At 36.4% G+C, this 57,618-nt stretch overlaps 5 protein-coding genes, 1 long non-coding RNA gene and 1 pseudogene across 7 annotated transcripts in view; 5 read left to right on the top strand and 2 right to left on the bottom strand.

Annotated features, from left to right (window-relative positions):
- The first annotated feature begins 18,553 nt into the window (after positions 1–18,553).
- On the top strand, positions 18,554–20,983 carry LOC113284392 (annotated as a pseudogene).
- A 3-nt stretch (positions 20,984–20,986) lies between these two features.
- Positions 20,987–26,591, top strand: LOC113284389 (probable leucine-rich repeat receptor-like protein kinase At5g49770). The gene is made up of 19 exons (XM_026533835.1): positions 20,987–21,115; positions 21,266–21,386; positions 21,487–21,558; positions 21,705–21,779; positions 21,877–21,948; positions 22,110–22,271; positions 22,375–22,449; positions 22,539–22,610; positions 22,710–22,781; positions 22,889–22,957; positions 23,103–23,177; positions 23,265–23,336; positions 23,814–23,948; positions 24,141–24,625; positions 24,718–24,876; positions 24,972–25,129; positions 25,246–25,465; positions 25,645–25,880; positions 25,997–26,591. The coding sequence occupies exons 1-19, from the start codon at positions 21,031–21,033 to the stop codon at positions 26,471–26,473; spliced, it is 2,892 nt and encodes a 963-aa protein (XP_026389620.1). The 5' UTR covers positions 20,987–21,030; the 3' UTR covers positions 26,474–26,591.
- A 377-nt stretch (positions 26,592–26,968) lies between these two features.
- LOC113284390 (probable leucine-rich repeat receptor-like protein kinase At5g49770) lies at positions 26,969–32,638 on the top strand. The gene is made up of 19 exons (XM_026533836.1): positions 26,969–27,354; positions 27,514–27,634; positions 27,727–27,798; positions 27,906–27,980; positions 28,064–28,135; positions 28,270–28,431; positions 28,535–28,609; positions 28,712–28,783; positions 28,883–28,954; positions 29,059–29,127; positions 29,245–29,319; positions 29,426–29,497; positions 29,961–30,095; positions 30,273–30,754; positions 30,878–31,039; positions 31,137–31,294; positions 31,416–31,635; positions 31,728–31,963; positions 32,076–32,638. The coding sequence occupies exons 1-19, from the start codon at positions 27,270–27,272 to the stop codon at positions 32,544–32,546; spliced, it is 2,886 nt and encodes a 961-aa protein (XP_026389621.1). The 5' UTR covers positions 26,969–27,269; the 3' UTR covers positions 32,547–32,638.
- Positions 32,639–32,955: 317 nt separating this feature from the next.
- Positions 32,956–34,047, top strand: LOC113284387 (probable aquaporin TIP5-1). The gene has a single exon (XM_026533832.1). The coding sequence runs from the start codon at positions 33,033–33,035 to the stop codon at positions 33,876–33,878; it is 846 nt and encodes a 281-aa protein (XP_026389617.1). The 5' UTR covers positions 32,956–33,032; the 3' UTR covers positions 33,879–34,047.
- A 479-nt stretch (positions 34,048–34,526) lies between these two features.
- LOC113284388 (START domain-containing protein 10-like) lies at positions 34,527–36,205 on the bottom strand. Its single transcript, XM_026533834.1, has 5 exons — positions 35,904–36,205; positions 35,469–35,799; positions 35,162–35,320; positions 34,919–35,065; positions 34,527–34,806 (listed from the first exon to the last, which is right to left on the bottom strand). The coding sequence occupies exons 1-5, from the start codon at positions 35,924–35,926 to the stop codon at positions 34,702–34,704; spliced, it is 765 nt and encodes a 254-aa protein (XP_026389619.1). The 5' UTR covers positions 35,927–36,205; the 3' UTR covers positions 34,527–34,701.
- Positions 36,206–51,419: 15,214 nt separating this feature from the next.
- On the bottom strand, positions 51,420–54,060 carry LOC113278479. The gene is made up of 5 exons (XR_003325539.1): positions 53,959–54,060; positions 53,810–53,872; positions 53,147–53,276; positions 51,920–52,122; positions 51,420–51,727 (listed from the first exon to the last, which is right to left on the bottom strand). It is a non-coding gene; the product is annotated as an uncharacterized LOC113278479 (long non-coding RNA).
- Positions 54,061–57,526: 3,466 nt separating this feature from the next.
- LOC113284386 (octanoyltransferase LIP2, mitochondrial-like) overlaps positions 57,527–57,618 on the top strand; it is a 1,108-nt gene continuing 1,016 nt past the window's right edge. Inside the window, exon 1 of one of the 2 annotated variants that reach the window (XM_026533831.1) lies at positions 57,527–57,618. This exon is cut by the window's right edge and continues 41 nt beyond it. The gene's annotated coding sequence lies outside the window, so the exon portion shown is untranslated. The other variant, XM_026533830.1, reaches the window with a different exon arrangement.

Raw genomic sequence — 57,618 nt, 5'->3', positions numbered from 1 at the left:
GGAGACTTAAACTCATCTTGTCACTCAAAAATCTATCTACTCTATCTCCTACTCTTTAGACAAAAGTCGTATAAGTATGATAGTTTTCATACATATACATTTTCTATTTCGAGCCGAGTTTACTCGCCTATCTTTTTTTTGAAATACGTGTTGGTAAGCTTTTGCTTTAACCATCTTCATCTTTACCCGTGACGAAAGTCATGATGACGTTTCAATCTAGAAAATAGCTTTGATGACGATAGTCGATTCTTTATGTCTAACGACTGTTATAACATTATAGAAGAATGTTTCAATGATTTAAATGTAGAGTTGAGAATATGTAACCACCTATGGATGAAAGCATATAGTGTGTTCGCACATTGGTGTATAAATCCATGTGTCGGAAACCAAGTGCGTGCATATGTGTGCATGCGGTATTGGTGAAGGAGACAGGTTGGGTACGCGTACCCGTACGCGTACAGGTGGAAATTCACGTCTGTGAAATTCTGCTGAGTTTGAAGTTTACGAACTCAAAAACCAGTCACCTTAGGTACGCGTACTGGCGGAACTTTTTCACCCGAAAAATTCTGTTGAGTTTGGAAACTAAAACCAACTCAAAATCCGGTAGCTAAGGTACGCATACCCGTACGCGTACCCAAGCTAGTTATTTCTCAAATCGGTAGTTCATGGACTTAAAACAATAAATTAAAAGGAATGCAATCTTTGCAAACCGTGGGTATATTGTTCATGAATTGATTCAAATGAATCAAACCAATTTTGTTTCAATTGTGTCTATGTATAAAAACCTAAGCAATTGAACAACTCTTGAACTAGTTCTTATGAGTCATTTGAACTAGTTATGAAAAAGATGAATACGGTTAATATGAAAGCACTCATATGGCTAACCATTGGCCAACCATTTGTGAACCAACCAATGTACACGTTTAGGTACGGTTACTCAAACCTAAATGAATACATTTCATTTGTGTGTGACAAGCTAAGTTTCGATCTAACGATTGAAAGATATTAGCTTGGATAAATCAGGTTTTTCATCTAATGGTGATTATTGAATGCTTTGTTACCAAGGTAACTTATATTGCAAATCCTGATTTGAAAACTATATAAGGATACGTCTAGCAACTGTGCAAAACTAATCCCCACACCTCATGTGTGATACTAGTTGGTTTGCTAGAGTCGATTCTCCTTTAATCGTAGGTTTCTTCTCGAGACCCTGTCGATTAACGAATAAAGACTTCATTGGGATTGTGAAGCCAGACTAAACTACTTCTCTTGTAGTTGAGATATCTGATCTTGCCTTTTTTATCGTACGAGTTCAATTGAATAATTGACTTGAGATTATATCTCCGACAGGGCTAGATAAAAAGAAATCACAAACATCTTCGTCTCATCGTTTGTGATTCCGCAATATCTAGTTTCGCTACCATACGATTTAGATTATTGTGAGGTGATTGATAATACTAGGTTGTTCTTCGGGAATATAAGTTCGGTTTATCAATTGGTTCTTGTTCACCTTGATTTTTATCAAAAGACAGAACAATACTTTTAGGTTTATCTGTGGGAGACAGATTTATCTATCCTTGTAGACTTTTCTATGTGATACAGATTTATTTATTAAAGTCTTCGACTTTGGGTCGTAGAAACTCTTGGTTGGGTGAGATCATCTAAGGGAATCAAGTGCGTAGTATCCTGTTGGGATCAGAGACGTAAGGAGCACAACTTTACCTTGAATCAGTGTGAGATTGATTAGGGTTCAACTACAGTCCAGACCGAAGTTAGTTTGTAGTAGGCTAGTGTCTGTAGCGGCTTAATACAATGTGGTATTCAATCTAGACTAGGTCCCGGGATTTTTCTGCATTCGCGGTTTCCTCGTTAACAAAATTTCTGGTGTCTGTGTTATTTCTATTCCGCATTATATTTTGTTATATAATTGAAATATCACGGGTTGTGCGCTGTAACGATCAACAATGAAATCCAACCTTTGGTTGTTGATTGGATATTGATTGATCCTTTGATATTGGTCTTTGGTACCATCCAAGTTTATCTCTCTTGTATTTAATCGAGATTCACAGATTGCTTGAGTAAGATTTAAATCAAGAGATAAAGATATTAAATCCTTGATATAATTTTTATTAGGATTGAGTCTGACTATCTAGTTGATTCTCTTAAAAGTATATTAGAGTTAGTCCATACAGATTGCTAATCGAAATATTGGGTGAGGTTGTTAGACCCCTGCATTTTCAATTGGTATCAGAGCAGGCAAACACGTTCAAGACCTCAAAAGTCTGTGTTTGTAGCAATCTGACTCTATGGACAAGAGTACTATCTCTGATGAACGCGTCACCAGAAATAAAATTTTTGTTTCTAATAAATCTATCAAAGAGAAAGATCCCTCAATCTCTCTTATAGACGAACCTAGTGTTCAAATGAAACAGACTAACACTGACATGTGTTTCTCTAATGAATCTGACTCTGTTATTCAAGAGGAAACAACTAGAGAGAGTATACTAATTCTAAACCTTGTTAGAATTCAAGCTGATAGATTCAAACAGTTAAGAAAACATGTCAATGTTCTGCTTGGTGTAGTAAAAGACTGTGGCTCCAGTGAAAAGGCTTCTTCTAAAGAAAATCTTGAAGTGCGATCAACTCGTATCTTACTGGAAAAACTTGAAAAAAATGCCTTGGATATTGAACATCTTCTGAATAAACTCTCCATTCAAGGATGTTCAGAAAAGTCTGCTATGCCATCTACTTCTATCCAAACCGAAAGAGCTCCAGTTTCAGAAGTAACTTCAGATTCTCTTCCCACTCAAACTAATGTGCAGGGGATTCCCACATCAGTTGGAAGAAAAAATTCTCCGAAAGATAATGCTAGGTCTGAAATCTCTAATCACTCTCGTGATCAGAAAGTGTGCCTTTTTTGTATTTCAAAAGGGCATACTGTGCAAAAAGGGAAACTGAAGTTTAAAAACAAATTGTTGGTTCAACTTCAACAGAGCTTAGATTTAATTCTTAAAGGTGTAACTGACATATGTATGTCTAAACCAGTTGGTTTTAGTACACACCCTGTGATCCCTACCAGGAAGGTCAGTTCGATGAGTTCCTCAAATGCACAAAAGCATAATAGACCTGTTAAAGTTTATCATACAAGAAGAACTCGTGTTCTCTCTCCTATCAGAAACGGAAATAATATTAATCATGATGTGAATCATTTATCGAGTAAAGAATGTAGATATGAGCAGATGGATGAAAACCTAAGATTCATTATTGAGGGATATAAGGATATCATCAAAAAATTGTGTTCTCCATCGGGACAACACTCTTCAGGTAAAAATCCTCACTATGTGTCATATTATGATGATAGTAAATTCTATGATAATTTTTCACATCATAACAGTCTTCTTCCAAAGTACAGAAGAAAGGGGTTTAACCATAAACAATTTACATTTGATGAGCCGAAACCTCATACTTGTGCCAATTAATCACAAGGTTGAAATCTCTTACACAAAAAATCCTGGTTGAGAGATATGTTCAGGTATACTTGTTGTCAATGGTGTTTTTCGGATTCCCATGTTGACTTCTTATCGTCTTTAGCATGTGTATCCTGCAAAAAAGCTTGCACAAGTATTTGTTTGTTATGATCAAAATTTTTATTTGTTTGATTGGTTAAACAAGGTGCTACTCTTTTACTCTAAAAAGATGCTTCTCTATGAGATTTTTTTTGAGTCTTTTTGATTGCAAGAGCCTTCAACAAGGTTGTGTACGCACGACTTTTTGTCTTGGGTTGAGATTGTTCTCGTACAGGATCCCGTGTAACTGGCACGAGTCAATTAAGGAAACCCTAAAAATTCCTTCCCTAAGAAACCCTTTAAATGCCCGACCTATTGAGTTACGCATCACGTACGCATACTCTAGGTTATTCTCTGGGTTATCAAGAATGTCTTATTCTTCATCTAGCTATGGTGATTTTGCAAAGGGATTTCTTGAAAAAGGTTTTGGTGTTGAATCGAAAGGGAGGAAGAAAAGAACTCTTGTAGAAAAAGGTGCACCTAATGCTTCGTGCTACTATGCCTACTCACACCAAGATGTTGAGAATGTGGATATGGTTTCGGCTGAAGTGGTTCATGACTTTCTTAAATACTTTGAGGAAGCAAAACTGCAACTTGTTGATACAATGAAGGATCTTGATGTGATCAGAACTGAGGTGAAAAAGGTTACTACTGACCTTGGTCTCATAAAGTCACGGGCAGATCGTTGTCGTATGCGTCAAAAATAAATTACACTTTCTCACTACTCAAAATATATAATATAGCAAGGGTAAGAAAGGATCGTTCCCACAGAGAGGACTAGGTTGTCAATATGTTTCGGTTTCCTATAAATAACAATGGGGGATTTTCTGATTTTTATATACTAAAATAAAATAAAAGCAAAACAAATAAATAAAGCAAAATCAATAAGATTATGATATTGGTCAAGGATTGGTTTTCATTCACAAACATGTATTTGAAACAATAATTAGAATTGATATTTAATCTCAACTTTTATCAAAGGCCCTAGGATACCTTGATCGCAAGAATATCCCGCTAATTTCCTCTTGTCATCAACAAACACATTAAAAGATGCGAGTATGAGTTCTATCTAAGAGAACAACCTAACGTGTAAAAGCACTAATCAAGTTTAATTCCCTAGATGCATTAATAACTATGAAATCAGACCCATCAAAGCAATCGAACGTGTAAAAGCACTAATCCAATCTAACAAAGGTTATGATTCACATGTGACTACTAGGATGCATCACTACAAGAAATATTCACAATATGCTACTTGCAATCAGAAATTTATCACTTTTGCGTATAATAAACTCTAATCTAGCAATAGAGATGAAAACCAACTCAATCGATTCTAGACTCGACCAAACAAGCATTCGAATCATATAACAATATTAACGATGAATCATAAACGACAAAGTATGGAGACAAAACTACTTTATTGAACACAACCCATGTTTGGAAATCCAACTTATTCCTTAACCAATGATAAAAACTAGGTACTCATATTCATGGAGTTCATAACAAGGAGGAAGATAAAACCTATCATGTTGTAACCCTAGAACCAAAGTAGAAGTGAAGATAATATTTTCATTTTGTTTTGATCCTCCCCTTTTTATAGCTCTCTGTTGAGAATATAACTCTCACTTCCGATTTCTAAACCTCCAGGCATTGTTGCCCATAACCCTTGGCAGATCAGGTCCAGGCCCACTCACTCTCTAATTCTTCCTCAACACATCCCACAAGCCCATTAGCTCTTTAAAGATTTAGCTTGTCAGTTGCAGAGAACCGACAGTGTATTCTTCTAGCCTTCAATCCACACAGCATAGCTCAGCATCTTCCCTGCATTCTTTGAATCCACAACTCAGACATTTTAATGCACAAGGTTAGCAACATCATCTCAACTATTGCAACTGCATAACAGCCAGCACCATATCCATAACCTGCAACTTCAGCTCAGAATTCATTAACAAGCATGTCCAACTGTTACATTCACCACTGCCTTGCATCTAACCCCTGTTCTCCTATTTGCAGTTGCAATTTCAGCTGCATATCTCTTCTGTTTGCTATATCTCCTTGCTGCAACACCAAGTCACAGCATCAGTTCACAGCTCCATAAGCTCAAGCCAACCATTTCAACTCCCAGATGCAAATACCACCAGAACCAATACAGTTTCATTCTTGCAACAGCATCCGAGCCACATTCCACCTGTAGTTCCTTGTCTCAACTTCACGCTCAAGCGTAACATCTCCTTCCACAACTTCAATGCGAACCCTTTGGCAATCACCCTCAATAGAAACTCTGGCCTTTACCAACTCCATCCTATGAGAACTGCACCTGCATAGCAACAACTTGCTTGCAGTCCCAGCTTGCTTTCGTTCAATAATAGCCATTGCTTACATTTTACAAAAAAGTGACCATATAGAAGGTCATCCCTTCCTAGCTTCGCTAGCTCGGTCGGCCCAATAAAATGAGAGATGCTACACCTGCCGACGACTTCTCCGGAAAAATCTGTCCCGAGGAAAATGGACGGCTATGGTAGCGTTCTAAACATCGAGATCAAAAATGAGGTAAACTAGGGCCAATGCTCGTGTGAGTGGAGGGATTTATCGGGATATAAGTGTCGGTCAATCAATCATTTCTGCAATAAAATGGCAGATTGAGGGAGTTTGTGTACAACTATGCGTACATTAAAGAAAATTCATGTTACCTCATTGGACATGGACTTAATGAAAATGAAAAGTAACGTGGTGAAGGTCGCAAGATAACTCAGACAGGTATTAACTTAGTATAAGCGATCACCATATATTGAACTAGCTAGCAGCGTAGCACAGCTGACTTTAATTAAATTCTATCTCAATATCTTTTCATCTTCATCCATCTCCAAAAACCAAAAAAAAAAAAACTCGATCACATATCACAATGGCTACTAGACAAACAGGTGATGATCATCCATCTCATGAAGAAATGATGTTCTCTAGGATTTTTGAATCTCAAAAAGTGATGTTACGCAGTGTGCTTGTTGAATCTCAAGATTGTTGAATCTCAAAAGCTGATGTTAGATAGCCAAGAAACGATGTTTGGTAAGCTGGAATCTATGCTTTGTAAACTTATTGAATCTAAAGCTGACAATAATAGTAATAATCCGAAAGCCCGTGATGAAGAAGAAGAAAAACTAGAAGAACATAAAGAATTCGAAAACCTATCATCAGATAATTATAAGCATCAAGGTAAGTTTGTACTGTTGTTGATTTAATTTCCCAAATAATTATCTGTGAGTTCTGATTTAGTCTTATGACACTTATCTTAGATTGAGTACATTTTTTATTTTCTTGAAAGTGATTAATATTGATATCTCACGGGGCATCCAACTCAAAATCAATTGGCATTGATTGGAGAGGTCCTAATAGATTATAAACCGCAGGATCTTAGATTGCCCAACACGCCCCCTCACGTGTAGCCTCGTTGGGTCTAACACGTGGACACTTAAATTGGGTGACGCGGAGTAAAAGGTGAAGTCAATGACTCGTCGTAAATATAGCCTGCTCTGATACCATGTTAAAATCTGAGGGCATCCAACTCAAAACCAATTGACAATGAGTGGAGAGGCCCTAATAGATTATAAAATGCAGGATTTTAGATTGTCCAACAATGTGAGACTAATAATCTCTACATTATTGAAAGACTTAGAGGACGTTGTCAAGAATGATATAGATGATAAATTAACTGTCAAAAACATTAAGAAGTCATCCTCAGGAAATAATATCGATGATCATGTGGAAGAGATTATAGAGATACCGGATCCTGATGATGAAGCACATCAACAGCAGAGGAGGCCGGAATCCAGTAATTAAGCTGATTCAAGAATGATACATTCTCATATTACGAATTTTATTTTTGGATAAATAGAACAACAGAAAATGAAGATGATAATATGTTATTGAAGTTTTCTTTTTCTTTTTTAATTCATAGTATTATTGAAGTTTTTATTATAATACGTTATCCGATAATTTATTGTAATTGTTTTCTGTTTTGGTCAAATAAGGTTTGGCCGGCACTGGTAAAAGGACAACATATTTGGATGGGTACCGGCAGCTATACTGGGCAGCATTAATAGGTGACTGGGAAATGGCTCGTGATTATTTTAAGAAGAATCCAAAAGTGATTGCAGAGGTGATCGCCCATGATTTAGAAACTGCGTTGCAACTAGCTATATATGTGGAGAATAACGAGATGTTCTTGGAGGAGATAGTGAAGCTAATGCCACCAGAAGCACTAGCGTATAAAACAAAGGAGCATGGATATACAACACTTCATATGGCTTCCCTTGAAGGAGAATTCGAACTTGCTAAGATGCTGGTTAAGAAAAACGCCTATTTGACTCAGATATGCGATAACGGAGGAAAGGTGCCACTCGAATATGTATTATGATGCGATATGAGGAGACATCTAAGTATCTTTACTCTGTTACTAGAGACGAGCAACCAAGTCCTTTTTTCGAGGATGATGGAGCTAGGTTATTATGCCATGCAATTAATGCCAATTTCTTGGGTGAGTAAGTTCAGATACGAGTAGTAATGCTGATGAGCACTTCATTTTTGATTTACCATTAAACTAGGATTCACAAATCATTTTTCCTAACCGTAACTTAAATTAAATCACTAATTTATGGTTGTGTTGTAGATTTGGCACGCTGTCTTGTCGAAAGGTTTCCCAAAGTGATTACCAGGAAGTGCGAGTCACAGGATGTAAGCGGACTAGAGTTGATAATTCAAAGGCCGTTTGTCTTTCTTAGTGGAGCAAAGCTGACATGGTGGCAACACTACATTTATTCATGTTAACTTACGATTTAAGTTATACCTCGTCCCTGAATCTCTCCATCTGGTTCACAGCAACACCCAACATAAACCTTCTTCTAATTATCAGCATCAACAGCTAATTCCACCTGAATTTCATAAGTTCATCGCGATTTCTGTGTTCGTCGATCTCAGACAGACAGGTCTCGGACAACCGCCTCCATTTCTTTGCCTCTATCGATTTCAGGTGAAAATGATTAAGAGGTTTAATGTTTCCCTCAAATCTAGGGTTGTGGTAATGATAGGGCGGTATTAGATACCCACTGTAGGATAAGGGCCATCCAACTTCTTATATGGCTTGCCAGTTTCAGATAACTGACTGCCTATTCTCTTCCTTGCTCAACTGTCGGTTGTGGAGAACCGACAGTTCATTCTTCGCCTCCTTCTTGCGTAACCTAGTCGGCTCCAAGTATAACTTGCATGTGAATTGACCTTTTCGCATTTTTCGCTCCAAATGGCTAATTTCTCTTTCTTTTGCTTCAAACGACTCCATTGCACCTAATAAACTCAAAATCAAACATAAGAGACACAATTCATAAAGACAATAGCAAAGAAAGCATAAATACTAGATAAAAAATTAGGTGTTTTAGACACCTATCATAGGCTAAAGAACTTCTCAACAAGGATATCTTCTCCGAAGACGCAGTTGATAATATGAATCACCAGCTCAAAAGCCTCGAAACCCGCGAAGCTTCCGAACGCGAACTTGATTTAGCTTGTATTCGGTTTTAAAGTAGATGTTTTACTTTATTAATGTCTAGAAAGTCTTCTTATGAGAATTTATTTCTTATGTTTTAGGAAGAATAACTAGAATTTGGAATAACCATTATTGTGAGTACACATAGCTATGTCTATCGTTTTTTCATCTTTATTTTTTAGGTTTATTTATTTAAATTCTAAAAATTGTTTGGAAGATGATTTTTGCAGTATTAATCTTTATGGTTTTATATATTGCAATATGTTATGGGATATGTGTGTTTGCGTCCGTGAACTATTATTGTCTCATATGATGTCAAAAGTTATCTCTTTTATATATCGATATGCATGTATTGATACAAGATCGATGAACTTTTGACAAACAAAAGTTAAGCCTATTATGTCAATTATTGATGGAAGATAGGTTAAAATATTTTGTTTACAAGGATTATGTCTATTGTATGTCATTGTGCAAATAGTGATGGAAAATAGAATGAATACTTGTATATGCCGCAGTATTGATCATTCCATGATCCATATTTTATGTGTATACTGCAATGCTCCATAAGTTTTTCTTGTGTTGAGCATAAGACGATTGAGTTAATCATTCTTTATGGTGAACTTAGCCGTAGCTCCGTAAGCTCTCTTATGTCGAGCATTTTCAACTAGATTAATCATAGATTCATTTGTGGTTATTTTGGTTGTGTATTTCGATTAAATTAATCATGGGTTCTCTTGCGGTAAGTTTAATTGAGAATTTTGGATATAAAAAATCATTTCTTTATGGTTTTTGGTGTCCAATAAAATCCTTCTTTTCTTGTAAAAGTAAGGTCGCTCTTGTTGTTCTCTTGGGAATGACATCAAATGGGGGAGAGCTCTTTTGAACTTGCGTTTAATTTCCATATATTTGTGGGGAGTGCGGATGTGGAATTATTTAGGGGTTATCTTGTATCTCTATAAACTCCTTGATGAATGCATTTAGCCTCGGCTTTATGATTGCATCTAAACAAGTTGATATGTACTTTTCTTTGGTCTTGAAGCGTCTTCGTGGAAATTTCATTAGGATCCCATTTTCGTACCTTTGCCAATTTTATTGACAAAAAGGGGGAGAATTAATGGGTAGTTCACACTACAAATACATATGATTTACGTGTTTTACGGGTCATTATGTAAGGGGGAGTGGTTTTCATGTTGAGATGAAAGTATTGACTAAGGGGAAGTGATACATATCACCATAGTATTGTTGTCGAAGTTGTGATATGAGAACTTTGATGATGTGTAATAATACTATGACACTGTATAACGATGATCGAGAGCTTTTGTTTTCTCATTGTTATGGATATTGAACTTCAACAACTATGATGCTAAATTGAACATCTATGGAATCATGAGAGTACTTGGAAAAGACGAAGTTTTCAAGTAACGTTGAAGCACCAAGGAGATCAAGCATGTGGACGAGAAGCTACAAAGTTTTATTTATTTTGTAATCCATATGTATTGATAGTTTTGTCATTAAAATTGACAAAGGGGGAGATTGTTAGAGCATTGCTCGGTCGAACTCGCATGTGTTGATATTTCAAGCATGTTTGTCAATATTAGTGATCAAAACTATATGTCTTGATTTCTAGTATACTTATGACTAAGTCTCGGTCTAGGATAGTTAGGAATAGTTGAGCTCCAGACTCCATGGCGATTATCTTGCAAAGACGAAGAACTACTCAAGGAACCAGTGAAACTTCATCCGACCAAAAGGTATGTGGAGACTTGAACTCATCTTGTCACTCAAAAGTCTATCTACTCTATCTCCTACTCTTGAGACAAAAGTCGTATAAGTATGATAATTTTCATACATACACATTTGCTATTTCGAGCCGAGTTTACTCGCCTATCTTTTTCTCGAAATACGTGTTGGTAAGCTTTTGCTTTAACCATCTTCATCTTTACCCATGACGAAATTCATGATGACGTTTCAATCTTGAAAATAGCTTTGATGACAATAGTCGATTCTTTATGTCTAACGACTGTTATAACATTATATAATAATGTTTCAATGATTGAAATGTAGAGTTGAGTATATGTAACCACCTATGGATGTAAGCATATAGTGTATTCGCACATTAGTGTATAAATCCATGTGCCCGAAACCAAGTGCGTGCATATGTGTGCATGCGGTATTGGTGAAGGAGATAGGTTGGGTACGCTCACTGGCGGAAATTCACGTCCGTGAAATTCTGCTGAGTTTGAAGTTTACGAACTTAAAAACCAGTCACATTAGGTACGCGTACCAGTACACGTACTGGCGGAACTTTTTCACCCGAAAAAGTCTGCTGAGTTTGAAAATTAAAACCAACTCAAAATCCGGTAGCTAAGGCACGCATACCCATACGCGTACCCAAGCTAGTTATTTCTCAAATCGGTAGTTCATGGACTTAAAACAATAAATTAAAAGGAATGCAATCTTTGCAAACTGTGGGTATATTGTTCATGAATTGATTCAAACGAATCAAACCAATTTTGTTTCAATTGTGTCTATGTATAAAAACCTAAGCAATTGAACAACTCTTGAACTAGTTCTTATGAGTCATTTGAACTAGTTATGAAAAAGATGAATACGGTTAATATGAAAGCACTCATATGGATAACCATTGGTCAACCATTTGTGAACCAACCAATGTACACGTTTAGGTACGGTTACTCAAACCTAAATGAATACATTTCATTTGTGTGTGACAAGCTAAGTTTCGATCTAACGGTTGAAAGATATTAGCTTGGATAAATCAGGTTTTTCATCTAATGGTGATTATTGAATGCTTTGTTACCAAGGTAACTTAGATTGCAAACCCTGATTTGAAAACTATATAAGGAGACGTCTAGCAACTGTGCAAAACTAATCCCCACACCTCATGTGTGATACTAGTTGGTTTGCTAGAGTGGGTTCTCCTTTAATCTTAGGTTTCTTCTCGAGACCCTGTCGATTAACGACTTAAAAACTTCATTGAAATTGTAAAGCCATACGAAACTGCTTCTCTTGTGGTTGAGCGATCTGATCTTGCCTTTTTCTATTGTACGAGTTAAATTGAATAATTGACTTGATATTATATCTCCGATAGGGCAAGATAAAAAGAAATCACAAACATCTTCGTCTCATCGTTTGTGATTCCGCAATATCTAGTTTCGCTACCATACAATTTAGATTATTGTAAGGTGATTGATAATACTAGGATGTTCTTCGGGAATATAAGTTCGGTTTATCAATTGGTTCTTGTTCACCTTGATTTTTATCAAAAGATAAAACAAAATTTTTAGGTTTATCTGTGGGAGACAGATTTTATCTATCCTTGTAGACTTTTATGTGTGATACAGATTTGTTTATTAAAGTATTCGACTTTGGGTCGTAGCAACTCTTGGTTGTGGGTGAGATCATCTAAGGGAATAAAGTGCGTAAGATCCTGCTGGGATCAGAGACGTAAGGAGTGAAACTGTACCTTGTATCAGTGTGAGATTGATTAGGGTTCAACTACAGTCCAGACCGAAGTTAGTTTGTAGTAGACTAGTGTCTGTAACGGCTTAATACAGTGTGGTGTTCAATCTGGACTCGGTCCCGGGGTTTTTCTGCATTCGCGGTTTCCTCGTTAACAAAATTTCTGGTGTCTGTGTTATTTCTATTCCGCAATATATTTTGTTATATAATTGAAATATCATGGGTTGTGCGCTGAATCAATCAATAGTGAAATCCAACATTTGGTTGTTGATTGGATATTGATTGATCCTTGGATATTAGTCTTTGGTACCATCCAAGTTTATCTCTCTTGTATTTAATCGAGACTCGCAGATTGCTTGAGTAAGATTTAAATCAAGAGATAGAGATATTAACTCCTTGATATACTTTTTATTAAGATTGAGTCTGAATGTCTAGTTGATTCTCTTAAAAGTATATTAGAGTTAGTACATACAGATTGCTAATCGAAATGTTGGGTGAGGTTGTTAGACCTCCGCAATTAAGTTTGCATACGAAGTATGTGAACATGTTTTCATGATTTCTGATTTTAGACTATAACCACCGACTTCACAAATAAAGTTCGCAAACCTTACCTAGTTTTGCTATTCGCAAACACGGTTCGCAAACTACGTACAATGCCAAACCCATACAGATAAACTTGTTCGCAAACACAGTTCGCAAACAAGAGTTCCAGACCCAACTAGTATTTCACAGTTCACATACTGAGTGCACATATTGTGTTATATCCAGACTTTGGTAGTAGTTCTAAAACTCTCGATAATTGATTTGAAACATCCTTAGAAAAACGACAATTATAATCTTACACATACCACTAGATTCAAGTAATTTTCAAATGATTATTTGATCAATACGAAATATCCCAAGTTAACATCAAATGATTGTCTCACACAGATCATATAAGATGTTCAAGGTAATTTTCACATGATCATCTTGACTCAATATTTTACTTTCTAACAAATGAATTGTTCATAACCAAAGTTGTCAAGTAGATGATGAAGCATTTTGAGATTTAAACTCATATTTCGAGAATTATATTAATGAGATAAACTCGGCTCAAAATTTCAATTTGTATAATATAAAGTCTACATAGCTATACGACTTAGTCTCATTAGTAGATAAATTTGAATAGACTTTTGAGTGATAGATAAGTTTAGTCTCCACATACCTTTTGTCGTCGAAGTTCCTCTAAAGTATTCAGTAGATCTTCTTCTTCAAATGGTGAACGCCGTGAAGTATAATGCTCAACTACGTACTTGTATCATAATCCGAGACATATCTATAAGTAGATTAGAAATCAAGATATAGTTTTGATCAACTAAATTTGATAACAAGCTTGAGATATCAACGCTTGCGAGTTCGACCGATCAATGTTCTAACACTTGGCATAGTCATTCACAATTTTTTTATGAGAAATGAGACTTTTTTAGTCTCTGTATTTTGAAATTTCCTATCAATTGATTATTGCTTCTCGACGATTTTTTTGATGTTGCATAAACCCCGCCGTGTTTTATCCATCGGAGCTTCCTCCTTCTTGATCTAATTTGCATAACCTCCTCCGTGTTCTATCCATCTAATCTTGAGCTTCCTCCCTAGTAATTTTCTCTTACCATCATCATTATTGAGAACTAAGTTGACATTTGGAATTCTTGGGAGCAAAATTTGGTGTTGATGGAGAAGAATTGTATGGTGACCTTTCAGGTACTTGTTGATTAGTTTCTAGCACGTCTGGCTTATATTTGTTCGATACCTTCAAAATATGATAACAACTTTCGAACGCAATTTTTTTTTGCCATTTTTATGCTAACATTATGTATGAACCTGCTTTTCATTATCAACATCCACGAGACCACTCTCCCGGTCTCTCTTGGCTTGCATTATCAATGCAACATGAGAGGCGTCTTCATTATTGATTACAACAAAGCATTGCGCTAGCCCAATTGCATCACGATCATTGATGTTCATGGTTTTCTCTTGATATCTCAGAAATATGTTATCCATGCTGCTGTACACCATCGATACAATCTTGGGTAAGATAAACATAATGATAAAAAATACATTCATCTTCTATGATGTTGAATTTTGCACCCCGAACTTTGACCTTTTTATCTTTACCTTTGCCTTGACTTTGAGATTGTGAATCCATATTACAAAAAATTAAAAAGTATAGAGAATGTGTGTGTAGTTAATCATGTTTTAAATCAGAAGAATATTAAGAGATAAAGATATTCTAGAGAGATTCAAAAATTCTGGTGTGAGTTGAAATGAATTTGAACTTGGGTATTTATAGAGTGGGGAATTTCTAGCAATTAGTTAAGGAACTGTTGAGCGATGAGCTAATCAACGAGCGACCACATCACTAACCCTGGCGCTATAATGACCGAAGAGCAATATTAAGGCCATATATCGATGCACAGTCTATCACTCGCTGGAAACTTCATTGTGTATGCTTACGTGGTATATTTTACATGTTGGCACATGCGTTTTCCACTTCGACATACCCACAATGGGTGCAAAAGTACTGGCAGTTTTTGGTGTTTCACATGTGTATATGAATAGGCCTTAGGCACATGTCAAACACCAGAATTTTCCACTTTTACATCCACTATGGGTATGTCAAAGTGCCAAACGTATGTGCCAATGTGTCAAAACATACCACATAAGCATACACGATGGAGTTTCCTGCGAGCGATAGAATGTCCATCCCTATCTGGTCTTAATGTCGCTCATTGGTCATTAGAATACCAATGCTGGTCATGATGTCACTCGCGGATTAGACCATCACTCAAATGTTTTCCATCCAACGATCAGGAATTCCCTCTCGTCTAAATACTCAATTCAAATTCATTTCAACTTATACCAGAATTTCTAAATCTCTATAGAATTTCCCAATCCCACACATCTTCTATACTTTTCATCACTCCAATTCTTCAAAGAGCATGGCTGAAAATATGAACATGGCTGACTCCTAGAAAAACAACATGCTGCCTAAAATCAAGGAGTTGTTAACCAACCCAACCCAATAAGAAGTTGATTACCAAAATTTACTGCTGCGGAAGATGAATGTACTTGCAGGAATTACATTTTTTTTTCGAGACTATCTTCGCAGATGCATTCCAACCCCAAACATTTTGGGAAAGAATATTTGGGAAATTTCAAGAACAAACAATGAACCCGAACAATCGAGACATGAACATGTTGAGTCGCCACTTCAATGTGATCAATAAGAAAATGATTAAGTATGTTTCTTTAGTAATGAAAGCGGGTCAAAACATGAGGGATGGTGAAACCCTGATGGACATTGAACAAAGGTGTAGGGTAGAGTGGAGTCATGTCAACTGAAAAGACTTCCAGTATGGAAGTTGCTTTGAGATTTTAAAAGTGCTCAAATATATTCCAATATTTATATTTTAATTTCTTAAGTCTAAGGATAAAGTTTTTATATTTGTCTTACTTTATCAGTTAAAATTATAATCTAACTCTAATTAAAAATAAAATATAAGTTTAATTAGATAAAATACGAGTCGAATTTTCAAAATCATTAAACTTCGAATTAATCATTAATAGTCATTTTACAAGACATAAAACTAGACAATGACAATTTATAATATAGACGTTAACAATAAAAATCTGGGACAATGTTCTTCATCTTGTTTATCTTCTTCATTTCACATAACTTCCAATCAATGCGCTCATGAACAGAGTTTCCTTTGTATATCTTCTTCTTTGGTTTAAAATTTGTTTTGCCTTGAATTCTTCTTTGCCTTTTCTTAGCTGCAGGTTTGAGTTGGTTAATATCCAAAATTTGTAGACCTTGTTGCCAAATTAAGTTAGGTTTGAAACTCTCTCATTAGAGAAATTTTGAAATAATTTAGAATATGAAAGAGAAATAATTTGAAATAATTTAGATTATGAAATTTAATTTAGAAATATTGAAAAAAATTGTGTAAAAATTTTGGTATAAAAATTTAGTTTGAAAATTACTTATTCATATGAGAGAAAAAACTAGCCATTGACGCTAGTACTAGATCGAGCGATATTAACATTATGTCCAACGTTATAGTTTTTACCGTTGGCGCTATTTACAATATCATTTGCTAGGAATTCCATCGCTTAATTCTTTTACCATGATACCAATAGCCGCCTCATATGTAAAATACAAAATTATACCATCTTTGGAATATGCCTTAGAAATGAATTAGAATTTGAAGTACTCGAGTCGTGGGTCATTTTACCATCATTGGAGGGTAAATCATTCATGAGTTAATGGATCCTTTCACTGCAGGTCAGATCCTTTCTCTCCAGATTAATGCTCATTCTCAAGATCAGTTAGTTTGGAGACTCACCCCTCATGGAGAATTTACTTCATAGTCTTTTCAAAAATTGATTCAAGATAATCAAGGAGAAGCTTCCAGTTTTGGTGAATCTAACTTCCCATGATAGAAGTTCTGGAGAAACAACAAATCTGCACCAAAAGTTAAAAATTTCATTTGGAGAGTTCTACATAATGGAATTGCTGTAGCCCAGAAAGTTGGAAGATTAATTGTGGAAGGCGTCGCCGTGGAATGTTGTATGTGTAACAGTGCAGTGGAAACAATTGATCACCTCCTGTTACACTGTGATCTGGCTCAGGCTGTTTGGTTTGCCTCCCCTTTTGGACTAAGAACTCAAGGTAATACCACTTTAACATTCTCATTTATCATGCAATATTGGTTAAATGATAACTATTATTCAGCTTCTCTCGGAATGGCTATTTGCTGGGCCTTTTGGAAGATAAGAAACGAGAACGTTTTTGAAAATAAACAGAACACCGTTCATGGAGCTCTCCAAATAGCAATGTTCTGGTTCAATCTCTACTACAACCCTATATCTGCAAATGAAACTGAGGCTAATTAGTTAGTAGCACAAAGTCCTAATGGGGAAGATCGAAGCTGGAAGGCACCTGAATCTCCCTACATCAAAATTAATATAGACGCGACTTGGAAGAATGGTGTTTACGCATGCGGAACTATTGCAAAGGACCATAATCAAAGTTGTTGTGTAGCTGGTACTCGGATTGGAAGGTGTGACACTCCCTTATTTGCAGAAGCTGATGGTTTTCTTCTTGCGGCTGAATTGGCAACTCAGTCAGGTTTCCAAGACATAATAATTGAAGTTGATTGTCAGATTGTGGTTAGATGTCTCACAGGAATCATAAAGAAACCACCTTGGAGATTATGGAAAATCCAAGATGATATCAAGAAGCTCATAACTAGGGTCAACACTAGTGAATTCAGACATGTCTCTGAAGAGGCAAATTCTGCTGCTCACACTCTCGCCGGTTATGCTCTCTCCCACGACGTCCAATCTATGTGGACTAACCAGCAGATTCCTACAGAATGTGGCTTCTTTCTGGACAGAAGCTGCAAACTAGTTTTTCCTTATGTTTTTGTTCCTTTCTTACAAAAAAAAAAAAAAAGGTGCGTCGAAAAAGTCAAAGAGTCACTTCCTATAATATTGCATCGGGAATCTGGACACAGAGTTAAATAAAAAGAAATCGTTGACCAGTGAGTCAAATACCTACAGTAGTACTCCCTCCGTACCTATTATATAGGCGGAATTTCCATTTTTCCTTGTACCATTATATAGGCGGAGTCCAAATTTCAAAACAGTTTTTTACTTGTATCACTCCTATTAATTTACTTGGGAATCATCACAATTGAGTATATGTCTCTCACATTGAGAATATAATTAAGGGTAAAACAGGAAAAAACATAAAAATATATAAAATCAATAAAAATTTATTAATCTAGGAGAATTGGTACCTCGGCAATAGCGTACGAAGGGAGTAAAACTTAAAACAAGAGATGGGATAATGTAAAAAAAATTCAAAGTCTCTGGATTCTGAAATGGTCCTCCTCAACTTAACATTTCCCGATAGAAGTTCAAGGTATGTCCGTCTACTACTATTTATTTTCTCTTGTCTCTATGGAATCTGCTTCTTCCAAATCAAATGGAGAAAATTGGGCAGTTTACATTTACAGCTCCAATTCCACTATCATCATCATCACAACGAAGAACCCAATTTGTTAGTCCATTGTTACTCATCCATTCACTAAATTCACTGCAGTCATCAAATCTTCTAATACTCATCCATTGTTACTCATCATCATCACCACCACCACCATCTCTCACTACTAATAGCAGCAACAGCAACATCTTGGGAATTAGTGAGGTAAGAGAAAATTCTGAGAAATCGAAATGGAGGGGAAAGTACTCTATTAATTACTTTGTGGTTCAATCCTCTTCTTCTCATTCAAGGATTTGGAGCATCTATTCCTCACTGGCGAAGGAACATGAGAGTATTGGCTGAGAATAACACTGTTTATGCCATTGATTTACTAGGTTTTGGCGATTCAGATAAACCATCAGATTTTGCATACACCATGGAATCATGGGCACAGTTGATATTGGATTTCTTGGATGAAGTTGTTCAGAAACCAACTGTGTTGGTTGGTAACTCTATTGGGAGCCTTGCATGTGTCATTGCAACCTCAGGTATATTTAAATTTTGCATGTATTTCTGCATTTGATTTCTGCTCATGTCTTGCATATGAATTGTTGTTTCTTTTGTACCATAGAGTCAGGATCTAGCCGGGTTCAAGGGTTGGTGTTACTAAACTGTTCTGGTGGCATGAACAATAAGACAGTTGTTGATGATTGTAGAATTAAGCTATTGTTGCCTTTGTTTTGGTTGATTGACTTCTTGTTGAACCAGCCATTTATTGCATCAGCAATTTTCGAGCGCGTCAAACAAAGGTCTGTGCCGTTTCTAGACTAGTAGTATATATCCTTGTAAAGCTGCAGGTTGTAGTACCACCTGAAAAAACAACACTCTGATACTTTTTGAGTCATGACACTGTATTGCAGAGAGACCCTGAAGAATGTTCTATTATCAGTTTATGGAAATAAAGATTCCGTGGATGACGATCTAGTAGAGGTAATAAAAAATGGGTACCTGTTCAATGCCTGAACATAATTGATTAAACTTATTTTATATGGCTGAATGAACTTGTTTGTTTGAAATGCAGATCATTAAAGGACCAGCTGATGCTGCGGGAGCACTTGACGCTTGCGTGTCTATTATAACAGGTCCGCCAGGACCAAACCCAATTAAGTTAATGCGAAGAATTTCACAACCTGTTCTTGTTTTATGGGGCAATGAAGATCCTTTTATACCACTTGATGGTCCTGTTGGAAGTTTTTTTTCTTCTCTCCTACTTCACCAAATATTACCCTTTCTGTCCTAGATGGGTTGGGGCATTGTCCTCACGATGACAGGCCTGAATTGGTGCACGAAAAAATGCTCCCGTGGTTGGCTTCTCTTCCTTCTTCATGACTCATGAAGGATGTCAGCAGTAAATGTTATTCAAGACTCTTGGAGCTGGGATTGAACTTACCTGCATCCTGATTGATCATCAAACCAAAGTAGGCTACTTTTCCTTTCACGACTTTATATAAACTTTTCACACTTACAATAAAGAAAAAGTGTATATATTGGTTGATAAGTTATGACAACTTAGTGGATACTGTATAGCCAGATACCTCCAATTTATCAATTTGATTCTTTGAGTTGAGGAAATGATAGTTAATACAAGCACACGACACAATGTGAACCGTTTGGGTTGCGATAATATGGTGTAATAATATACTGCTTGTCTTTGTATGGATGAAAAATAACATGTGTGGTTCATGTCTTATTGGTTGTTCCATGAGTGATGATAACCTAAAGAATCAGTTAACTGCTAAGGTCCTGTCTTTTTCTTGTTGTTATCTGTTGATTATAAAATGTGCATAAGTAAACTTTGGGAGCCGGTTGGTAAGTGGGGGCATTTGCCCATATCTAGTTCACAAATGGGATTGGTGGATGATTCTTTAGAGATAAGAAACTGAACTATAAGAGGAATGATTCCTTTATAACAGTTAGTTTTATTCAGTTGACTTCTGTAATTCTTACCTACAACATTACTTAGTTGCTGTTACATTCTTTATATTTATTTGATTTTGGTTTGTTTGAACTACCAATGATGAACAGTGTCGACTTAGTCATTTATATTTTGCTAATTCTCTTATTACATGTATAATCATGAAATTATCAACTACATTGTGTTTTCAAATCTTTATACTTGGTATAGCTTTTAAGTGGCATAGATAATCTGGTTAGCAATCACAATCTTTACTTGAAAATGATTTTGAATAGGAAGTGGTGGAGGAGTAGGAGAAATGGTAGTAGTTGACCCTTTATATCCAACTCAGTGATCTCCTGCTGAGGGTGAGGGGACTCGGTAATGTATCAAAACTGATTATAAAATAACTCTCCATTGAGGTTGAATTTCATTTTATGTCTTTTGATCTTTGGGTTGTTTTTGAATAACAATGATGGGTCGAGGAATTATGCTCTTTTCGCTTGTTGGGTTGTTCCAGTTCTTGATTGTAGAAGCAGCAACAGACTCTCAGGATTGTATGTGTCTGAATTTCTTATGATTTTTCCTCCATTTTTAATAGCCTCAGTGTTTAGTTTCTGTGTTGAATCAGAATTTTTGATAAAATGTGCATGTGTGAAGAACTGCATTTCACAATTCTCATGTCCGTTTTGCTTGTCCGATTATAGTTGCAGTTTTGAGGTCGTTCAAGACTCAATGGCAGAACATTCCACCCAATTGGGTCGGCTCAGATCCTTGCTCAGAAGGTTGGGAAGGAGTTGTGTGCACAGATTCACGCGTTTTTTCCATGTATGTCTCTTTTAGCAGTTACTTCTAGTACTTCCTATGCTTGTTTTTAGTCGACATCTGGAATATATGGTGACTCTTGATTCAACCAATTTCACTTCAGTCAATTATCTACCATGGGTCTGAAAGGTCAGCTTTCTGGGGACATTGGGTCTCTTACTGAGTTACAAACTTTGTAAGTCGTTTTCTTACTATACTTAGCATTCTGCATTCCTATGTGGCTTACATGAGTAGTCTAGTAGTTAGTGCGTACATTGTCTGTATTATTGGTTCTAATTGAATTGTAAAGCATCACATCTGATTCTCAGTAATTACAATCAGGGATTTATCATACAACACGGGACTGACTGGCCCCCTCCCACCATCAATTGGGGGATTGAAGAAGCTGACAAACTTGTAAGAGTTTAAAGTTTTAGTATAGTGGTTACCTAGATTTTTATTTATTTTTTAACTTTAGACGACTACTTACAGCATTGTTTTATTTGCACATCAGGATCCTTGTTGGCTGCAGTTTCTCTGGTCCAATTCCATCTGAAATAGGATCTCTGCCAAAACTAGTCTTTTTGTAAGAAGTTTCACTTTTTAGAACTTGTTTTATACGATATAGTAAACTATTAAGTTGTCCTTTAATCACATCTCCCGCTTAAATTCGTCTACTGAAGCTGAGAAGTTGAATATAAATTTTTGGTGCAGTTTTCTGAAACTCTACACTATAACTCATTGCAGATCTCTGAACTCTAACAGCTTCAATGGAAATATACCTCCTACCATTGGCAGTCTGTCTAATCTATATTGGTTGGATCTAGCTGATAACCAACTTAGTGGCAGCATCCCAGTCTCCAATGAGAACACCACTGGTCTAGATATGCTAACCCATACCAAGCACTTGTATGTTTTAATTTCTGCAGTATAACATCTTATGCATATCTTTATATTTGTGCTACTGTTATTTGTTTATTAGGATCTCTACGAATTTATCTGTTACTTGCAGTCATTTCGGCAAGAATCAGCTGTCTGGCGCCATCCCAGATAAACTTTTCAGCTCAAACATGAAGCTGATACATGTGTAAGCTACTTTTACCCTTGGTTCTTAGAGAAGTCTAAGCTCGCAACCAACAAAACGTATAATCAAATGGGTAATCAATTAATTGACAGGCTCTTTGAAGATAACAAATTTACTGGAACTATCCCTGCAACTCTTGGACTTGTGAAAACTCTGGAGGTTCTGTGAGTAACTCAACCAACTAAAAGGGTTAATGTGTTGGTGAAGTTCCCAGTTGTAAATCGCAAATAAGGTTAAGTGCTGAAACTCAGATTTTTCTACAGACGTCTTGACAGGAATTCGTTAAGCGGGAATGTCCCAACAAATCTCAATAACCTTACTAGTGTTAGCGAGCTGTAAGCTTTTTTCTAATATAATTTTGGGATCTTGTTTCAAGTTGCAATATCTTCTTGTATTTCGAGACCAGATTTCTTAATAAAAATATTTGGTTTTTCATCTCCAGTCATTTGTCCAACAACCACTTTGTTGGCCCATTTCCAGATCTAAGTGGAATGCAAGTTCTCAATTTTATGTAAGTGGATGAATTCGTCAGTTCATGTGGATCTTGATTGAGTGGTGCTGTCCGCATATTTTATTTTTACCGTTAAGGCGTTAACTCGTAATCTACATTTAGGTATTATGATACGTACTGATCATTCAGTGATTGCAAATTGCAGGGACTTGAGCAATAATACTTTTGCAGTGTCAGATTTTCCATCATATTTCTCGACCTTGAAGTCCTTGACCACATTGTATGCCTCTCTTCCTCTATCTCGCTCCCAGTTTTCATTGAAATAGAAGATTTAGTTACAAAGTTACATATGTTTCATTTCATGCAGGGAGGCGGAGAACACAAATCTTCAAGGACTACTCCCTCCGGCTTTGTTTGTGCTCCCACAGTTACAGACTTTGTGAGTAACAAATGCGCTGATTCTCTCTCTCTCTCTTTTTTTTTTTGTTTTTTGTCTTTTTTTTTGCCAAGTCCAAAACAATATATATTCTTACAAACTAGAAAAGGAAGGAAAAGAGGTCAATACAATCTCAGAAACTTTACATCTATTTGAATCTGAAATAGAACAACTCTTAAACATGGATAATCATGATTTACATCTATTTCCCCTACTGCTCTTGATTGACCGAACTACATACACGAAAAGGATGTTGGTCAGTGGTATGTGGTGTCTGACATAGCGACCACAAAATAGCACACTTGAGTATGGGTAACTGGAAAACGACTTGAGAACGTAACTGGTTGACCATGAAGAATCTAGAAACACGTATGCTCTAAGTAAAAGAAGACATTGGCCTGGGAAAGAGTCAATCCTCATAGTTTTCCTACTTTTTAAATTATTATTTTGGAAGCTGATGGTTTGCGGTTGTGGTGATAGGAATCTAAAGAAAAACCTGCTCAATGGCTCCCTGGATATCGGCAGCAGCTTCAGTGACCAATTGGAGCTTATTGATCTGCAGGGTAATTCTATTACAGGTTATGTTGAAAGAGGTGGTTACCAAAACGAGTTACGGTAAGACAGTCACTTGTATTCATTTTATCTCTCTCTATATATTTACAGTTATGAACTCGCAGTCTTCTATCTGGTTACGCAAAAAACTGGAAAGATCAAGTTGATCTAGTCTCTTAGACAACATAGTATGTTTTAGTGACTTTTTGCGTCTCATGTTTGATGTGATATTCTTTACTCTGCATTACACTGCAGACTCATGGATAATCCAGTTTGCAGAGGATCAATGGGAGTCGCAGCTAAATTCTGTCATCTTCCAACACACTCATCTCCTTCATATTCAACTCCTCCTAATAATTGTGTACCTAGTCTCTGTACTAATGGCCAAAGCAGCAGCCCTAACTGTGAATGTTCATACCCCTACAGTGGTACCCTATTCTTCAGGTCCCCATCCTTCTCAGACTTGGGAAACACCTCATATTACACTTCTCTCCAGAGTGCACTTCTGCGGTCATTTCAGACACACGACGCTCCTGTGGATTCGGTTTCTCTTAGTAACCCAAGGGAAGATGCAGATAGTTACCTTGAAGTGAGTCTGCAAGTCTTTCCATCTGATAAACAAAGTTTTGGTCGATCAGAGATTGCCAAAATGGGTTTCTTGCTCAGCAACCAAACGTTCAAACCTCCAAAAACCTTTGGACCCTACTTCTTCATAGCCTCACAGTATGGAAACTTTGCTGGTAATTACACATCTTCCTTAAAAATACAATGAAAAACATGAAGAAATCTTATACATCTCTCATTTTGTATATCTCTCTCTCTGTGTTTATAGAATTGGTGTCACCTGGTGCACCAAAGAAAATGAGACTGTGGATTATCGTTGGAGCATCAGTTGGTGGATTTATACTCCTGGCACTGATCTTTATAGGAATATATCTCTGTTGTAGAAAGAGAACAGTGACAACAGTTAATGAACACCGGGATGGTTCTGGTAATACTAACATTTGAAGTAAGAAAACAAGTAATCTCTATAATGCATTTACTTCTTTGTGCCTATCTAACGGAATGTTATAACATTTGCTACAGAGCCTTGTCATTCTGGCGCTACATCTTGGGATCCCACAAGAAGTGTTGGTACTTTTCCCCAGCTGAAAGGACCAAAGGTCTTCTCTTCTGATGAACTTCGGAATGCCACAAACAACTTTTCCAAGGCCAATGACATTGGCTCTGGAGGTTATGGAAAGGCAAGTTTCTTTCCTTTCTCAAAATCTCATGTTGGATGAGCCATTGCAATTCTTGTGTCTTCCTAAAGTAAGAGCATTCTATGGAGTTGCATGATAAACAAAAAACTACTTTACAGGTTTACAGAGGAACCCTTGCCTCGCGGCAACTAGTTGCAATTAAAAGAGCTCTGCCACGATCTTTACAAGGTGATAATGAACTCACAACCGAAGTCGAGCTTTTGTCAAGGGTTCATCATAAGAACCTTGTGAGCCTTGTGGGTTTCTGTTTCGAAGGCAAGGAACAAATGTTGGTGTATGAATTCGTTCCAAATGGCACTCTGAAAGAGAGCCTTTCAGGTACTTCAAATTCCATATTCTCCCGCTTATCGAATATGGTGTGTGTGTGTGTGTGACCCTTTTTTCATGCACCACAGTAATTTTAATTCTCTATTTACACCACACCATTCAGTGACACAGTAAACTGGGTTTTCAACGTCTCTGTAGTTGTTCTCCATAACTTTATGAACTGAATGCAGGGAAATCTGGAGTCCGGTTAGATTGGAATAGGAGACTTAGAGTTGCTCTTGGTGCAGCAAAAGGTCTTTCCTATCTTCATGATCTTGCAAACCCTCCCATAATACATAGGGACATTAAGACAAATAATATTCTCTTGGATGAACGTTTAAATGCAAAGGTTGCTGATTTTGGTCTCTCTAAGCCCATGCCTGACAGCGAAAATGGTCAGATTGTCACCCAAGTTAAGGGGACAATGGTGAGTAATGTTTAAAACATCCCGCATGAGGCCTGTATAAATCTTCTGAAACATTTCAGAGAGCAAATTTGCAAAAATTAAAGTATTTGTGAGTGAATATGTTTTGTTCCATGCAGGGATACTTGGATCCTGAATATTACATGAGCAACCAGTTAACCGACAAGAGTGATGTTTACAGCTTTGGAGTTGTGTTGCTGGAGTTATTAACTGCACGAGTTCCGTTAGAAAGAAACAGATACATTGTAAGTGAAATAAGGGCGGCGATGGATAGGGAAAGAGATCGATATGGTCTCAGTGAGCTACTAGACCCAGCCTTAGGGTTAACAAACCCGTTGAAAGGATTGGAACAATTTGTGGATCTAGCAATGTGGTGTGTTGAAGAAACTGGTGATGAACGTCCTACAATGAGCGAGGTCGTAAAAGAGATTGAAAGAATAATGAAGATGGCTGGAATGAGCACGAAAACTGATTATGCAACCTCAGGAGCTTTTGATACTACAAGTACGAGGAGTTATCATCCTTATCACAATAATAATGTAGCATCTTTTGATAACAGCGGTGCTTGCACACCTTCAAGAGTTGATCCCCAGTAAGATCCACTGTAGCAATTGGGTCGCTTCTTTCCTGTAGCGGGAAATTTGAAATGTGTGATTTCTATAATACATTGTGCAGAATCAGTTAATTGTCAAGGATACATGGTTCTTCTTGCTATTTATGGTTCATAAATTGTGCATTAGTAGGCTTTGGGATCCCGTTGGCATTTGGGGGCAACCGCCCCCACTTGCCCATATCTAGTTCACAAACGGGATTAATGGATGATTCTTTAGAGATAAAAAACTGCACTATAAAAGGAATGATTAGTGTTCCAGTTGGATAGTTATTTGACTCTTCCAAAGGACATTCCAATTATTCCTCTTTAATAGTTAATTTTATTCAGTTGACTTCTATAATTTACTTAGTTGTTGCTTGTTGCTACATTCTTTATATTTATTTGACTTTGATATGTTTGAACTACCAATAATGAATGAAAAACGTATAGTACTGGCTTAGCCATTGATATGTTGTTTATTCTCTAATTGCATTGTATAATCATGAAATTACCAGCTACATATTGTGTTTTCAAATCTTTATTATTTGGTATAGCTTTCAAGCTGCATAGAAAATCTGGTGAGAAATTACAATCTTTGCTTGAAAATGATTTTGAATAGCAAGTGGTGGAGTAGTAGGAGAAATGACACTATTTGACCCTTTATATTCAACCCAATGATGCTCTGCTGAGGGTGAGGGGACTCAGTTTAGTCTGTTGTATCAAAACAGATTAGAAAATTAACTCCTAATTGAGGTTGAATTTCATTTTTTTTTTTGGATCCTTGGGTTGTTTGAATAACAATGATGGGTCGAGGAATTCTGCTCTTTTTGCTTGTTCGGTTATTCCAGTTCTTGGTTGTAGAAGCAGCAACGGACCCTCACGAATGTATGTATCTGAAGCTCTTGTGATTCTCTTTTCATGTTTAATAGCCTCAGTGTGTATTTTCTGTATCAGGTTGCATCAGAATTTTAGATAAAATCTGTATTAGCACTGCTTCTCCGTAATTCTGTTAGGCTCATGTCCGTTTTGCTTGTCTGAATATAGTTGCAGTTCTGAGGTCCTTAAAGATTCAGTGGGAGAACATTCCACCCAATTGGGTTGGCTCGGATCCTTGCTCAGAAGGTTGGGAAGGAATTGTCTGCACAGATTCACGCGTTATCTCTATGTATGTATTTTACAGCAGTTACTTCTTATGCTTCTTTTTAATCTAATATCCGCTATATGTGGAGACTATTGATTCAACCCATTTCATTTCAGTCAATTATCTACCATGGGTCTGAAAGGTCAGCTCTCTGGGGACATTGGGTCTCTTTCTGAGTTGCAATCTTTGTAAGTACACTGCAATTCTATGTGACTTACATGAGTAGTCTATTACTGGTCCTAATTGAAATGCTATTTGTAAGACATCACATCTGATTCTCAGTTCACACGTTCAGGGATTTATCGTACAACCCAGGACTGACTGGCCCCCTCCCACCATCAATTGGGAATTTGAAGAAGCTGACAAACTTGTGAGAGTGTGAAGCTTTAGATATGGTTTCCTAATTTGTTATACTAGACTATTACTTAGAGCAATGTTTTATTTGAATCTCAGGATCCTTGTTGGCTGCGGTTTCTCTGGTCCAATTCCATCTGAAATAGGATATCTGCCAAGACTAGTCTTTTTGTAAGAAATTTCACTTTTAGAACTTGTATTTATCAAGTATATTTATTGTCCTTTAATGATGTCTCCCGCGTAGTTTCTTTTACTAAATCTGAGAAATGCATTTTCCTGAAACTGTATCCTATAACTCTTTGCAGGTCTCTAAACTCTAACAGATTCAATGGAAATATACCTCCTACCATTGGCAGCCTATCTAGTCTTTATTGGTTGGATCTAGCTGATAACCAACTTAGTGGCAGCATTCCTGTCTCCAGCGGGAACACTCCTGGTCTAGATATGCTAACCCGTACTAAGCATTTGTATGTTCAAACTTTTGGCAGTATAACCTATAATGTAGTCTTAATATTATCGCAGCCGTTATTTGTTTATTAGGATCTCTATGAATTTATCTTTTACTTGCAGTCATTTCGGCAAGAATCAGCTTAGTGGCGTCATCCCACCTCAACTTTTCAGCGCAAATATGAATCTTATACATGTGTAAGTTACTTTTATCCTTCGTTCTTTGAAAAGAGTACAGTAAACCATAAAAATGCATAAGTATTCCCTTCTTCAAATGTATTAATCAAGTTAAATGGACAGGCTTTTTGAAGATAACAAACTTACTGGAAGTATCCCTGCAACTCTTGGACTTGTGAAAACTCTGGAGGTTGTGTGAGTATCTCAACCAACTAAGAGTGTTGATTCATAATAAGAGTTTCCAGTTGTGAATCACAAAGAAGCATCCATGCTGAGATTATACATTTTCTACAGACGTCTTGATAGAAATTTGTTAAGCGGGAATGTCCCTACAAATCTCAATAAACTTATCGGCGTTAGCGAGCTGTAAGCTAATTTCTTCTTTATTCTGGGATCTTGTTTAAAGAAGCAGCATCACGTAGTCTTTTTGGTTCAGATTTTTAAGAGATATTTGGTTTTACATTTTCCAGGCATTTGTCCAACAATGATTTCGTTGGCCCATTTCCAGATCTAAGTGGAATGCTAGTTCTCAATTCTGTGTAAGTGGATGACTTCTTCAGTTTGTGTGGATCTTGATTGATTATGTCGCCGCGTACGTACATTTACATTTAAAGAATTTCACACTTATTAATCATTCAATGATTTGCATATTACAGGGACTTGAGCAACAATAGTTTTGCAGTGTCAGATTTCCCACCATATTTCTCATCCTTAAAGTCCTTGACTACATTGTACCTATCTCTCTCGTCCCTTCCTCTATTTCTCTCACTCTCTCTCGGATTCAATTTTCATTTAATTAGAAGGTTTACTTACATTGTTATATGTTTTTTCATGCAGGGAGGCAGAGAACACAAATCTTAAAGGAGTACTCCCTCCTACTCTGTTTACACTCCCACAGTTGCAGACTTTGTAAGTAACAAATGTGCTAATTCTTATGTCCACATCAATTATCAAGGTTAACATCTATTTTTTCTATTTCTCTTGATTGCCCTAATTTCAAACTAGAACAGGATGCTTGATTCTTAAAATTTAAGATACACCGTAAACTGGAGTGTCGGTGTCGTCACTGATACACGGTGTCAGACATAGCGATCACAAAATAGCACACATTATGGGCAATTGAAAATGGCTTGAGAATGTAACAGGTAAAACATGGAGAATCTAGAAACACCAATGCTCTAGGTAAAAGGAGACGCAGCTGGGCTAAAAGCAAAATATATGGATGAGTGCCTCTCATAAATACAAACTACAAAGTTACATTAAGTCAGGTCATCCTAAAATCAAACAGTGTCATGGGAAAGAGTCAATCCTCATAGTTTCCGGCTTTTCATTTTATCATTTGGAAGCTGATAGTTTGCTACTGTGGCGGTAGGAATCTAAAGACGAACCTGTTCAATGGCTCCCTGGATATTGGTAGCAACTTCAGTGACCAACTGGAGCTTGTTGATCTGCAGAATAATTCTATTACAGGTTATATTGAAAGAGGTGGTTACCCTAACGAGTTACGGTAAGACATTCACCTGTATTCCTTTAGTCTGCCTACATATACTATTATGTATGAACTTACAGTTCTATCTGGTTAAAAATTGGACAGATCAAGTTGATGTAGTATGTTCAAGTACGGTTTAGTGTGATTTTGCTTCCATGTTTGACTGAATACTCTTTGCTCTAAATTACACTGCAGACTCATGGGTAATCCAGTTTGCGGCCCATCAGCAACAGCAAAATTCTGTCGACTTGCAGTACACTCATCTCCTCCATATTCAACTCCCCCTAATAATTGTGTACCTAGTCTCTGTCCTAATGGCCAAAACAGCAGCCCGAACTGTCAATGTTCATACCCTTACAGTGGCACCATATTCTTCAGGGCCCCATCTTTCTCAGACTTGGAAAACGCCTCATATTACACTTCTCTCCAGAGTTCACTTCAGGCATCATTTACGACAAACAAAGTTCCGGTGGATTCGGTTTCTCTTAGTAACCCAAAAAAAGATGCAGATGATTACCTTGAAGTGAGCTTGCAAGTATTTCCGTCCAGTAAACAAAGTTTTAGTCGATCGGATATTGCAAAAATGGGTTTCATGCTCAGCAACCAAACGTTCAAACCTCCTCCAAAACCCTTTGGACCCTACTTTTTCATCGCCTCACAGTATGCACACTTTAGTGGTAACTAGACATCTTCCTCAAAATGAAATGAAAAACATGAATAAACATTGTACATCTCTCATTCTGCACGTCTCTCTCTCTCTCTCTCTCTCTCTCTCTCTCTCTCTCTCTCTCTGTTTATAGAATCGTCGGGTTCAGCTGGTGGATCGAAGAAGATGAGTCTAGGGATAATTGTTGGAGCACCAGTTGGTGGATTTATACTCCTGACCCTGATCTTTGTAGGAGTATATCTATTTTGTAGAAAGAGAAGAGTGAAAACAGATACTGAGCGCAGGAATGTCTCCGGTAATACTAAGATTTGAACAGAAAAAAAACGAGTAATCTTCAGAATGCATTTTCTTTTTTCTGCCTATATGACGGAATGTTTTAAAAATTGCCACAGAGCCACGTCAGTCCGGTGCAACATCTTGGGATCCGACAAAAAGCAGTGATATTTTTCCTCAGCTAAAGGGACCAAAAGTCTTCTCTTCTAATGAGCTTCGTAAAGCCACAAACAACTTTTCAGAGGCCAATGACATTGGATCTGGAGGCTATGGAAAGGCAAGTTTCTTTCATTTCTCGAAAAATTTCATGTTGGGTGAGCCGTTTCAATTCTTGTGTCCTGCTGGAGTAAGAGCATTGTATGGAGTTGAATGACAATTTTTTTTATTTTACTTTACAGGTTTACAGAGGGACCCTTGCCTCCGGGCAATTGGTTGCAATTAAAAGATCTCAGCCAGGATCTTCACAAGGTCGTAATGAGTTCACAACAGAAGTTGAGCTTTTGTCAAGGGTTCATCATAAGAACCTTGTAGGCCTTGTGGGTTTTTGTTTCGAAGACAAAGAGCAAATGTTGGTGTATGAATTTGTTCCAAATGGCACTCTGAAAGGGAGCCTTACAGGTACTTCCAGTTCCATGTTCTCTCACTTGTCAAGAAAACTGGGTTTACAACGCCACCATAACTCTTTTCCATATCTTATGATTCGAATGCAGGGAAATCTGGAATCCGGTTGGATTGGAATAGGAGACTTAGAGTTGCTCTAGGTGCTGCAAAAGGTCTTTCTTATCTTCATGATCTTGCCAACCCTCCCATAATACATAGGGATATCAAGACAAATAATATTCTCTTGGATGAACGCTTAAATGCAAAGGTTGCTGATTTTGGTCTCTCCAAGCCCATGGGCGACAGCGAGGATGGTCAGATTGTTACCCAAGTTAAGGGGACAATGGTGAGTGATGTTTAAAAGCGGGGCTTAGATCTTCTGAAAACATTTCAAACTCAAAGAGCAAATTGGCAGAAACTTAAAGAATTGTTGACTTAAAATTGTTTGTTCCATGCAGGGATACTTGGATCCTGAATATTACATGAGCAACCAGTTAACCGCCAAGAGTGATGTTTACAGCTTTGGAGTTGTATTGCTGGAGTTATTAACTGCACGAGTTCCATTAGAAAAAGGAAGATACATTGTAAGAGAAGTAAGGGTGGCGATGGATAGGCAAAAAGATCGATATGGTCTCAATGAGCTACTAGACTCGGCCCTAGGATTAACAAACCCATTGAAAGGACTGGAACAGTTAGTGGATTTAGCAATGAGGTGTGTTGAAGAAACTGGTGATGAACGTCCTACAATGAGCGAGGCCGTAAAGGAGATTGAAAGAATAATGCAGATGGCTGGAATGAACACGAATGCTGATTCTGCATCCTTCGATGCTACAAGTACGAGGAGTTCCCCTCATCCTTATCACAATAACAATGTAGCATCTTTTGAATACAGTGGTGCTTACACACCTTCAAGAGTAGATCCCCAGTAAGTTTAATGCAGTAGTCAGGTTGCTTCATTCCTGAAGCTGCGAATTTGCGATTTGTAAAATACATTGTGCAGAATGAAAACATACATTGGAATTGCGTGTTAGCTTGTTTTGATTTTTTTATGCCGATTTTCGCAGTGGAAAGTTATGAGTTTGGGCAACAAAAGTCGTCCCAGACACACCCCCCCCCCCCCCCCCCCCCCCCCCCACCCCCCACCCCCCCCCACTTCCGAAACGGTTCATGCCATTGACAGTTAGAAACTGCAAATAGAGTAACCGCACTTGGTTGCTTTTTGCTCAAAATTTGAAAAATCCCATCTCTTTTTGTGCGGACGTGTCTTTTGGATAATGCAACTCTTGATGCATTTATATACCAGTAATTAACTTCCTCTGGGCACATCATCATTTGCATCATCCTTTTCTTCACACTAATTTCCAAAGTTCACTCAAAACCAACTTTTTTGTTAAAACATTTGATTGTCAGAATTCATGGCTTCAATGATGGGGACTCCTGCAACAACGAGATCGTTACATGGCCGTTTGAAGCATTCGATCAACCAAACCGCACTTAGATCGTATCTCGCAGAATTCATTTCAACTTTTCTGTTTGTATTTGTTGTCATTGGTTCAATAATGGCATCCCGCGAGTTACTGCCGGATGGAACAAACACATCTGACCCATCGTGTCTGGTGGCTGTGGCATTTGCAAATGCATTTGCATTATCAACCGCAGTTTACATATTTGGCGCATCATCATCGTCAGATACTACATCCGCATCATCATCAGGGGCACATGTGAATCCTGCTGTCACTTTTGGATTGGCAGTGGGCGGTCATATCAGCATTCCAACTGCATTATTTTACTGGATCATGCAGTTGCTTGCTTCATCAATGGCTTGCCTTCTCTTACGAGTGGCAACAGCCGATCATGTTGTCCCAACCCATGCCATTGCCGTTGAAATGACCGGATTCGGAGCATCCATCATTGAAGGTGTCACAACATTTACACTAGTCTACACAATTTACGCTGCAAGGGATGCACGAAAAGGCCCTCTCAGTGCGATAGGACCTATAGCAATTGGATTTGTTGCCGGTGGAAATGTTTTAGCAACGGGACCTTTTTCCGGCGGTTCGATGAATCCGGCATGCTCATTTGGTTCTGCCCTGGTAAATGGTAGTTTTAAGAATCAAGCGGTTTATTGGGTCGGACCTTTGATTGGTGGTGCTATGGCCGGACTTTTTTATGACAATGTCCTGTTTCCGGTTACTTCCGTTCAGCATTCAGATTCCGGCATCAATGATGGACATGGAACTAGTAGTAATTCTGGGTTCTAAGATTAAAAACTTGGGTCTTTGTCTGTAATTCTAGTCAACTCTCTAGTATTACATAAACAACTAATCAAACTGACTTATCTATCCTTAAGTGATGTTATAAGAATTGTTGTTTTGAAATTATGAACTTTTGCCATATCAATATCAACATCAACCACAGTTCAATGTATTAATTTACCAGATAAAATCCAAATTTTTTAAGTGCTGTGCTTTAAAAGTCGGTCGGTTTTTTTTTTACAGCACAACACAGTACGTTTAGAAAAACATTTTTGCAAAATGTCCCAACATCACCAAACTAGCCTTCAATTGAAGTGTCTACATTCTAAGACATCCAGTTCCACTCTCTTTGGTATCTAGTGTGGGTGAGGGGCAGTAGGTTCCTCAACTGCAGGTTTCTTGTCTTGCCATTATTTTGTCCATCGAGGACACGACACAACACCCTTTAACCAGTACTTTAAGTATTTGGCTACGAAAGCTTATTCATGCATCATGTATGTCTCCGTCAAGAAAACTTCAAAAAAAAAAAAATCCTTTTTGTTCACTCCTACCTTCAATTTCCGTTTTACCGCTGAGCATTCTGTGTTTGTTAGCAACTCACTGATGGTCACGAGCATGGGTGCAAGAAACATAGGATGGAGGATTGCCACATTGTTTGGATATCACTATATTTGACATTATCAGTATATATACAGCATCTTATACATTACATTATAAGATTTCATATCCTTACAATTTGCAAGTACAACTCTATTGGTTTTATTTCCTCACCCCAAATATAGTTTTGATATTCATATAAATATATATGTATTGTTTTTGTATAAAAATTTCAATTGATTTGCAGGCAAGCTTGAGCTAGTTTGTCAATGATCATCACCAGCTTCGTATTCAGTCTGTTCACAAAGAACTTGGGCAACCATCCTGCAGGATCCAACTGTCCATTCATACAAAAAACCCAAACTCAATCAAATCAAATAATTGAAAGAACAGAAACAAAAACAAAAAAAAGAGAAATCAGAAAAATGCCACACTGTATCGATATTTACCTGAACGACATAAGTTACCATACAAGAATCCTTTTCAAATCTTTCAACCACCCATCCTGACTGCAATAAAAGTCCTCGAATCGCATTGCTCCGTTTTGGGTACAATCCTGCTGCTATCTCTTTTGGCAGAGAAGCTACTGCAACCACCTTATGAATTACCACAAAAATTACCCATAATTTAGTCACCCTGTAGAAGACCTCTTAAAGTCGGCCGGTTAGTACTACAATTAAGCATAATCTTACCAGGGTACCATCATCCATAGTTTCCCGTCGTTCGTAGACAATGAATTCCCTGTTCTTGAACAAAGGTTTTGACCCATCTCCATATCTGAGACTAATAATGCTAAGGTTTTCTCCAAGATCTTTTATGTACTTAGCCTCTACAAGATCTGAGTCCCATTGCTGATCATAATGAACAATTTTACTATATAAGTTTTTTTTACTAAAAAGCCAAACAGATATGAAAAAAGCTCATTTTGTCAGTTTGGAAGAAAACACAAAAAAGCCTATGGTTATGGTGGATTGGACGTTTTAATTAATTATTACGTACCTTTGCGGCATCGATAGCATTGGCGACGGTTATGAACTGTTCCGGCGAGACTGATCTAAGTAACCAGCGACTTCTGAAAATATGAAACGAATTACCGGCCGATCTACGTTTTGATATCTCAACACCGTCATGATCATCTGTGTTTATACTATGAACCCTATTCCATCCATCATGGTTATTATTACTATTATTATGCTGATTTCTGTGACCATTAGTACCATTAACCTTACTACTACTAGAACAAGTTGAATCTGAAGCTGATAAGAGTTCTTGTATACAACTTTCACTTGCAAAGTGCACAAATCTTCTTAGTGATTCATCACTTATAGACCTATAACAACAACAACAACGAAAATCCCAAGAGAAGAAGATTAGAAACTGAAGATAAAATAAGAAGAAAATGAGTTAGGGTTTGAAGAATTAAAGAAGTATTACCAAGAGTGAGCTAGGTTGCTCATTTCAGGACGTATGATGTATAGAGATTAGAGAGAGCTACAAAGTACCAAAAAAAACTTAGTTGCTGATGATGATGATCAGTGATCACTAATAGTAGTACTACTACTGACTACTGTGAGATATATACATCTGTGTAGCTACTGTTATGTTATGATACGTTGCACGCTCTTTTTTTTTATGGAGATAAGTGCACGCTTCTACATGAACACCCTGATTGCTTAAAAAATCCGACAGAATAATTACGTCACCACTAGCGAGCAAGCAGCTATCAAAATAACGCGGTTTCTTATCATTTTTGGTGGATTTTGAAGGGAAGGAGAATATATGGATTATATGGCTGGAAATGAAAAGAAGGACCAGAGAGAAGAATAATGTAAAGAAAGGGTTAGCCAATAAGTTGAGATGATGCACATGTAGTGCCAGAAGAACCTCTATGATTGGATTTACACGTGCCACATCTCTTTCTCTAATAAGGTTTAAATAGTAAAAGGGAGAAAATGATTCTTTTTCTTGCAATGGGGCAGTAGCCCCAAGGGAGGGATGAAGTGTTGATGAAGCACATGGAGTGCTCTGATCAGAGGGGGCCTGCATTCTTCATCATCATCATGATATCTAAACTTAAAGCTAATTAGATTTTAAGGAGGAGTAGATGGAAAGAAAAGAAAACTAAATGAGAATATTAAAATTTTCTTCTTATGTTAACTACCCCAACAAATTTATTAAATCCACATTAGAAAAAGCAGTTTTTCAACAAGGAAAAAGGGATACGGGCTAGTAGGTTATTTGTTTGCGAGTCTAACAAAAGGTTTGATGTGGTTGTGTTGATCCTTAAAGCACTACGTTAGTGAACTTCTATGAGTTATATTTGACAAATTGCAAAGTTAAAAAGTTGATATTTTGAAGGAAATGCCGCCTTCAAATGCCTTTTTCTAAGAGAGGAAATGCCAAGAGATAGTGAAAACCGGAATATTAATTTTCTTTTGTTTTTTCCGATGATGATGGAAAGAAAGACAACAACAAAACATCAAATGAGAAAGATAATTTGAGGTCCCAGCATCTGAGCACAATGTACCGGAGAGCCACCAAGTGTGGATATTTGTAGCTCAAAGTGCTTGGCGAGAGTATGCGCCACTGAATCACTGTGTTTTTAAGAAAGGAGAAGGGACAACTAAAATGTTGTAATATTTACAAACTAAAATTAAATACAGTAGAATAAAAAGAAAATTAAACAAAGAGATTATTATTAGCATATCGGTTTCGTGTAGGACCTTTTATTCCGAAAAAAAAAAATCTTATTTGCCCAATTCAGGGTACATTAATTGCATCGTTTAAATGAGGCGTTTTGTTATGAACGGGTTGTTGAAATGAGGCGTCTGCTGCAGGTGTCATTGTAGTACAGTGGTAAAGTTATTGAGTGATAATATCAGTGACCTGAATTCGAAACGCACCAGTATCAAATTCTTTACCGATCAAAATAAAATTAGGCGCCTGTTGAGAATGATTTTTCTAATTTTTATTCAGCTCTTCTAAATTTAGAACATCCTGATATTAATTAGATTGGCACACTTAGTTCCTTTTTTTTTTTTGCCAATTCTAATATGAGTTTAACATACCCCAACCAATTTATTAAATCCATAGAAAAAGTAGTTTTTCAATAAGGCAAAAAGACAAGGGCAAGTAGGTTATTTGTCTATGAGTCTGACAAAACGTTTGATGTGATTGTGTTTATCTTAGAATATAGGGTGTTTGGATACCAGAAGCAGAAGAAATTAATGAACTTTTATGAGTTACTTTTGACAAATTGCAAAGTTAAAAAGTTGATGTTGTAAAGGAAATATTACCAAAAGGATAGTGAAAAACCGAATCAGTTTTTTTTTTTCCCGATGATGGAAACACATATAAAGGAATAAAGACAACAACAAAATAGCAAATGAGAAAGATAATCGAGGTCTCAGCATATGAAAACAGTGTAATGGGGAGGAGTTTGGGAGATCCACCAAGTGTGGATGTTGTGTAGCTCAATGCGCTTGTTGCCTGGCGTTTCACTGTGTTTTTGGGAAAGAAAAATCGGGAAAATGGCAGCTAATTTGAAGGAGCTTGTTGAAATGGTGCAATTTTGTTAAGCTACAATTAATATAATACTTCGTTTGTTTCAGTAAAAATGATACTTTCATTTTTCTAACTTAACCCTTTTTTAAGTATAAATACAAAAATAAAAGTATCATTTTTCACGGAACAGTGCATAAATAACAAGTAAACAAAAAGATCATTACTAGTACATAAAATGGAACCATTATTAGATATCCATTAAAAAAAACAAACCATACAACGGTTCTTTCTCTCTCTTCCCTTCTCTTAATTTTTTTTTTCCTTAGTGTCAAACATGATTTTTTTTTTTTAAATTCCCACCTCCTTTTTTTATTCTTTCTTTCTTTTCGCATTTTCTCTTGCAATCTGTGTTTTAAACTTATTAATATATCTTCATTTAGATTCACTATTCGTCTGCATATGATCATTTTTTACTCTTTCCGAATTAATTTTCAGTTTTAGTTTTCAAATTCTTAAAACTTGAATTTTCTTATTCCTTAAATTCATCTCATCCACTGTCTTACATTACTTCGCATATTATGCATTATCATTCATCCTTTTTGGGTTTCTGTGCAAACAGAATCCCGATTTTGCTTTGGACTAGGACTCCGTTTCCTTATGGATTTCAAATATAGCAATAAATTTAACCTTTTTGGATTTCTTATCTAAATTTAACCAATCTCTCCTAATTTCCTTTATCTAAATTTCATGTTAATTTTTCACACTATTCATGCTTAACTCCTAATAATCCTATGCTTATGACATTGACTAGAGTAACTATTTTGGGATCGATTCAGAATCAATTTGGATCTCTTTTCGAGTATGAATATTTTATTCTATTTTCTAGCTATATGAATAATTTTCAAAACAAGTAAGAAGTGAAGGAAGCAACCACATCTTTTATATCTAAACACATCTGAAGCGTGCAAAATGCCCTGAAACAGAACACTAGAACTTAAAAAACAAAACACTAGTCTTAAAACATGCAAACCTACATAAACACGCCCATAAATCTTTCATAAAGCTAAATAACATTCATGATAGATCTAAGTCTAAATAACCTTCATTCATTCTTCTCTGATTCTTCGTACTCTCTTTCTTTTGTATCGTGCTTCCTTCATCTGTGCCTTAGTCTAAATAATCCATACTTGGTGGCATCTCATAGAGAAAAATTGGAACATCTATTTGTTCATCCTTCTCCAGTTTTGCTCGAATCTGTGCCTTAGTACCCTCATGCAATTTGCTTTTCCCCTATTTGCTTATGTTGCAATAGGCCAACACTTTAGCTTGCTCGCGATGAAGAAAAGCCTCAGTATAACACCTGATACAGAAATAATATTGAATCCTATGAAACTGTCTTTCCCTACATCTCATGACTCGAGTTGATAATATATGTGCATCTTTTGGTGGTTTCGAATGATCGCAAGCCATGAATTTCTAAAAAGAACTTTTGTACCTGTTTGTTTTCCTCTCTAAATTGGTATAACAAAAACTTCCTTTGGGCTTCTTTTTATGGTAAATTGTATCACTTATCCCTCTTAATTCTCTTTAATTCTACGTCTTAACTCTTGAAATTCTGTAACACGGTAACTCCCTTCACCCAACCATCCTGCATGCGTAGACGAGTTTCACATCAAGTATGTCTAACATTATTAGATGCACACAATATCTCTCAACCTTGACTTAAACATAACTAATTGACCTTGACGTAAATTTTAAATGAACTCATATAGTTTAAATTATCCATGTCCCAAATAGCTGGCTGATCAGTCCTCGTTATGTTACATCTCCCAAAACCTAGTATTGTCACTAGATTGCAGAACCCAAGATTCAACCTCGTACGTTTAGGTGTTATTTTATCCTTTGCTTGATTGTCTGTTGAGAAAGGATTGGTCTCCTTTTCGTCTCATACAATATGACATATACTTCTCAGTCACGGGAAATTTTTTGAACTCTTTTTCGAATAATCATTTCTTAATTTGCTCCCCACAATCAACAACCTTAAAATAAAAGGAATCCATATGTTTCTTTCGACCTTTTCTTTCTCTCTTCTCTTCATCCTTTTCAGTTCCTACAATGGCTAATAGTTACAATCTCTATAAACATCTCAGTGGTCTATCTTTTTCCCAAAGATTTGCAAACCGCACAGCAACACAGGTCTACTAACAACACCCCAATAATTCATATGAGATTACGGCATTAGGAGCAACAACCTTCTAGCAAGAATCTTTTCAACTGTCACAATTAAAACATGGGAAACAAGATGAGCCTTAAGTAACTTTTGGGGACCAAGTATTGGTTTCCATATTAGACAAGTCTTAAATTTTGATATGTAGATCAAATTCAAGATGGATATCATTGATGTTAGATAAATAATAAAAACAAATCAATGATAAAATAAATCAATCAAGAATAAATAAATCTACATACCAAAACAATAATGGAGACGATGTTTAACGTGGTTCGGTCAACTCGACCTACGTCCACAAGCAACCCCGTAGGGTGAATAATAATATTGATCATCAGAACATTCTGAGATGATTTACAATTACATTATGACTCTTTATTTATAGAGTACTAATAGTTAATATAGGATATTATATTATTCTCTATAATATATACCCTAATTAACTAGAATATGAGTAATAGGAAATTACCTAGATATTTGACTTGTCTAGAAAACTACCTAAATTACACAAGATCTTTTTATTCTTGGAAACTTAACTAATCTCCGTCGATCTTCTGATAACTTGAGTCTTGATCACTTCATCTTGACTTTGACTTCAGTTTGAATATTGTATGGTCTTCACTTCACGTGCCACGTATATCATGGTCACTTGACTTAACCTCCACTTCACGTGTCTTACTGCACAGTTACTTGATTTAGTCTTGACTTCACCATATAGTTTCCTCGGTCCTTGTCTGCACCTCGGATACTTGTTTGTATCTGCTATATATTCTAATAACAAGTATATCCCAATATTTTTATTATCACTTTTCAGTCATCCAATGATTTCAGGGGGATATATCATCAAATAGACCATGGTATCCATCTGACAATGTGCTCTCTGCTACAACAACTTATCCTGGAATGAATATTTTCACAGATGTGGTCACAGAAATACCCATATGGGCTAGTGTTCTAAATGCTAAACATGAACATTGAAGCAAAGAAGTTTTAGGATTAATTGCTAGCAAGCTTGGTCAGGTGAGCAGGGTGTGTTTAGGTAGTGAAGTTTCAGCCCTTGATTGTCTGCCACGAGTTATGGTCTAGGTGAACATCGAAAAGCCTCTCGTAGATAAACTTTTAATAAAGGTTGGAAAATACCCGGTTACTGAGATTTTCTTTAACCATCTCAATATCCCTTCGAAATTCTGTCTACACTGTCTAAGATTTGGTCATAAGAAAAATAGTTGTCTTATCATATAGGGTTGCCTTTAGAGGATATTTATGATATCAAAATAGACTCTCCTTATCCTAGTGATGATCTTTTCTTTCTAAATGATTCTCCGATACAAATTTGGAACCCTAAAGACAATGTGTATGATCATAGGGAATCAATTCCTGTTGAAGATTTTCTCAGCTTTCCAGGAGTCAGAGACACGTACAACAACCTCTTCAGAACCTCATCCCCTTTGGAGGACCAATCAATCTGGGTTTCTTGACAAAACCAACAGATTGATGAAAACCCTCCCATAATGGAGGAGGATATGCCTCTAGTTTCTGACTCCATCTTGGGCAAGCGCACCTTCCCTTTTAATCTTCGTGAAGATTATATTCCCTTAAGCTTGTCAAGAACCGAGTCCACTCGATCATATGGTTAATTCTGAAACTCATCGAGTCATTGATTCAACAGGATCGCTTGAATCGGTTCAGATTTTGGGTTCTGGTTTCCTCTAGGATATCGCTAATCCAGATCAAATAAGAACTGGGTTCCAGTCCCCTATTCTAGGTCGACGTTTGTCATTTTCACCTTATGAAAATGCTAGGGATTCTTTTGAATCCCCAGCATCTGCATCTAATTTCAAAATACATGTTTCACTGCCTGTGCATATATCTGTATCATTTGATCCTCAACTTGATAACCCCAAACCCTCTTTGCATTATGCATCTAAGATTTCAATTCTGGAATTTCCATCATCTTTTTCTTCTGAAAACCTTTGCATTATCCGCTGGAAATGGCAAGCACCTTAAAATTGATCAGTACAAATCCAATTTGAAAGAAGAACAACACATTTCATCTGAATCTTATTTCCATATTCACTTCTCACTCAATTCCCCATCACGTCAAAAGGAGGAGACACGTGTATTTCACTCATCTGAACTATTTCCTACTAACTATTTCAATTTAATTCACTGCTATAATATAATTTTCTGCTTTAATATAAATTTTAGTGTAACTTCCCTGTGTTTGCATGATTTAGTTGTATTCAATTAGATCTTAAGATAGCTTCCACGTCCATTGTGTCACAATAACTTAGTCACTCTCACATGTCTAGTTCTAATTTAGCAATTTTAACTCTTTTCTAACTTGTTTTGATCTTCAGATAATGAAGATTTTAGCTTGGGATATTCAAGGTTGTGGGAATCCTTTTACACAGAATCATCTTGAAACCTTCATTTAAAAACAAAAACTAGAAATTATTTTCCTATCTGAAACAAAATCTCAAAGATATCTTGTTAAAAACCTAGTGTCTTTCTACCCGAACTACCACATTGTCGACCTTATAGGTATAGTAAGGGGTCTTGTAGTGGCACTTGGGTGGACGGTTTCCACTTTGATATAGTACGATGGAATTTAAATATGATCAATATCTTAGTGAAAACAAATTTTTCTTCCAGTAAATGGGTTCTTACTTGTTTTTACGGCAGCCCTATTTACATATGACAACATTGATACTTCTCTTCACGACCGAAATTTTAAGAACATATCTTCTTCTATCTCTGATCAAGACAACATGAGTATAGTGGATATTCCCACAAAAGAGGAGATCCTCTCTGTCTTAAAAAATATGAAACCAAGCAAAGCCTCAGGCCCTGATGGCTTTCCTGCTAGTTTCTTCAAAAGCAACTGGGAAACAGTAGGCTCTCAACTATTTTTAACAATTCAATCCTTCTTTGAAACTATAATAATGAATCACGAATTCAATAAAACTCAAATTTTTCTAATATCTAAGATTAAACAACCTAAGATTCCTAGTCAATTTAGACTCATAGGGCTTTGTAACACTACCTATAAAATAATTGCAAAAAATTTAGCTAACAGAACTAAACGTTTTTTTAGAAAAAATCATATCACCATTCCAGTCAGCTTTTCTTTCCTCCAGACAAATATCAGATAATATTATTGTAGCTCATGAAATAATACACTCTTTTAAGAAAAAGAAACAAAAACAGGGGGTTAGAGGTATTAAAATAGACATGTCAAAAGCCTTTGACAAGGTAAACTGGAATTTTCTTCCTAAAGCTTTAGATTCCTTCGGCTTTTCCCAAGAATTTTGTGAACTTAATTATTAAACAATGCATTTCTACTACTTCTGTAAGAGTTTTGCTAAATGGCTCTCCTGGGAATTTCTTCACTCCATCAATGAGACGCAATATCTCCTTATCTTTTAATAATTTTGTATGGAAGTTTTCTCCAGACTTCTTCTAGCTCAGGAACAATATAAATTGCTTCATGGTGTTAAAATAGCACCTAAAAGTGAATATATCTCTCATTTTCTCTTTGCTGATGACTGCTTGTTATTCGTTAAGGCTGACCTGGTAGAATGTAAGAATCTATTTTCCACCATAGACATCGTCAGTAAAGCCTCAGGTCAGCTCATCAATTTTGAAAAATCAGGTAATTCTTTAGCAAAAAGTTCAACCAAAACATCAAAGAATAATGTCAAAACTTCTTAAGATCAAACATATTAACCGAAAAGACCCTTATTTGGAAGCACCTCTTTTCATAGACAAATCTATAATAAAAACTTTTGGCCCAATATTAGATAGGATGGAATCAAATCGAAAGGTTGGAAAGGTAAGGTTCTGCCTCTATCAAGTAGAATGGTTCTTAATAGGTCTGCACTAACTAGTATACCTTCTCACCAGATACGATGTATTATACTGCCAAAAAATATTATTACCAACAAAGTAGACTCCACCCAGCGTGACTTTTGGTGGGGTCAAAAATCAGATATTGGTTTCTATCCTAAAGCTTGGACTACCCTTTGTAAACCTATTCTTTCTGGAGGTTTAGGATTTAGAGATGTCAGAAAATTTAACCTAGCAATGATCACAAAAGTAGCTTGGAGATTTGTGTGGGAACCCAACTCTCTTTGGGAAAAGACTCTAAAACCTATTAACTTTAAGAATAAAGGACCCTTAAAAGCCAAATCACCAGATAAGGCATCATGGACATGGAAATGTTTGTGTAAAGGCTTAAAACTAGTCACTAAGTACAACATTTGAGAAGTATGAAATGGTTTACATATCAATATCTGGGAAGATAATTGGATTTCTTGCTTAAAAGGTACCTATTGCAGTATAGAAATTCTCTCAATGAGTCTGTCAATCTAGTGGCAGACCTCATTGACCCTATAAACAAAAAATGGAACTATCATCTCATAAACTCCCTTTTCCCTACTGACATAGTTGTTCTAATTTGTAGAGTTTACTTATTCTTAAACAAATCCAACAATAAAAAACAGGATAAGCTTAGATGGACTCTTACCAAATTAATCAGGGATCCACACTGTAAAATCAATGTAAACATAATGAAAGAGGATTAGAGGAAGCTAGCCTATCTCTCCCTGAAATTTTCTGGAAAACCTTATGGAAACTAAAATATCACAGAGAACAAAAGTTTTTTTTTTTGTGTGTAAGTGCATTCAAAATTTTGTAGCTACTAATACAAAGTTGTATGAAAAAGTAAAAGACATTGATCCTTCTTGTCCAATGTGTGGAGAAGAACTAGAACAACAAAACATCTTCTATTTCATTGTAGATATGCAAAATCAGTCTGGGAACAAGGACCTGACCCAATTAATATACAATTCGACACAACAGTCAGTATTCTAGATCTATGTAAACTAGGATTTCATACTACAAACCAAGCAATATCAACATAACTTTTTCTTACCAAAATGCGGTCCGTTTGGAAGGAAAGATGTAACATAATTGATAAGCATATAAATGCTACATTTTATACCCATATTTATATTAGCTAGGATACAATATTTTAGTTACTAATACTATTTTAGTGCTTTTGTAGAAAGTACAAGTGAATTCGAACATCCAGCGAATAAACAGCAAAATGTGAGACTTAATGGTGTTTGCGACGAAAATGACAAAATGTGGTTGGACTGGTACTTCCATATATCAGCAACCACAATGATGAAATATGCCGGCCTGGTATTTCTATATATCAGCAACACTTATTATGCTGGCCTGGTATTTCCATGTATCAACATCTTATTATGTTGTCCTGGTATTTCTATATATCAGCAGCACTTACTATGCTGGCCTGGTATTTCTATATCAGCAACACTTATTATGCTGGCCTGGCATTTCTATATATCAGCAGCACTTATTATGCTGGCATGGTATTTCCATGTATCAGCAGCCGGGTTGGCCTGGTATTAGCAACCACAATGGTGAAATGGGTTGGCCTGGTATTTCCATATATCAGCAACCACAGTGACAAAATGTAGCTGGCCTGGTATCTCCATATATATCATCAGCATAAAATTGTTTCAGAGGCGAGGCAGAAACACAGCAAAGGAATTGAAATCAAAGTGGGATTGGCGCATGGAAACTGAAAATGGGAACTATTTTATCTTTCTTACTTTATTACAAATATATTCCACCAAGAAAGATAATTTATTTGTCATGTGAAGAATTAATTGAGGAATATTTACACGTGACTATTTTGGAAATAAAATAACTCTTTCTTCATTTGGGAGATTTTGGAAATAAGGGGAGTTTATTATTTCATTGGAAGAACGAGGTGGCAATACTATTTGGGGAAAGATACTGATGACGACATCAACTTGCATGCAAGATATTTCATAGAATAATTTATTTTGATACTTTGATTAATAAAATAAAAGAAAAGGAAGGTGTATAAGAAGGTGGTGACTATTTGAGAAAGGGGGAAGCCGGCCACAGTGCCGCAACGAAGGAAGGGTTTTGAAGTTTTGTTTTCGATTCTTCATTTTTCATTACCTAGAGTTTAATTTTAATATGTTTATGACTTTTGAGAAAGCCATTTCTAGATAGTGTTATGTTAGGGTTTAGGTAGAAACCAATAAATTGTGTAAACTCTATATTTATATGCTCAATAATGATTTGAATGACTAGTAGTTTTTTCTTCACAAAGCTTGATGTTTAATCGTTTATGTGATTTTCTTGATTATTTATGCTATTGAATTGATATTGCGTGCTTCGGTTAAATCCCTAGACGTGGTATGCAAGTATTGATAGGTAATGCTTTAGAATCACTACCCATGAAGCGAAGGAAAATATAGCGGAGAAACAGTATTTGAAAACGCATGGAATATATTCTTAAAGATTAGTAGAGTTTGGTAATTAATTGGTGGAAACCGAAAATCCTAATAACCCATTTTCATTTTTTTTATTGTTAGAATTATTATTTCTTGATTTTGTTTCGAGTTTCTGAAAATTATTAAAACATTATTAATTCGATTATTCAATTCTTGGTATTAGTTAGTAGAAGTATTTTCACACTCCTCGTGGGAACGACCTGTACTTGCCATTGTCTACGAGTTAGACGCTGTGCACTTGCAGTATTTATTGTAGGTTTCTGAGCCTATCAATAATTTTCGAGGAAAAATCTAAATCATCTTATCAGTTATCAATGGAAATCCAAAGACATATCTCTTATTGGTCTAGGAATTCCTAAAATCATAAGGCAAGCAACAAATCTGCGAGAAAGCAAAAAGTTTCTTGGACTGCCCCAACAACAAATTGCCTCAAAATTAATGTGGATGCAACATGGATCTCAGAATTACAGTATTCTACTTTTTCACTAATCTTAAGAAATGAAACAGGCGAAGTTAAAGGAGGAAGAGCAGGATCATCCACAAGCTCGGACCCACAAGAAGCAGAGGCGGTAGGCGTCCTGCAGGCAGCTTACTGTGCAAAAGAAAAGAACATCCATCATTTCAGCATCGAAGGGGACTGTTAGAGTCTTTTCAACCATCTAAATGGCCGCATTTCAGAAGTCTCATGGAGAAGAAAAAACATTTTGGAGGAAGCAGAGAAGATGGCCCTTTCTTGTAACAACTTTTTAGGTTTTCAGTTTGTGCCAAGAAAAGGCAATGTAGTATCAGACTCCTTAGCTAAATTCGCAAGGAATTTATTTTCAGAATTGGATTGGACTTCTAATCCACCAGCATGTATTTCTCAAAAATTTCTAGTAGATAAATCTAATATGAGAAGGAATGTCCCTTCAATATTAGATGGCTCTACTGCCTTTGTAACCCAGACTCACTCAGTCATTTTTCCTAATATGTGTGTGATATTATTGCTGATATGTGTTATCGTGTTGGTGTCCCTACTAGAAAAGAAGTTGCCTTGGATTTTCTCTCTGATGATGGTGTCGCATTGAGGCCAGCTGACATTTTAGTTTATGATTGGGATAATGGGTGTGATGTTTGTTTGAACGTCACTGGTGTTTCCCCCTTCACAGGTGGATGTGTGCGCACTTTCAAACCTGGACAAGCCATTCATAATGTTGTCATCCGTAAGCGTAAGAAATACCTGAATAAGTGTACTGCTCAAGGTTATGAGTTCGGTGCCTTAGATTTTACAATATTGGGTGAGCTTGGTGATGATATTATTGACTTCCTGAAGCGGCTACGGAATTACATGGCTAGCCATGATGCGAACATTATGGTAGGGGATTATCTTATTCATAGAATTGGAGTAGTTATCCAAAAAAGGGTTGGAGCTCAGCTTGTTGCCAGGCTCCCATCCAACTCTTATAAACTTCTTTCGACTGATGATTAATAAAAAAATTACAATTTACTTGGAAAAAAAAATCATGTGGACAAACAGTTATATGGGCTAGTACTAAAATTGCAAAGGGTCTTCCTTTTTTGAACGATTTTTTGGGGACCAGCCTTTCTTTTTGGGGGGGCCATTGTTTTATAAAGCCATCTACCCTATAATTATAAGGGATTTCCTAAAGTGTAGACATTACTAATTTTCCTTTAACCCTAATTAAAATTAAAACTAAACTAATAACCACCAAAATATAAATTTAACCTATTTCTAATCCATTAACAAAAAACCAAAATCAGACCCCTCCTTTACCTAGCCGCACAAAATAGGTTTTGGGGATTTTTTTTTTTTTTTTTGCTTCTCTTCTTCTTCTTCCTTTCAACTTCATCTTTTTTTTTTTGGGATTCATAAAATTTTCATCGTCGATTAATGAATCAAGTATAAGAATGGGTCGTCGAAAGAAAACCTCAAGACTCCCAGGACAAGATCCCCCATTAGCACATCTAGCAAATCTCCCAAGTGAAGTTAAAATTGATAAAGAAGTGGAACCAGAAGGTGAAGTCATAATCGGGTATCAAAGACCCAGGAAGAACCTTGAGACTGCCACTATGAAAATCCGCAGGCATTTTCCCACAAACCCATTACTTTTAGTTTGATTTTGATTGGTTAAATTTAATAGAAATCATCAAAATATAGTTCAAATGGAAGTTACAGTGTGTTGTTCGGTTAGAAGGAGTTTTGAAAAAACCCTAGTTTTTTAACCGAACTTCCTGAAAGGAAGAACACGAAGAACAGTTCGGTTCTATGAAATTTAAAATTAGGTTACCGAACTGGTAGTTCGGTTGGTTCGCAAAAAGTGTTAAGAGTATTTTGTAACCGAACTTTACCATTACTATAAAAAAAATGTTGAAACTTTGTAACCGGACTTTGCTATTTTTTCCCGCTATGTTGAGTTTGGCTTTAACCGAACTTTACCCTCAGCGGCTATATGTGGAGTTCGGTTGGTTTGCATGTTTTTTTAATTCTTTCTAACCGAACTTTACCATTAATGCATACATATAGACTTCGGTTTGTTCGCATATTTCTTTTTTTATATTTTCGTAACTGAATTCTTCCCTACTTGCATATATGTGGAGTTCGGTTTGTTCGCAAAAAAACTTGACTAACCGAATTCTTCCCTAATTGCATATATGTGGAGTTCGGTTTGTTCGCAAAAAAACTTGACCAACCGAACTCTTCCCTAATTGCATATATGTGGAGTTCGGTTTGTTCGCAAAAAAACTTGACTAACCGAACTATTTTCTGGAACACAAAATTATAGTTTGCCTATTTTTAGTGAACTTTTGCTACTGACCAAACCTTACACTGAGAACCCTTATATTGCGTCTGATTTAGTCAATCATTTATCGGTTAAGCTAATATCTTTTGTTTTCTTGATTAGGAACTTGATTAGCAGCAAAGGTAAAAAATCCAACCAACCTTTACTGGAAGATATGATAACTCCCATGCCTCGAGGCAGAGTACACTTTGGTGCCAATAAGCGTGGAACCAAAAATGCTAAGTTCGGAGGTGGGTCATTACCGGGTGTTGTCATCCAAGATGATGTCAATAGAGATAATTTTGGTAATATAATCCAACAAGTTGATCAAGATATTGTGGAAGAGATGGGTAATCAAGAACATAATCAAGGTGGAGAAGAGGAACCAGCTGAAGAAGAAGAAGGAGATAAGGATGAAGAAAATGACAATGATGACAGTGAAGAAGATGAGGAAGATGGAGATAAGGATGGAGAAAATGAAGATGACGAATCAGAGGAGGACTCGGAGGACGAGGAAGAAGAAGAGGAACAAGGATAAATAGTTCAAGATAAACCTAGAAGGACGCCTAAAAAGCCTTGTGCTAGATATGCATACATTCCTCATAAGGATTTGTGTTTTCCACCAAAGAACCTAACTTATGGTACTCCAAAAGATGGAGGGGAGGTATTGTTTGGCTACAAAAACTCATGGTGAGCCGATTGTACCAAACTTGTCGCTTGATTCCCAAAGTGTTTATGGTGGTTGGTAAATGCATGAACGAACCGCTCTTTGTGCGGCTCCAATCATTGCTCAACACATACGTTACAATATCCTCGGAATAATCGGGGATAGACTAATGTTCAATAAACGTGGCAAGATTTAGAATATACTCTTCTTCGGTAAAAGACCAAGTCAATGACTCGCATTCACTGGAGAAAGCAATCCATTTAGCATGATTTAGAATGTATTGTCTATCAAATTCCTCTTTTGCAACCGCTTGTTGATCTTCCGGTAGCTTACTAATCTCTTCAAATGCTTTCCTCTTTGGTGGAAAAATTTGAGGCTTGCACCTATTCATCACATTACACCATATATGGAACGTACAAAGCATATTATGTGCTAATAGAAAGACGTTCTCTATTGCGTTCATTAATGCTACTTCATTGTCCGTCACTATAACCCCGGGGATATCATCTTCTCGGTAAATCGCCTTCAATTGTTGTAGCGCCCAAGTGTAATTTGGTTCTTGCTCGTTCTTTAGAAGAAAAAAAAAGCAACGGTAAACGGTGACTTCGTCGACGTACGACCAACAATATTCAACAATGGCATCTTGTATTTGTTAGTCTTGTAAGTGTGATCCATTATAAGAACTTTATGAAAGAATTGAGCTAATTGAACACTCTTTGGATGAGCAATGAAGAGATGCGTTATTTCTTCTTCCGGACCTACCTTCTTTTGAACCGTGTAGCCTTTCTCTTGAGCAAAAAAAAAAAAAAAATGTTGCATGACTTGTCTATCCTTCCATTCATTCCTTTTAATTGTCTCAATTTGATTGTAAATGGTGGACAAAGATGATATATTATCCTTGTTATCATCTTTTAGTAAGCGAAGCATATTAAGTGGTGAAATACCCATTTTCCTAAATTTAGCTATTTTCTCCATTTCTTGAGGAAAAAGCCTTGCGTCCATTGAATGTCCTTTAAGATGTTCCGGACAAGGGTGATTCTGACGACCTTCCACAGCATCCTTAGCATCCTTGGATAGAACCCATCCCTTCATTTTTTTTTTGCACTTTTTATATGCTATCTTGAACGGACATTTAATTTTCTTTGAACACGTTGTGTTCTTCCTCGTCGTCTTTTCTTTATACACACTAGCATAGCACGCACGCGCGATGCGCCTGCCGTTCCATTTGATTTTCGTGTAGTAGTCAATGGTCAAAATCAACACTCACTCAATTGTCAAAGTCAACACCAAGTGGTGGAAACTCATTTCAAACTAATCTAGTCTAAACGCACGTGCAATGCACCTGCTGATCATGAATAAGTGAAATAATTATTATGTTGTGGTAAATTTCAATACACTTGGATTCTGCTTATCTAACCAAGAGTGATTCCAACTATACCAAGAGTCGCAACATAACAGTAACTCCAGTACCACGCAAACAAAAGAAAAAAAAATATGAAGCAAACAAATGTAAAAACAATAAAAATTAATCTCTATTTTTCCTTAATGCCGACTATTACTCTTAACTTCTAGAAAAGGAAGCATATAAACATATTGTCCATTCATTTTCTATTGCCCCTATCAGGTACAGAGATACGCCTTGGCTAAGGGTGGTCATCGACACCCCTGAATTTTTCCAATCCCTAACTAAATCCAGCCTCCAGGGCTCTCCTTCGACCCTACTGCAAAAGAATAATGAATTGTAAAAGAATGTGAGTACCAAATCCAAAAAGAAGCATCGTGAAACATGAGGCAGAAAGAGAGAGAGATAGTGCGTGCATTATATACTACAGCAAGCCACTAAAACTATTTTTGCTTTATTAACTTTTTGCACCTAAACGAAAGAAAGTGCCCTAAAACTCTCGCACACTTACTAATCACGTCATGACCTGCAGTCTATGCTAGACTGTGCGCGAAATGCAAAACCTGAAACCCTGAGCAAAGTTTACATAATAGGATTGCGTCTTCAGCCGACTGCTTCATAGTATTCCAGCACACAAATAGACATTCCAATTTATGCTCATCAACTATTCACGAATGTTGGTGCATAGAAATGTTTTAGCAAATATATAAGCAACTGAACAAAAAAGCCACGAAAGACACAATTAGACATCAAAATGAGTATAATAGGGATTAAATTGAAATACAGAAATGTAAGTGTAAATTATAAGAAGCATTTAAAAATAAGTATTGTTCGTAAAACCCTTAGCAAGGGGAAAACTTTATTAGATCTAATTGAGAATGTACTGTTTTTTTCTTACATCAAAGGTTAATAGGATACATATATATATTCATTTGACTGCCTACTCAAGAAAGTCAAGATCATGGTGTTTTGCCAAGCCAATTGATTTTTAAGAGGAGTTATGAGGAAGATATCAGTTAAACATAAAAGTGAACTTGAACATTTCATTTCTTCATCACCAGAGCACAATCCAGGCTGCCTAGTATATCTCCAATACTATATTCACTCCAACAATCATCATTTTTATCTAAAACAGAAAGACACCATACAGAAAGACATCTCATTGAAATGGAGAAGAGTAACTCGATCACTAACGGCAATAACAGACTTAGTAACCTCGCTACCACCACCATTATCTCTCTCCTCGCCATCTTCTCTAGATGGATTATTTTGTAGGTTACGATTTAATGTATACTAAAAATCTAAGATAACACAACTGTACCTGCTGCAGTTGCCATGCTTGTTGTTGACATAGTTATACAAAAGGGTTAAACTTACTATATCATATCTAGTCCATCCACTTAAAACATGACGCCTATCCTCATGAAGATCAAATCCATGTTAATGGTGCCATTACATCTAGTTGTGTCACTCGTCATCATATACATCTTGGTAATTTGCAATAAGCCTCTTGGCAGGGTAAGAATTTATCGTAAAATTGTATTAGACCTTCACATTAAGCCTAAAACTAACTGAGATTATTTGATACAACAGTAAAGCAAGTATGTACAGATTTTAAACACACTAATAACCCTCTAAATAGCTTGTCAGATAAAGACATATGTAAAAAAAAATAAAAAAAATAAAAAAAACTGAAAGTCAAATAATAAGAGAATCAAAATTAAGTTTTCATACTAACGTTATAAACCTTGCTATTGCTAATTTCTCCTTCAATTTGTTGCAAACCAACCAAACATTAGAGGATGAGGGAACTGACGATTCCGACAAACTTTAGTTTTCCCTGATATTCACTTGCAATGTTACCCTACCTGTCACCATAGAAGATGAACAACATCGAATGAGTAACCAACGAAGTATAAATAAGAGTTTTTATTGCTCATAATAAAGTTAACCTAGAGGTATTACCTTCAACCTATGTAATTTTAGATTCTAAATCAACTAAAGAAACCTAATATAATACTAAAGTTTATCACTGGGATACCCAAAAATTGGTAATGGGAGGATTCAGAAGAAGTAACTTTGCTGATAGGATCTATTAATCTGTGCCCTAAATTTTAGTTGCAAAGAATGTGAACAATTTGAAAATTATCATAATTTGTAACAGCCAAATCAAAATTTAGTATAAGAACTCAACTAAATTAAATTTTAAACCTGATCTAATTTAAGTTTAACATTGTTTTTCATAGTTTTCAAAAGTGAAACAAAAAGTCAACATAAGAACCTAAAACCAATTTGAATTTAAATTTGCCCTAAATTTGGCGTAGTTTGTAATAGTGCAACACACCAAATTGAACCCAAAAATCTGCATGCAACCAATTCAGATTTCCGTTTTGATACTTACTCTGAGAGGTTTTTGCGAGTTAATGGCTTGACTGAACTTTAGCTTTCTCCATCATTTTCTCGCCTGACGGAAACAAAGTTGGGAGTGAAACGAAGTTGGAAAACAAAAGAAACTTAGAGGAAGAGAAATAAAGAGGTTCTGATACTTACTCGAGAGATTTCGTCGAGTTAATGGCTTGATTGATCTTTAGCATTTCTCCGTCGTCTTCGTGGTTTCTCGTCTGAGGGAAATGAAGTTTGAAAAACAAAAAAACGACGAGGAAGAAAAATAAAGACGAAGCAAAAATATTATGTCGCTAACGGGATTCGATCTGTTAACCTTTGCGTGTCCATTGGACAAACATAGCCTTTCTATTTTTGAATTATTACGTGCCAAACCTTTTATCTACAATTTCAAGCTAAGGGTTGTATTAGTAATATCAGGATTACACCAAGCTATTTTGTCATTTTGTGACCACCCAAATTAGTTCTTTTCTTTATATTAGTAAGATAACCCTTCATCTTGTGACTAACATCGGGATCTCCATTTCTCTCACAAACCATTTCAAAACGAGTTTTGCTTTCTTTTCCATTCAAAACTAATATGCACATGTCTTTTTTGACATGTTCTCTAGCCTAATTCTTCGCATCAATAGGTAAGTCAAATATCAACTCATTAACATAGTGATGGGATATATATTTGAACAACATATCAACCGGAGAAGGTTGATCATCCATTGGTATAGGTTGACATTCAATGTACAAGAAATGGAACAATATCAATTGCAATCACAAATAAGTTCGGCAAGAAGATAATTTTATCTAAATAACCGAACACAGAGTTCGGTTGGTAAAGCAGTTTTGCGAACCAGACGAAGTTAACGGTTTGCTTAAAAATAATTTGGTACGTGAAGTTCGACTGGGAACTTGGTTGGGTTAAAGTTTGCGAACCAACCGAACTTCTTACACTTGGTATAATCTTATTTTTAACGTAATGTTCGGTTAGATAATTGGTTGGGTTGAAGTTTGCGAACCAACTGAACTTCTAGACCCTAAAGTTCGGCAACCTTGCGGGCAAACCGAACATAACTCTGTAAATCCTATAAAAAAAAGTTCGACAACATTTCTGTTAACCGAACCACTAAAAACCTCCATTAAAAGCGAGTTCGACTACCTGCGTCTTTGGAAAAAGTAACCGAACTACACTTCCAGATGTGTTCGATTACCTGTTCTTCACATATGGTAACCGAACTGCCTACCTAGCCGAAATCTACTTTAAAAATTTACATTTTTTGGACCAATTCAACCAACATTATCTAAGTTTGAGGCATACCTGGAAACCCAAATACTCTTCCTCCCGTTGTGGTTGGTAAAATCCATCATTTTCATCTTGAGATTGATTTTGGGGAAGAATACATTCACCATCTAAGAAGTAACTCATATCCGGATCGTTGTGAAGATTAACGAATACTCTAGGAGAGGAAGGAGATGAAGATTCAGATGATCTATCACCACTTGAATCATCACTTGAATAATCACTCTAATACTCTAGCTTAGTGAACTCAAAAAAAAAATAATCCCATGTTTTTCTTCTTCATATTCTCTAACTTTACTCTCTCAATAATTCTACTTCTTTTTAAAAAAGCTCATCTGTTAATTTAATCACTAATTATCTTTAACTTAATCACTACACTAGCTAATCATTATCCAAAATTAATTAGAAGGGTAATTTAGGTATTAATATAAATATCTAGATAAGGGGTGACCTAGATTTACCCAAAATAAAACAATGGTCCTATAAAAAGGCTGGTCCCGAAAAATCGTCCCTCTTTGTCACCACTTTTTTTTGTTTAATAGGCCCAATTGCAAGAAGTGGACTAGTATTTTGTTTAATAGGCCCAATTGCAAGAAGTGGACTAGAACCTGAACGGGAAACTAATAAAAATCTGCTACAAATAAAGAACTCAGAAAACCTAAGAATGATCTTTCAGGGACCATGGTTTTTTTGAGGGGACCATGGTTTTATTAGGCCACCTTCTCTATAGTGATAAGGGGTGTCCTAAAACGTTGAAATGACTAACCTACCCTTAACCTAATTTAATTTAAAACCAACCTAATAACCACCTATATATATATAACCACCTCCTCCTCCCACCACCACCGCCCACCACCGCCGATTACCACCACCACCTCTGATTATCACCACCACCAACCACCGATTACCACCACCACCACCGATTACCACCACCTCTGATTATCACCACCACCAACCACCACCACCTCCTCCCACCACCACCACCACCGCCTATTTAAGAAATGTAACAACATCAATGCAATCACAATTAAGTTCTGTTACATGATAATTTTATCGAGTATAAAAGACGCCAGCCGCAGCCTGATTCTGCCATGGGACCACTCCGGAGGTATTTTCCAACAAACCCTTCACTTTAATTTGATTTTGATTGCTTCAATCGAATAGAAATCATCAAAATAGGGTTTTAGTAGGAGTTACAGAGCCATGTTCGGTTAGGCCGATTTTCCAAAAAAACCCTAGTTTACTAACCGAAATTCTTGAAAATGAAGAACACGAAGAACGGTTCGGTTCTATTGGATTTAAAACTAAGTCATCGAACTCTATGTTCGGTTGTTTCGCAAAAAAATTTAAAACTACAAAGTAACCGAACTCCACCCTTAGAACCGAAAAAAAAAACAAATCCAGTCTAACCGAACTGTGTTGTTGTGGCCACTATCTTGAGTTCCAAAATAACCGAACTTAGCCAATAGAGTTCGGTTTTTTCGGAAAAAATTTTAAAACTACAAAGTAACCGAACTTAGCCAATAGACGCTGGAACTTCACGTTTTTTTTTGTTTGTTAAGTTCGGTAACTCACAATTTTATCGCAGAAACCGAGCTCAAAGTTCGGTTGGTTAGCTGTTAGGTTCAAGTTTGCGAAAGGACCGAACTTTGTAAACTTATATACTCTTATATTACGTAAAGTTCGGTTAGATCAAAAGTGCATGCAGATTGCGAACCAACCGAACTTTGTACACCAAAGTTCGGTTAGTTGAGAACCAACCGAACATAACGTTGTAACTCCTAGAAATTCTATTATTAGAGAGTTCGGTAACCTGCGTGTTTGGAACAAGTAACCGAACTACACTTTCAGATGAGTTCGGTTACTTGTTCATCTCACGGGGCAACCGAACTACAGCTTCAGATGAGTTCGGTTACTTGTTCTTCATATAAAGTAACCGAACTACAGTTTCATATGAGTTCGGTTACTTGTTTTTCATATAAAGTAACCGAACTGTTCAAAATCCAGTTCAAATCCGGATCATTTTGAAGATTAACAAATATTCTAGGAGAGGATGGAGATGAAGAATCATGAGTTTTCATCATTTGAATACTCAAACTTAGTGATTTGGAAAAAAAATCTATTTTCCATGTTTTTCTCCTTCATCTTCTCTAACTCTACTCTCTCAATAATTTTACTCAACTAATAATAAACCCATCTTTTAATTTAATCTCACTAATTGTTTTTAACTAAATCATTCACTAATCATCACCCAAAATTAATCAGGAGGGTAATTTAGGTATTAATATAAATATTTAGATAAGGGATGACCTAGATTTACTTCTAATGTCTTTACCCAAAATAAAACCATGATCCCCCAAAAAAACCATGGTCCCAAAAAAAATCGTTCAAACCTAAGGCCTTCATTCAATTTCGTCCTTCCATGTCTTTATCCTCGTCTCCTCTAAAAGTCATCCACTAAAGAGCTTTTTTTCTGCAGAATCTCAGTATGCTTTTGATTCCACACCTCAAATTCT

This window comes from Papaver somniferum, chromosome 5 (assembly GCF_003573695.1).
Source record: "Papaver somniferum cultivar HN1 chromosome 5, ASM357369v1, whole genome shotgun sequence".
Taxonomy (NCBI): Eukaryota; Viridiplantae; Streptophyta; class Magnoliopsida; order Ranunculales; family Papaveraceae; genus Papaver; species Papaver somniferum.
The sequence above is the reverse complement of the archived record's forward strand: the minus strand, read 5'-3'. Positions and strand labels throughout refer to the sequence as shown.

What these genes read in the sequence shown, in the direction of transcription:
- LOC113284389 (XM_026533835.1), top strand. Translation starts at nt 21,031, where the DNA reads ATGATGGGTCGAGGAATTATGCTCTTTTCGCTTGTTGGGTTGTTCCAG. An exon ending in CTTACTAGTGTTAGCGAGCT is followed by an intron (nt 22,782 to 22,888) that starts GTAAGCTTTTTT and finishes TTTCATCTCCAG; the next exon opens with TCATTTGTCCAACAACCACT. An exon ending in TTGAAGTCCTTGACCACATT is followed by an intron (nt 23,178 to 23,264) that starts GTATGCCTCTCT and finishes CATTTCATGCAG; the next exon opens with GGAGGCGGAGAACACAAATC.
- LOC113284388 (XM_026533834.1), bottom strand. Translation starts at nt 35,926, where the DNA reads ATGAGCAACCTAGCTCACTCTTG. An exon ending in CTATGGATGATGGTACCCTG is followed by an intron (nt 35,066 to 35,161) that starts GTAAGATTATGC and finishes GTAATTCATAAG; the next exon opens with GTGGTTGCAGTAGCTTCTCT. An exon ending in TGGTAACTTATGTCGTTCAG is followed by an intron (nt 34,807 to 34,918) that starts GTAAATATCGAT and finishes ATGAATGGACAG; the next exon opens with TTGGATCCTGCAGGATGGTT.
- LOC113284387 (XM_026533832.1), top strand. Translation starts at nt 33,033, where the DNA reads ATGGCTTCAATGATGGGGACTCCTGCAACAACGAGATCGTTACATGGC.
- LOC113284390 (XM_026533836.1), top strand. Translation starts at nt 27,270, where the DNA reads ATGATGGGTCGAGGAATTCTGCTCTTTTTGCTTGTTCGGTTATTCCAG. An exon ending in CTGCCAAGACTAGTCTTTTT is followed by an intron (nt 28,136 to 28,269) that starts GTAAGAAATTTC and finishes AACTCTTTGCAG; the next exon opens with GTCTCTAAACTCTAACAGAT. An exon ending in TTAAAGTCCTTGACTACATT is followed by an intron (nt 29,320 to 29,425) that starts GTACCTATCTCT and finishes TTTTTCATGCAG; the next exon opens with GGAGGCAGAGAACACAAATC.